The following is a 72,089-nucleotide window of genomic DNA, read 5'->3' as shown; positions in this document are numbered from 1 at the left end:
TGTTTCCCCCATATGTTCAATGGACTTTGTAAACCAACGTGTATGTAGGCCACTATCTTGTGCCACCAATATTAACCTTTCATCTCTTAGGTTCATAGGTTCACAGGTAGGTACTAGGCTTTCCACCCTAGGCCCTATGTAAGCCTAGCCAGCAAGGTTCCCTGGCTTTTGCCACCAAAGAAAGTAATTTTCCTGTGCCCCTGTCAACCAGAGCCACAGAAGTGATCCACAGGGTGAACTTCTTAATTCGCATCCACTCATCAACATTTTTCTTGAAGAGAGCTAATGAAGAACTCTGCTTGACATAGATGGGTAGCTTGTTCCAGTGTATGGGAAATCTCTGGGACAAGAATCTATCCCTCCAGCATGTTCTGTTTATTGTGGTGACAAGGTTTAGGTCCCTAAAGTGTGTATCCCAGAGGGATTGGGATTTCTTTAGGTGTAGCATGTCCAACAGTTTTGGGTTTGACATAGCTTTGTATGTTAGGCAGAGATCACCTCGGAGTAGGTGATATGCTACAGAGTAAAGCTGGAGTTGTTTGAGACGGTCAGTGTAGGACATCTGTTTGAGGCCTGTAATCCTCTTAGTGAGGTACTTCTGTGGCCTTTCCAGCTGTTGCATATGTCTTGTGAGGTACATTTCAAATGGGGCATTGTACTCAATAATGGATCTAATGAGAGCCAAGTAGAGGGGAACAATGACATCTTTCTTCCTGGATGAGAACCCTTTTGTGATGAGGTGTGCCATGTAGAAGAATTTCCTGGCTTGAATTAATCTCTCCTTAACCATCTGTATGTTTATTCCTGATCGACATGAGGTTCTTCCAGACGTTTTCTATACTTGCAACTATATTTATACATTTTCCACATTTTTTGCCTTTTCATCTGGTCCTTCACCTTATATTCTTTCTTTTGTTTTTTGGCACATTCAGTTGGTGCCTGTTTTTTATCTACTTGCGGTTTGATTTCCATTCCTGCTTGGCACTGATATGCTTCTGCTAAATTAAGCAGGGAAGTCATCTTAAATTTATTCTCCTCATGTTTCAAAATGTTCACTACATTTGGGTCTTGTGAGGTCAGCAGATATGTGTGGAGTCCCACGATTGCAGATCTATACATGTAATCAATTTCAAGGAGGCCCATCCCTCCTTCAGAATATGGAGTAAATAATCTTGGCATGCACTGATTTTTATAAATCATTTGGTGAGCATGAAGCATCATTCTTGTTTTCCAGTCTAATCTATCCAACATATTTTGGGGCCAATCAATCACCCCAAAACTGTAAGTTAGGACAGGAAGAGCAAATTGGTTTATAGCTTGCATTTTGTTCCTAGATGTCAATGCTATTTTCAGTATTAATTTAAGTCTTCTAAAGTGCTCCTTAGTAAGTTTTGTTTGCATTTGCTCACGTTTTATTGTTGATCCTTCATCAATTCCCAAATATCTATACACTCCATCTTCTTTTATATCACATTCTTGTCCCAAACTGATGTTTTCTTTTTGCTGCAGTTTTCCTGCTTGAAATGCTGCTTTTGCACATTTATCAAGACCAAATGACAGTTTTATATCATCTGAAAACGTTTTGACAACTTGCAGTTGTACTTTCAGTTCCTCATCTGATGAGCTATACAGTTTCAAATCATTGACAAAGAGAAGATGAGAAGTCGTTACACTTTGTTGTTTTCTAGGAGCCAAATTATTGCCATGGCCTAATGTGTTAAGGGCAAAGCAGAATAGCAGCAGTGACAAAGAGTAATACCCCCCTTTGAATTTTTATCCCTGGAATAATAATTTGTCCTTTATCATGGCTTAATTGCAAAGTGGTCTGCCACTGTTCCATGGTCACTGTAATGTAGTTGGTCAGTGTAGGGTGTATGTTAAACATTTTAAGCACTCTTTTATCCATGAATGTGGGATGCTATCCAATGCGTTTTGTAGTAAATCTATGCCATACTTAGATTCTTCCCCTTTTTACAGTTCTCCACAATTACTTTATTTAAGAGCAAATGATCCTTTTTTTCCATTTGACTTTCTTTTATTGCCCTTTTATTCTATTGTCATAATTGTGTTTTCTTCTAAATGACTATAGACTGTCTGCATCAATTCCAGTGTATAGTTTATACGTCATCAGAAGGCAAGTTACTGGTCTATAATTTTTAGGGTAGCTTGCAGGTTCACTCTTAAGTAGGAGCATTGTTTTTCCTGTTGTTAGCCATGTTGGTGTCTGTTTAGGGTGTGCATATAAATAGTTCTTACTCATGGCTCTTCATGCAAAGATGTTAATACTTTTAACCAGAAATTAGGTACTGCATCTGGGCCTGGGGTTTTCCAATTTGAGGCTTTTCTTAATTTTGTTTCAATCTCTCTGGCTGTTACTTCATCCCATTTCATATCCTGTACATTTAAACTTCTTATTCTTTCTTTTACTTCTTCTGTCCATTTGGCATCTTTGTTATGCTCCACAGGATCTTCAGAGATACTTCTCCAAAATGTATCTATTTCTTTTTTTTTTTTTGTGGTCTTTCAATTCCTTTTACCTTGTTTCCCAATTCTCTACAAAGCTTTTTCGGGTCATCAATAAATTGTTTACTTTGTACTTTTTCTTTATATTTATCTGCATATCTTCTAAGATTTTCCACCTGTGCTTAGATTTTTACTGTAACACATGATAGATCCTAATCTATTACAATATTGTGCATTGCTTTCATCACGTCTGTCTTTCTAAATATTTGGTTGATCAGTTCCCTCTTCTATACTCTTCTAACAGTGATACTTCTTGTCTTAATTGCTTTATAGTTTTCTCTATTTGATACTTCCATGATGGTATTCGATTACTCCCTTTTCTCTCCCTCACTCCCCTGTGTTCTTGTGATAGAACTTTATCAGTTATTAATTTAACTGCACAGTAATATATCCTGTTTAATTCTGTTATATTGCATGGATCTCTATGGACAGTCCTAATTACTGTGTTCATTTGTTTTATCAAGTCTGACTTTTTGGGTTTTATTGACTTTCTGCAGCATATTTCTTTCATTGATCTTAATATGTCTATCTATCTCTATTAAGTCAAGCAACTCTTCTCTTAGCTCATTTTCTTCTAAACTGAAAGTACATTTTTTGTTTTCCATTTCCTGCGGCATTCTATATAAAGCTCTATTGCATCTTCCTGTGGCACATTGTCTTCAATTTCTTCCTGTGCCATTTGTTGCTCTGTCATAGGAGAACTCACTGGCTTATCACTCCTCAACATTAACTGTGTCAGAGTTTCCATTGTTTCTTGTTCCTTCCCTTGCCGTCCAGCTTCAAGTTAATGTTTATACTAATTTCCTGTGGAAGGCTCCAAATATCTTCATATGGTTCCTGACCAATTGCTTCCCATTTCACTGTTTCCCCTTAATTTAGAGTTCCATTGTTCTATCCTTTTGTGGTGGTTTCTGACTTAGATTTTCTATACTGAATCCTTCACTTTGGAGGTACTCCATAAGCTGAATTTCTATTTCTTCAACTTCTCCATTACTGATCTCCTTTTCTACTATTCCTTTTTGTCTTCTTATTTTTGTACTGTAAAGTTTTCCATGTCTGGATTCCTTTGCCTGTATTTCTCTTCAAATATCTTTGGTGCTGCTATTTTTGTATTGATTAGCTTTGCTTTCTCCTTTGCATAGGATACAGAATATATAGAGAGATATAGACTACACCATATTAACTCTCTTTTTCTTTCCCATGTCCCTATTTCTTCTTCAGATGTCTCCTGATCTTCCTGTTTTTCCTTACTTTGGGGATTCATTCCATCATGCTGTGATGTAACCTATTACACCTTTTACATCAAATCCTTCACTTCGCAGGTTCCCCATAACTTCAACTTCTATTATTTGAAGCTTCTGACAGTTTTTCTTGTGGAAGTATTTTTCTTTCCTCTAATTTCTCTCTTAATCATTTTGTATATCTTGTGTCTGGAAATTCTGGGCTTTTTGCATAATAGCAATAATACATCATTTCTTTCTTATCCTCAATGGTCCACTGTATCATTATTATGGCTGTTCTTTGGGCTATCAGTTTTTGTGATTTTTGTGGACTGGTACTTCCTTCTACAATGGGGGGGGGGGTGGGCATTCTCCCCCTGGACCTGGCCTAGCCCTGTTGTAGGAATGTTTCTGTATTTTGAGGATTCTACACTGTCATTTTTTTCAGCCGTGACACCAGTGCACCTACCAGGACTGGGCGCTTTTTTATCCTTGGTCTTGTGCACCCAGCTATCTTTTTAATTTTTGACCTACTTCTGTCCATTATATATGCTATATAAATGCAGTCTATATATCAGTGTTGCCTTGGTGAGATTTTGTAGAAAACAGGGTTCACCTCATGAAGATACTCACAAAGACCTGAGGATGAATTCAATTTCAGCAATACTACTCTCCTTTGCTTGCTGACTTTTCATCTTTCCATTCGAAAACCTACCTAATTACCTACCTGCTGGTGTGATGTATGCATAGACTATCCTTTTTCTGTCACCTTCATACATGTCTGTAAAAGTACAACTTCTATGCCACTTCTTAGAAAGCTAATAGAGATACAAAAGCTGACAAATGCCTTTAAGATTTTAAAGAAAAGTTGGTGGCCTCCTCATCTTCTACGTGACTGTTCAGTTTTCTAGTCTTTGTAAAGTCTATACCTCTAACACTCGTCCCCCAGCAGTACTGTTATAAGATTCATGTTCTTATTGCCTGGAGATGTCCAGCAAACGTCATGCCAACAGAAGTGTGCACTAGTTCTCCAGAGCTGGAAGTATTACAAACTAAGGTATTGCAACTGCATTCAATTAGTGGCCATTTTGCTGCTACTTATTAGTTGAAACTGTGATCAACAAACTTGAAAAGCAAAAACAAATCTTTTTTATGTGGCAGTTTTGTGCCACCACATTTCATGCACCATAATTGGTATCCTAGCTATCATATACCACATCTCAAGAGAAAGAGGATTTTCCCTAATGTAATAAATTGAATTTTGGGCCACTAGAGCACAAACCTGCATTATCTAGTCTGACAAGGGAGAAGGCAGTGACATCAAGCAGAATGTTTTTCAGGATGTTATCTTGTCCAACCAAGCATTTGTGGCTTTTAAAACAAGCTTCTTGGGATACAAGTCTGGTACTGATGTTAATATATGTATGCAGTGTTTGTAAATGAAACATGAGTAAAATATGTTACTTACAGAGAAAGACAAGGCTTTCTAGATGCTGAAGGTCTGGAACTGATGTTACTGTCTTGATGTATTCTTCTTATTGGATATCTGAGCAGATTACAATGCTCATAGAGAAACACAGCACTACTATCACCTGACATATCCATTTAGCAGAATAATACAGTTTTTAATATCTTCTAGATTACTGAGGCCTGGATTACTCCAAACAAACCAGCCATATAATCTGTATCTGAAAGTTGGCTCTAGCCATCCTCCTTCTTCCCCCTGATACTGCAAACGTGACTGTCTTTACAGAGCAAAAAACCTGCTAAGTGATCATAGGAAAAAATAGATATCACCTCCCTTTTCAATCCTATGCTCCTGTATACAACAGCAATATTCACAAATGTCCAGTCTTCCACCAAACACAAATTAGAAAGCACCTACAACAAAATTAGCAAATTCATCTGCAGCTCCCAAACCACTTCCATCAATATCCACAACAGGCTTGGATTTTCTCAACACATTACCCTGTCCCAGCTACTCACATTACATAAAATATTTCACCATCCACTTAAAACATCCTCACTGCCAATTTCTCACCCAATAGCACCTTCCAAATAGAAACCTAAAATCCCAAGAACTTAAACTAACTTTTATTTAGTAATTATTACAGTGACTCGCTGTTCTTTGTCACCATCTCTAAGGCATTAAACAAACTTCCAAGCCAGAACAGGCTTTTAAATAACTTGCAACAATTTAAATCCACCTTAAAGTATCACCTGACAATTGAGAAACTATGCAACTGTGCCACACCTACATTTTGAAGTATGCACTCTTAACTCTGTCCACTATGGATAATATACAAGTGTATTAATGCAGTTTTTTCTCACAATATCTTGAAAACATGTATATCTTTAATCTGATATGTATTGCAAATAGTGTTTGTTGACTGTTTGCTCTGAAATACTTTGTAAATAATGTTTGTTGATCAGTTTTGTTTTAAATTTTCAAAAATGTATTTCTAGCTTTCTTTTGGAACTTTTCTGCCCGGGCCTCAACTGAAAATGGGCATTTCAGGTCCCAGACAGATTTTCCCAGTAAACAAAAGCAAATAAATAAATAAATACAGAAATAAATAAATGAAATTAATTCTAAAATAATGATGCTTCTAAAAGTGACCACAACACTTAAACTATATTGCTTTATTACTATGGGTGCCTATACTTAATTACTTGCATTTTCTTTCAATAATAGTTTTTGTGCACTCATTATTTTCTTCACTGTATATTATACTACTCAGACAAGCTCCTCGTGGTCCTGCAGAGTGGTCCTAGCTACAGAGAACTCAGAAAAGCGACTACTTTCTGGATTTAAGTATCTTTGCTGTTTTTTTACTTGAAATACCTTCTATAGCTTACCCTAAACAAGCTTAAACTGTTTTTTAGCTGTTTGCTGCATTATTTAATATCTGCACTTAAAGTTACATTTTAGTCGAATTTGATCGAAAGTTTGTTTGTTTGTTTGTTTAATTTAACTGTTGAGGCTGCCCACTAAAGTGTGCTAGCCTGTGTAACTGATTTATTACTGTTTCTGCATTTTCTGTGTGTTTCTATCTAAAAACAAAAAACAAAAAAATAATCCTTGTTTTCCCGCCTCTCCTCGACTAGTTTAGACCAGTTTACAGGCATTGCTGTATTCTGGGCTGTGGTGTAGTTCCTGTGTTGTCCATTACCTTACTTGGATAGAAGGAAGTTTCTTTGCTCACCAGTGGGAGTGGGGAGCCTTGAGCAGCCTACCTGTCCCTGTAGGAAGTGACCTCAGCACAAGAGCTGTAGTAATTGGTTGTTTTGGACCATTTCTAGCTCTTTTGAAGTTCCCTGTTTAAAATCCACCTCTGGGCATTTTTTTCTGGCTATACTACACAGACAAGCTCCTCATGGTCCTGCAGAGTTGTCCTAGCTACAGAGAACTCAGAAAAGTGACTACTTTCTGGATTTAAGTATCTTTGCTGTTTTTTTTACTTGAAATACCTTCTCTAGCTTACCCTAAACAAGCTTAAATTTTTCTTTTAGCTGTTTGCTGCATTATTTAATATCTGCACTTAAAGTTATATTTTAGTCGAATTTGATCGAAAGTTTGTTTGTTTGTTTGTTAAATTTAACTGTTGAGGCTGCCCACTAAAGTATGCTAGCCTGTGTAACTGATTTATTACTGTTTCTGCATTTTCTGTGTGTTTCTATCTAAAAACAAACAAAAAAAAAATAATCCTTGTTTTCCCGCCTCTCCTCGACTAGTTTAGACCAGTTTACAGGCATTGCTGTATTCTGGGCTGTGGTGTAGTTCCTGTGTTGTCCATTACCTTACTTGGATAGAAGGAAGTTTCTTTGCTCACCAGTGGGAGTGGGGAGCCTTGAGCAGCCTACTTGTCCCTGTAGGAAGTGACCTCAGCACAAGAGCTGTAGTAATTGGTTGTTTTGGACCATTTCTAGCTCTTTTGAAGTTCCCTGTTTAAAATCTGCCTCTGGGCATTTTTGCGCGGTTGTGCGCATAGCACAGCGCCAGTTAAACAAGGTTAAACTTCTTCTGGCTCTGCCAAGTCTGCTCTTCAAATTTTACCTTAAGGAAGCTCTACTCTTAATAAAATCAGACTACTCGCTATATTATAAGCCTAGCACTTGTTCTCAAAACTTCTCTACTAAGTAAGCACTCTCATACTAAGTAAGCACCACATCCACCTACCACCCCTGTGAATATCCACTTCCCTTAAAGGCACAGCACTCCCTTATACTGTTCTAGCATGTCGAGTGGTAGATTACTGGCGTCCTCTCCAGTTCAGCTGGTTAATCTGGGTATCCTGAGACAATGCTACAATTGTCTCATGTACACAGACAACCCTCTCTTCCTCCCAACAAACACAAATACATGTGAGAGATGCAACTATATAGCCAAACTGGAGGCTGAACTCTACCAACTCAGGGCTGGCATGACCAGACAGGAGGAGATGGTAACCACACACACAACAAACGCAGTTCCACATAGACCTACCACAACTGCAAACCAAACACATAAAAACACAAAGAGGCTCCCAAAGCAGACATCCAAAAATTCACCACCTCAAAACAAAACACATGCAACACATACTTCAATAAATCAGTGTGTCAATCAATCACAGCCCTTAAGGCCAAACACCATGCCTGATACACTAGTAATAGGTGACTCTATAGTCAGACACACTGATGTCCCGCTTACCAGGCTGAACAAGGAGAGGGTGACTGTGAGCTGCCTATTGGGAGCTAGGATCCGCTACATAACACATGCACTCAGGTCACTCCAAAGCAAGTACAAATATGACTCTGTCATTGTCCATGCTGGCGTGAATGACCTGAGACATACCTCCCTGGACTACATGAAAAGAGACATAGAAGAGCTCTCTGGTTATATAGCCCAGGCTGGTATGACCCTGACCCTGAGCAGCATCTTGCCCTCACCAAGAATGATGCCACAATACAAAGACAAGATGATCAGCTTTAATAATTGGCTCAAGTACTGGTGTCATTCTAAGGGGATCCAATGTCTGTCTGCTTGGGATGACATGTTGGACAAGCCATGCTGCTTCGCAAGGGACAGCTTGCACCTGTCACCACTGGGCTTCTGGATATTGGCTAAGGCTCTTGCCACCCCCATAGTGCCTTTTTTAGGCAAGGCTCAAAAGACAAACCCACCTCCTTAGAAAGCAAAAATGGAAAAAAACTAAGGGTAATGCTGCTCAACGCCAGAAGTCTAAATCTCAAGATGCAGACACTCAATGCACTCCTCAGTATGGAGAACATCGACGTCTGTGCAGTAACTGAAACCTGGTTCAAGGCTCCTGAGAGCACCCCAGCACTACCAGGCTATACCTCGTATCATGCTTTTTGGCCCCAAAACCCGGGCCGAACCACAAAGGGAGGGGGAGTGTCCATATTCATCAAGGACACCCACACCTCCAGGTTAGTAGCAACACATGAAGCATCGGAGACCATACAGGTGCAACTAACCATAGGCAAAACTGCTATACAACTGGTAGCATGTTACAGACCACCCTCCCAATCTCAGGAACCCCATTCAGCCTTCCTGAAGTCATCGGAGGATATGAATGTATCACAAAATACCATCATACTGGGAGACTTCAACTACCCTAACATAGATTGGGTACATTATTCTAGCCCTAACACCCTAGCCCAAAGATTCCTGGAATTCATAAATTCAAATGCACTGGAACAACTAGTCACCTCTCCCACTAGGGGAGATAATATACTAGACCTGATCATCACAAACATGGGGGCAAAATGCTCCACACCGGAGGTATACCCCTCACTAGTGAGATCTGACTACAAACTAATCACCCTGGATATACATATCCTAACTCCACCCCCAGCACAAAAGACCACAGTGAAAAACTTCTCAAAAGCAGACTTCACTCTTCTTGACTGAGATGGTATCCTTTAAACCCACTGGGCCAGTGGATACCACATCCCACAATGCTGAATCCTTCACAAATGCTTTCTATGGACATCTCCAAGAATGCATGGATCATGCAATCCCAAATAAATCCAAGTCCCTCTCCACCAAAGGCAAACGTCCTGTCTGGTGGACCTCAGCCATTAACAAATTGTATAACAAAAGAAGGAAGCTACTGCATGACAGAGCAAAATCCCATAAAGGGAAGACATCTCTGATCAACACTAGCAGAAAACTATGTTCTCTCATAAAAACTTCCAAGGCCAACTTTGAGAGAAAAATCGCTAAGGACACTAAAGATAACCACAACGCCTTCTTCAGCTATGTTAGAAACCTGGGCGGAAACCCTCAGATATGCTCAGAGTTAGTTCACAACAACAAAAAATACACTGAACCCACAGATATTGCCAACATTCTGGCTGACAAGTTCAGTGCAAATTTCTCCCCTCCCTCACCCCCAAAAGAAGAAATACTTATCCCAGCTGAATGTAATCTCCCTGTCATCTCTGATGTCCAGGTGAGAGCCGCCCTCAGCAAAGCTAAAAACACAGCATCAATGGGACCTGACGGTATCCCGGGTTGCGTACTACGTGAACTCCAAGAGGAGCTAAACGCGCACATAAAAATGCTATTTAACCTTAGCCTTACTACAGGATATGTACCTGAACACTGGCGTACAGCAACAGTGGTCCCACTCCACAAAGGGGGTACCTCTACAGACCCTGGGAACTACTGCCCTATAAGCTTAACCAGCCTGGTCTGCAAGGCTATGGAAAGAATCATTATGGAACTCATAAACAGAGACATTGGGGACCTACAGACACTTGATCCTATCCAGTTCAGCTTTGTAAAGGGCAGATCCTGCCTTTTGAACCTGGTTGACTTTTTTGAAACAGTCACTAGAGCCATTGATGAGGGCAAAGCTGTCCATACAGCCTACCTGGACTTGGCTAAGGCCTTCAACACAATACCCCACTCAGGCATCATAGATAAGCTCAACAGCTTAAATGTAAACCCTTATGTCACTAGATGGGTTGCAAACTGGCTAAAGGACAGAACCCATAAAGTTAAAATCACTGAAGCATTGTCAGACTCAAAGCCAGTCACAAGTGATGTCCCACAGGGATCTGCCCTGGGACCCCTCTTGTTCGGCATTTATTTCTCAGATGTTAAAGCAAACATGGGAGGGTTGTAGCTGACAAAGTTCGCGGATGACTGCAAACTAGGCACCATAGTCGATACACCAGCGGACACATACATCCTACAAAAAGGCCTCACAGAAATGGACAACTGGTGCCGGAGTCATGGCCTTAAACTAAATGCCAAAAAATGTATAGTCATCCCCTTTGGGAAAAACAAAGTACCCACAAATTATCACATAGACAGCAACCCACTGAGTATGGAAAAAGTAATGAGAGACCTAGGGACCCAAGTCGACAGCAACCTCTCATTTGACACCCACATTGTCAAAGTGGTTAGAAAGACATTCTACCTTGCACACCTCATCATGAAGGGATTCACATCCAGATCCAAGGATGTCATTGTACACCTATACTCCTCCCTCATCAGACCCATGATTGAGTACAATGCCCCATTTGGTATGTACCTCACCCGGCATTTGCAACAGCTGGAGAGACCACAAAAGTACCTCACCAAGAGGATCAAGGGTCTCCAACATATGTCTTATTCTGCCAGACTAAAGAAACTCCAGCTCTATTCGGTAGCATACCACCTGCTCAGAGGTGATCTGTGCCTGACGTACAAGGCCATGTCCAATCAGGAACTGGTGGACATGCTCCACCTCAAAAAGTCCAAATCCATCAGAACAACGAGAGCTAAAGACTTAAACCTCAGCACAAGTATGAATAGGACATGCTGGAGGGATAGATTCATAACCCAAAGGCTTCCCATGCTCTGGAACAGAATCCCAGTTCATGTTAGGCAGAGCCCCTCACTAACTCTCTTCAAGAGAAATCTTGATGAGTGGATGGGAGATCTTAAATTTACCCCAGGGGTCACATCTGTGTCACTACTAGACAGGGGCACAGTAAAGTAATTCTATTATATAAGGGGACCTTCACTGTGTCACTACTAGACAGAGGCACAGTATTCTAAATCTATTCTGTGCATTTTTGTACCATTTCATGGGGTGGCGAAAGCCACATCACTATGGCTAGGCTTGCAAATGCCCCAGGGCAGATAGCCTAGTACTAAACTATGAAACTATGAAACTATGAAACTATATGTTGTATAATAGTTGATAGTCCATCTCTCACTCTGCACCCTCACAATTAATATAATCTACTCCAGACAGCTATGCACATCAAAAACAACATTTCCATGAATCTCCCACTGCTTAGATATATTGCTTTCAAGTAAGAAGAACCCTTTCTAAATCAGTCTAACAGCTCATTAAATGGAAACCAAGTAAATAAATAGAACTGCATGGATATACTACCTTCAGAGTAATATATGCAAACAAATGGGGTGTGTGATTTTTATCTTTACTTGTTACAGTCTTTCACATTACCTGATTTCCAACTAACAGTTTGCAAGGACATTTTTTTTCCACAGTTATTAGGACAGTATGAAACTGTGTTGTGGATGCAGTTACTTTAACACTAAATATTCTCTAATATGTCTAGCTGACACAGTCAATTAGATTAACCCATACATCAATGAAGAAGCAATTATTTGGGAGAAATAATTTCTAACTGAAGTCAATAACTTCTCTAGATTCAACCTACCACACAGCTTGACCCAGTTACTATATATCCCTAGTATCCAAAAATAAAAGAGGAAAAAGTAAGGTCCAAGAATGGATTCTACCTTTCACCTCTGTGAGCCTAATTTATAACATAATCATGCCTCCTTTATTCACTATAAAATCCTGGGCCAGCCATTTCAAAAAATGTTCTTGCTCTTACTCAGTATAATTTGTAGTCATGCCCCTTACATCACAAAAACAGTAAGTGGCTCATGCAACAAAATGGATTGTACTTGTGATTAAATAAGACATGGTACTATGTCATAATTCTTGGCATACAAATGGAAGGCAAAAAAAAAAAACTTCAGATATGCATGTTGACATGTTACATGATAAGCAACTTTACAATTAATGGAAATTATTTGACAGAAAATGTAAGAATGACTGTTGTAAAATCTTAAAATATCAGTCTTTCAGCCAGAGCAGAATGTACTACAATAATATCAATAAATTACTAAAAGTTAATGACACTCTACATTAGAACTATGGAAGTCAGTCAGTTCATAAGGAACAACTGCAAAATCTAAACAGTTCATCATGGCTGTTAAATATGTCAAACCCCCTAATTTCATGGCACTCACTCTGGGATCCATGTTGCTGACAATTTTCATTTTTTTTCTAACACCAGAGACTATGAATGAATTTCTTAAAGATCATGTGCAAACTTTTCCCCACTTTTTCTGCTGCAATTAAGTTCTCATTCTGTAAAATTGGTCTTCTAAGTTTAATATAAGCAGTTTTAACTTTAGTCATGTCAGTGGGTCTATATTTATTTAGTTTAGTAAACATGTTTTGTATCTAATGTATGCTGAATAGCTGTTGAATTACATGCTAATTCTGTGACATCTGGTGGCACTTTCTGATGATGTCACAGAGGGGGGGAAAGAGTTTGTAGTTCAATACCTTAAGGCATTGAATTGAAGGTAGTCCTGCTATGACAAGAACAGGTAAGGAGAGTCTATAACATTCAATGTTAAAAAATATCATCACATAGTCTGAATATAACCCAAACATGCCTGAGGACTCATTATGGACGCTGACTCAGGCTGATGATCTTGAGTGCAGAATCTCCACTTGTATATCAGACCAGGTATTATGGGCAAGGAGATGGGTGTGACATACATGTACAGATGCATGGCTATGGGGCTGTCCCATGCACAAGCTCTACTTGAAGGGTGGTATGGCTTTCATACCTGTATTTTTCATGCCCAAGATGGGGAATAGGCATGCAGGGACTGAAAACAGGACACTGTGAGCCATCCCCACAGGAGTTTTGTTGACAAAGTTCTCTTCACAGAACCATGCATGTGCACAGTCCCAAGTTCTCCTCCTCTTTCCTGGAATCTGAAGTATAGATCAACTTAAATGTGAAACTCATTACTGCAGACAGTCTGTCTTTCCTCCAGGTTCCTAGACCCACATCCATGTGGTGCTTTGGCCTTGCCATGCTGCCCTTTGCAGTCAATGAGCAGTTTTTGTTCAACAACCAATTCATTCAATGTATTACACATGAAACCCACTTATGTGGCGATTCGCATACATCTAGTTTTCCTCTTAAAATTGATTATTTCAAGGCAGGCAATTACTTATTGCAGTGTTATAGCATTATATTGTATGCCATGAACTCTACACTTTTCTAGGAATCATATTCTACTCCCTTTCTTTTTTATTACTTTTATCAGAATATAAATGCCGTTATTTATTGATTTATTCTCTGATTACCCGAGTTACCGATTGATTGTGCTGTAGTCTCTGTCACTTTATGTTTTGAAATCTGCAAAATAGAAAAAAACATGCCTAACCACTACTACTGTTTATCACTATTGCTTCATCAGAATATGAGACCACGTGACTTGGAATCAGGAAGTACTTAAAATACAAACACAAGTTTATTAAACATTATAAACACAACAAGAAAGCCCACTTCATACCACAAAAGTGTAACTACTGCAAAAAAGAAACTCTTTGCACATGATCTCTAAATTATTATAGCAAAGTAAGAGACCAAGCTCTGCTTCTGTGATGGGGAGCAATTGCACACGATCAAGTTACCTGCAATAACTTTCGTGTTCCTGGTCACACTTTTGTTTATCCTTCCCTTCAGTGAAGGTATATTATCAAACCTAAGGAAAGATGCACACATCGCTATTTGGCAAAGGGGTGGCAGTAAAATAACTGTAGAAAATTATAAGCCTGTTTTTTTAATTTTTTCTTTATGTATAAAAGCAGTACAGAAGTTAATTCAATTGAAGGTCTCCTGGTGACTGTGACCTTTACACAAATTTCCACTGTGAATTCTGGTAGCACCATGTCATTGATAGAGTACTTATAAAGGTAACTGACTAGGCTAGAGCTGTTGTAAGGAAGTTTGGTGCACAGGATGATGCACAGATTGGAGCAGATAAGTGTTATTATACTGAAAATGTGAAGAAAGTGGATGATGTAGTCATACTTGGCAAGTGAAGATGAGATAATCTAACCTACATCAAGAAATACAATTTTTGAAGTAAGGTAATGAGCCCTTGAAATGAATTCAGAGAGGGTCTGGTGTATTGCCTTGGATGGGACAGATGGAGAAAAAATGCCTAGTGTTGTGACAGCCACTTATGTTTAGCAACAAAAGAGTGTAAAAAATTCACTGTGCAATAACACATGAACTTCCAAGCAAAGGAAAAGAAGAACTTTGGTCCATCAAATCTGTGACAGTTTTGTAGTCAAATATTTTTAAACAAAGCAAGCACACTAGAAGAATAATGAAATATGCAATCCCACAGTCCAGAACTTCTTTAATAATGACAAGGGTGATACAAACATAGACTAGTTTTGGTGTTATCTCCTTCTTCAGTACAATCTAAGTTCAGTATCAGCATTACCCTTATTTAAATGCTGATATTACAGATTATGTGATTGTAAAAAAGATAAATTTAAAAATATAATTCAAAAGATTATAACAGAAATTGTTCCTTTGAATTAATGCACTATTATTTATCACATAATTTATTAGAAAGACAGGGCAACATTTCTTGTCCTGCTCTATTTAAATTAAGGTTCACTGAAGAAGGTAGTAAGACTGAAACTGGTTAATGTTTGTATCATCCTTTTCATCATTTAAAGACATTTTGAACTGTGGAATGGCTTATTGCATTATATATCTTTCTCTGGTGTGCTGTTTTTCTTTGAAAATTGACTAGCTATTAAAGTGTCACAGACTTGATGGATCAAAGAACAATTTCATCAGCATCTTCACAAGTTCATATTTCCCGTTCATTCTTCTCATTTTCCTATATATCAAATAACTATTTCTACATCTTTTACTGTAGCACCGTTCATCAACAGTTTTCACTCCATAGTTTTTCAACAGTAGTAAAAGCTTGAGATAAATAGTTCGTCCAAGCAATGAGTTCTTTTCTCAGTCATCAGTGCCTACTTTTCCACACAGTCATTTTAATATTACTCTTGTGTAAGAGCTATATTCTAATTCTAATTTTAACTTCAAAATGTTTTAGCTTCATTTAGGATATTTATGAAAAACATTGCACTTATTTTAGGCTCTGTTCTGTTTTCTAGCTAGTTATCTTCATTTAATCTCTTTGCATCTGCTGTGATGTGTGGATCTTTTCAACAGCCTTCTGAAATGTTTCAAGAAATAAAGACTACAGCTTGTTCAAAAGGTGCTTAAAATACAAAATCACTATTACCTTATTAGGTTCTTTATTACCAGGTGACATAGTTACATTTATGTAACTTCTGTCCCAGATCCTATAAGTGCCACACTAGAAGTTCAAGTGTAAGTCTGTTTGTTTATTTATAGATCTTCATAAAGGAGACTGCGTTATTCTAGTTAGAGTTGACAATGTTATAAGGGTCAGTGCAATGTAAAATGAAAAGGGACAGTCCACTGCCTAATTCAGAGGCAACTGCACATGATGACTACTGATCTGATATGGTGAATCAGGTAGGTAGATGCTGCTCAATATAGATGCAAATAAATGCAATTCATAGGTAACTATACCATGTGCTTAAACTAACTGCTAATATTGGGTTATATATATAATAAAGTTGCAAAGATGTACAAGCAACAAAGATGTAAGTGCACCCTTTTGAAAGCAGAGCTAGTACTCCCACCACCAGTACAATGGTAGCATATTATATACATTAGGAAATTCATCTCTAACACTTTCTTCATAAATTCCAAGCCTCACTGTATATAGCAGTCATCCTTTAGGCTACACAGTGCAGTTGTGCATCCATATGTGACATGTGGAACACATTCTACATATTCTTTTCCCCAAGCATTTGCTTTCTATTTAATCATAAGTGCAGATTGCCTCAAAAGTGTCATTTAAATTCCCTACAAGCCCCATGGGCACTATTAAGTAATTAGGTATAAAATGACACAATGTTCTTTACTTTTCCCAGGAACTGAGCCTTATCTTCCAGTAGGAGACATAGTGCTACCATGTTGTCACTCTATGATGTGCTTGTTTTTCATTATTGAATTATACATTATATTCCCACTGGCTCTGTGCACCATTAGCTCTGTGCACTATTATACAGAATGGTGCTCAGGGCACCACTTAAATGCATGCCGCACTGTCATATTAGAAGACTTAAAAATAACAACTAGGCAGGTGAGATAGTGCAAACTCCATGAGGTTTACATTGTTAAGTGAGTTTTCTGGAACTTCTCTGTACCATATGACTTGCTACTTATTACAGCTAGTTCATTAGCATTTGAACATGTACGTCATATCAAATAGTGCATGTGCCGTTACTCTCCCTGCCAGCCATCTAAGTCGAGTACACAATAAGCAGGTGTTACTCCCACTGTCAGTCATCTAAGTGGGGTGCACACTGAGCAGGTGTTGTTACACCCACTTTCAGCAATCTAAGTGGGGTGCACAATGAATAGGTATTGTCCCCACTGTCAGGTGTAATTTCCACTGCCAGTCTTTGAAGTAGGGTACAGACTGAGCAGGTGTTGTTACTCCCATTGCCAGTCACTGAAATTGAGAGCACACTGAGCACTGGAAGACAGACATCTATCTGTGTTTCTAAAACATGCATTTGTCAGTGCTGCAGTTTAGACAGTGGGCAGTATTCATGAAGGCACACAAGGAAAATAACACTGCGTTAGGCTTTATAACAATGTTTTCCCACACTAAACCCAGTTCCCTGTACAGGAACAGGGCTTAGTTTCAGTGGCAAGGTGGCACTAAGCTGAGCGGCGCGCATGCATTCAGAAATGCGGCAAGGGCTGAAAACCTGTGGTGGCATGCAGATGAAGTGCACATCTACCACCCCAGTGCACTGTTACCTAGTAACAACACCAGGTTGTGATTCAGCAATCTGGTATGAGTCCGTGTTAGCTCCGAGTTATGTACGGGGAAATTTTCCCCATATATGAGTTAACATGGAAGTTGAGCAAGGTGAAAGCCATTAAAAGTTGGTTTTCCTTAATTATATTTAAATTCTACTTTGCGTGAATTGGCATGGAACTTAAACTCATGCAAACAAGCTTATTTTAAAGAAATATTTTTTTATTAAAAGATTAAACTGTTAACAAAGAAAAGTCTCCTTTAACATGTAAGATACGTGCTATTCACCTTCAACACAGCCAGAACCATGTTGTATCCATGTGGATAGCATGGAGTGGGCATGATGGCCAGTAGATGTACCTGAATTGATCTGGAGGTGTAGAAAACAGTGCTATACCACCATGTAAGTTAACACGGTGTTAGGAAGCTATAGGGGAGTATGGGCAAATATTATTTTATTTTTACTGGTTTTATTTTGGACAAAGACAATACAAAAAGTGGGGCAAAAGGCCAGAAACAGGGACAGTTTCTAAATATTGCTCTTACAAACTTAGAAAGTTGTTAGAATGACAGGTTTTGCATTAGCATGAATATTCATGAATAGCATGTGGCTTGCAACTGACATGCTAATATTTGATATAGTGATATATAAAAATGTAACAAGGTTGTATGTTTTTTTCCACTGTATTTGAAGTTAAAGATAAGCTGAGCAGGTTTGCACGGTGCTTTGCTCAGCACTGCCTAATATGGTATGAAGAGCTATATAGAAATGCATAGCTGAAATATTCACCAGTGATTTAGCTCAGTGGTTAGAGTTTTGGCTTTGCATGCAGTAGGTGCATGATTCACGTACCAAGACAGGCAAAGCTTTTACATGGGAAAGCATTGTTAAATTATTTTTTTTTATTTTTAATGATATAATAATTGATATTTGTTAACCAGGATAGTGTAGCTGGCCAACCTTCCAGTGTCAGTGGACATGTGATGTGAAAGCCCCCATGTACACACAAGTGTCCCAGACAGTACAGTAACACCCCAAAGTAATGTAATCAAAGCATATAGGGAGACAACATGTAAATTAAAATATATACACTTAATGTTAGTAAGGAGTAATTAATGTCCAATGCATTCATTTTCTTTAAATGAAAATTGAGCAATGCTTAGCAGTGCTTAGCTCTGCTTAGTTGTTTGAGCATTGCTAAGAAGAATAATTTTAAGCAGCATTCAGCCCAGCTAAAGTGGATTTGAGTAGTGCTTAGCATACATGGCTAAGCAAGGGGGTATGTCTGAGACTGCTTAACTATGCTTAACTGGTTTCATAAATGCTGAGCATGCTTGTGCCCAGGGGAGGGCCCTTTCTACTCAGCAAAGTTCACACTAGCTGCAACAGTTTAAAAGGCCTAAAACTGGAGGAAATGTGGAAAAAATAAAATAAAAGGAAATACCAGACAAAAGGCAATCAACTAGAAATGACTAATAAGGCCTCTGCCACTCACAGTGGCCCATTCAACCCCCTCAATAATGTAACTGGCAGGTGGAATGTATGATAGTCAGCCAATCACACAGACAGCATCTACAGCACACCAGTATAAAGTATGCAAACACTCTTCAATCTGATTTTCCCACATACCCAGCACCATTGGAGTACACACTTAGGAATTTTAACTGACAAAATGATAGGGGCTGCTGCTGCTTTGCTACATCTGTATGTGCTACAGTCTGAGCGTGCTGATGATGATGATGCTGACAGCTGGCCCAGACTGAGGAGGAGAAGAGTGTTCAGACCTAGGGTAACCTTTCAGGGGTAAAATGAGGTGGAGATAGTTGAGCACTACAGGGGGGACAGGGACATACTTTACAAATTACCAAGCTCTGCCACCCTCACCTTAGACCCAGAGCCAACAGACAGGAACCTATCCCAGTAGAAACAAAAGGTATGTGTAGCCTTAAGAATACTAGCTGCAGGTTTCCAAAGACCTACTGGGAACATCATGGGGGTCTCACAGTAATCCACATCCAGGGTACTCCACCAGTTCCTGGATGTCATGCTAACACATTCCAGTGAGCACATTTATTTCCCCAGCACCCCTACAGAGAGGACCAGCAATATGCATCTCTTCCACCATGTAGCAAACTACCCCGAGATACTGGGTGCCATAGACTGCACCCATGTCCCCATCAAAGCACCACTCGGTTAAGATGGTAGAGTCTATGTCAACCACAAGGGCTACCACTCCATCAACTGCAAAGTCATGTGTAATGCCCAGGGCACTATCATCAATGTGTGTGGTGCAGCCCTGGCAGTTATCACGACTCCCACATCTGGCACACCTCACAACATTTGAGACATCCCATATGGCCATCTCATGGGGGATGCTGGCTATGCACTGGAACTGTGGATGATGACACCCATCAGAAATGCACACACACACACACACACACACACACACACACACACACACACACACACACTGAAGAAAGCTATAATGAGGTACACGCACAAACTAGAAACACTGTACAGCCTGTGTTTGGGCTGCTCAAGTCACGGTTGTGCTGCCTTGACATGTCTGGTGGAACCCTGTAGTACTCTCCAGCCGCATATGCACACATGTTTATAGTATCTGCCATGATACGTAATATGATCCTGTAGAAACAGCTGTGGCAGGAATAGCACAGAGAAGGGTGACACAGCCCTCCACCATTGCCAAGGTCCCCACAGGTGCAAGGGGACTCGGAGAAGGAACCCCATGAGCCTATCCCTGTAGGCAGATGTAGGCATGCCCAGTGCATCCTGCCCTTGGCAGAGGCAATGCATAGCACATACACTAACACTCTAGGCACCCAGGGACTGACACCTCTCTCTGACTCACACACACAGTAAAAAGGATGCCACACACATCACACTACCTGTACCTTACCATGCATAGGCTGTGTACTGTGTGCATCTGACAGAGTCAGCCTTCAAGCACTGTCCTCACAACTGCCACAGGCACAGGGTAAGTCACTCTTCTTAACAACAGATTAATGCTGTATTACATTGTGCTAGCATATGTATGGTATTGTGGCATGTATACAAGGGAAAGGGGTGTCCACAGGGATAGCAGCAGGCAACTGACAGTTATGTGGGACAACAGGAAATGTCCAGCAAATTATGGCTTACCTAGAATATGGAGTAGTCCCCTAGGTGACAAAACTCACTGCAATACCTATGGGGGACTAACAAACTGTGGGATCATAGGTCATATGCATGGATGTCAATGTTGGAGTCCCATACACACCTCTCAGCCTCTCACAGCAAGTCAGCTGTACAAAGCCAGAAAGAAATATGTGGCAAAGGCCCACAAATAGGGACAATGATGAAATACTCCACTTACAAACTTACACAATGAGATCACAGCAGGTCTTGCAGTTGCCTTAACTCTCCGAAGGATAAGAAGTCTGAAACTCAAATGTCTGCTATAACTGTCTAACCTTTAGTCTGTAGTGATATGCCAGTATTCTCCAAGACAAGCACAATACTATGCTTAATGGAACCAAAATGTAAAGCAAACATCTGCACAAACTGTGGAAATGTATACAGTTGAGAGGTATGCCCCCTCCCCCTAACACACCTGTCTTCCCATAGCAATGCAGGAACATTCATGTTTTTCTGATCTGAGGATTTCTGTCAATAAGTAATGACACAATACATTTCAATGTTAGATGTCATATATGTCAGTAAAATGTCTGCTAAACAAACCCTGTTACTCTAGCAATGTTCTATGTTTGTATGAGCAATATTTACAGTATCTCTCTATGTTTGGGCAATTGCCCCCCCCCCCCATTTTGGCAGGCTAACTCCAGATTTCTTGCATTAACAGGTTGAAAGGTATGGCTGTGGCGCACAAAACCCTGAACCAGAATACATCCATCGCTGGAATGGAGTCCCACTCTTACTATAGAAGGTTATACTGGGCATGCTCCTACACTTAGAGAATTACAGCCAATGTTTAAAGACACATCAGACTATATAACTGTATTGTCCATATATGTCTTTACGTACAGACAGCTATGTACACCTTAACTGGCTCTACCCACACCCATCACACAGGATGCCCCTCAGCTATCTGTAGGTGGCCCATATGTGATATATCTGCATCTGTTGCATGTGACACAGACATATATATGGGCAATATATAACAGTATTTCAAGCATACACACCCATAGACATGGGGAAGAGAGAGACCGACAGTGATATATATATATATATATATATATATATATAGAGAGAGAGAGAGAGAGGGAGGGAGGGAGACACAGAGAGTGAGTCATAGACAGGGATACCCTGAAAGGCATAGAGTGATGTCCTGCTGCGGACAATTCCATACCAGTTGTAACCAGCTGCATGTGCCAGCATGAAGGTGAGCTCCATTGTGTAATACTAGTGAGGTAGGGGTTGTAATATCACATTACCTGCCTTTGTGTGTGTATGGCAATGCAAACTGCTACAGTGTGTCTTACATTACACATGCTTGTGATTGTGTGTGTGCCTGTGTGTGTGTGCGTTTGTGGGTTAAAGTATTATGAGGCCTTTCCCATTCTTTACACTTCCCATTGCCCCATTTAAAAGACCTGCTGATGTCATTCACCTTAGATGTACCTTTGGACACTTCTTAGCCCTGTAAGCTCTCTGGTGTGTGCAATAACTTTGTAACACTGTAGTACAAATAACTAGATAGGTAGGGGTTCTAAGCTCAGTCTTGGAAAATGTCTGTTTGTAAGTGAGTGTGTGTATTTGTGTTTGTAGGTAAACGTATTTTGAGGCCTTTCCAACCCAGTACATTTCTCACTTTAGAAGACCTGTTTGGACACTCTTCAGCCCTCTAAGCTCCATGAAGCATGCAATAACTGTGTAACACTGTAGCACAAATGACTAGATAGGTAGGGTTCTAATCTCAATACTGATAACTGTGATACTATGTGTGTTTGGTGAAAACCATATCCTCTTTGTGTGTTGGTTTTACCATTTTGAGGCCTGTTCTACCCAGTACACTTCCCATTGCCCTATTTTACAAAGCCTGCTGAAATTATTCACCTTAGATGTACCTTTGGGCACTTTTCAACCCTATAAGCATTGTGACACGTGTGATAAATAGGCAGCAGTATAGTATTTACAGGGTCTATATTAGAACACCGAACATTCAAAATGTCGAGTGTTCTAATATCAAACCCTAGCAATCGAAAATACAAAACATCGAACATTCGGAACAGCGAAGTTTTTTATGGGGAAAATTTTTGTTGTTCCAGAACACATACACACAACACAAGCACACCAAACAAACAACAATCCACACACATACACCTAAACTCTTACACCTAACCCTACACTAAACTATACATACACCACTAACTATCCACTTACCTTAAACCAAACCCTAACTCTAAGGTCCATCACTATCGCACAGTCACCTCACCCGCGCCCAAACCCTAACTCACCTACCCCAGCCCTAACCCTCACGTTCACACAATCGCACACTTACCTGAACCCGACACGTAACTTTCCACCAGAGTGCTGAAAATACCAAAGCAACAGAAATGGACAACCAAATTCTTTCCCTAGGAAAGAATTCTGTTTTCTGTTGCTTCAATATTTTCAGCTTTCACTGAAAATGGGTCGATAATAGAACACTTGACATTTCAAATGTTCTGTGTTCTAATATAGACCTGTATGCACATGTAGATTGGTAGGTGTTTGAATCCCAATACAGTGAACTATACTGCTGTGTGTGTTTGTGTGTGAAACATTTTCTCTGTGGCTGTTGTATGTTGGTTATATCATTTTAAGGCCTGTTCACCCCCTCCCCATGGCATTTCTTTAAAGAGCCACTTGATGGCATCTGCATTACAAGCACAATCACAAATTTTCTAACACAAAGCCACTCTATTGTACATAACTAGAGAGGCAGGTCATATAACAGGAAAAGTGTCAACTCTTTGTGCATGTGTGTTTCAATGCATGTCCCCATGCAGCTGTGTGTCTGTGTTTCAGATGGCTATACCATGTTAAGGGCCTGTGAATTCACCATTCATAATCATAAAGCTCCTGCAATTGCTGCCCACTTGAATAGTAGTGGCAGACACTGGGGCACTATAGTAGCTCTGTGGTGTTTGTGTATGTACTCAGCAGTATCGTTTGTACAGGTAGGCAAGTTCAGGTTCTGCTATCAGCAAAGGCAGGTCATGAGTGTGTGTGTGTGTGTGTGTGTGTGTGTGTGTGTGTGTGTGTGTGTGTGTGTGTGTGTGTGTGATGCCACCAGCATACCTCTCAACCCCACACAGAAAGACATCTGGCAAGATCCATATAGAAAAATGGGTCAAACACAAACATTGAGCACAACCTTCACATATTGCTGTGACATGCATGGAAAGTAGATACCAGAACAGGTTATGCATGCGAATGCACTTTCCAAAGTGTATGTGTCATTGCATGGCAATATCTGTCACCAGTCTGCAATGTTAGTCATTATTTTCCCACAGTTCACCAGAAAACCACATTTTATGATAGAAATAAAGTATGTGTCAAACATCAAGACAATATGCAGACATGTGCAGAGGTCACTGGTATGGCCACCATCTGTACCACCCTGTAGGTTGTGGTCCATGTTTGGCAAGGTGTGATCTGTGACAACAACTGAAACAGTACAGAGGTCTCAAGATTGTAAGACAACAAAAATGTCATAAGGTCCTGTACTGATTGCATAGAGGAGTTATTGCACAGCCGAAGCACCTCAATGTTATGACAAATAGTTTAAGCTAAGGTAATGTCACACAAAGAAGGTGTCATAGTAGCAAACCAAAGGAAGTCCAGTGTATTGCACTTGCCATGGCCATGGTATATCTTGCCAACTGTTATGTTACTACAGGTCATGTCCCACACTCCACATTTGATGATGTTGCAAAGCCATTCATTGTCACTTAAGTGTGTGCAATATGTATACATGTGAAGGCCCTGTGACTACCTGGTGCCCCCAATAACCCACAAGTATATAGGCATAAATGCTAATTGGTCCACCTACATATGTAGGTACAGCCTAAGATTGTGTGAACTGCAAGTATTTTGCACTCTATCATTGAACCACAAACTGCTGTTAAGGCACTGCGATGAGCCATACAGTGGATATGGAATGCTCTCAAGGTCCCAGCCTCAAGCTGTATGCAGTCAACAGTGTCAGCATGTCATACAGCAAGTACATGTCCCCACCATGTCCCATATCAGCACCAACCCCATAAACACACAGACTGCAATGACATGCCTGAGTACCCAGGATGGCAACATAGTTGCATTCAGGCAACAAGTATTGGCAGTTGTCAGGAATTGCTTGTATGAGGTTCACCACATAGGTGAAAAGACCGCATCCAACCAAAAGGTGGACATTACCTATGAATAGTCCTCAGTCAGTAAAACAATACATTAGCAGCATGGTCAGTCTGCTATGCACCTATGTAGACATCTGATGAATCTGTAAAGTCTATGTTAACTCCCACAAAGGTTAGTCATTTCCCTCAACACACACACACATGTGGCATTGGTACAGGATAATATGTTCATTTATGAAGATGTACAGTACAAGCTGTGATACTACCCAAGTCACTGACATTCACAATAGGTGCGCACTTCTGTGCATTACAAAACCTCACCCACAAATGCAGTTTGACCTGACATATGCATCCAGGTATGCAAAGGCTTCCACTATGAATACTACAGTATTGACATGATGAACACTGGGGCCTTACATGTATGCTACTTGGCTGTTGACTCTGTGCCACCAACCTCCACGACAAATGTGGAGATGTGTGCCTGGGAGGACGTGGCTCCACCAAGGTTGGCAAGGAGCTCCTCTGCTGGTGTTAGTGGTACTTCTGTAGCAGACCCTCCACCAGTGCCAGCATGGTCCCTTGGCACAGCAGCAGACCTTTGCCATGTGTTGTGTATTAAGTCTGTGGCATGGTGTCGGACCTGTTCATAGCCCCTGCTGTGGTTTCCAATGTTGTTGATGGTCCCCACCAGTTCTGCCTATGGGGCAGTTCATTGCTGCATGTGTTGCCGGCTTCTCCCCAACAGTACCCTGTGATGTAGTCTCAGGGAATCAAAGATTGCTGCAGTCTCAGACTGCATGTATGGTGGGTGACGTCTACGATACATCCCACCTGGAAGACATGAAAAGGGGAACACATCACAGGAAGGCATACATTGGCTACCATCGTGTACAGACCATACACATCCACATTTGCTAGCACTATCCACTGCTAACACTCACATTATACCCCTGCCATCTATCAGTACAGTATGTGTGTGAGTATTGTAAACACCCTTATCCTGACGTGTCATGTTCCCCCCACTGAGGACCATTAATGTACATAATCCACCATTCATCATTCACATCACACAGCACATGCAGCAGCTGAGGACATCACAGAGGTTTCCCACCAGGGAATACCAGGCCATCAAACATCTACCATACACCTACAGGCTATAAGCCCAACCCTCTACCTAGTGTCATACATATTCCTCAGGAGTGACCTCACTGTGGCGTGCAAGGAAATCACAATCTCTACATTGCTGGGACTGCTGGCTGCATGAGTGCAGGTCATGCTCCACTGTGTTAGCACACACACACACACACACACACACAAACACACACACACACACACACACACACACACACACACACACACACACACACACACACACACACACACACACACACACACACACACACACACACACACACACACACACACACACACACACACACACACACACACACATACTCAACCTGTTAAGTGACCTGGACTGGCCTTGTTGCCACACACAATCAGCCTGCAGTGGAATGGGCACCATGTCCACATCAGGCAAGGTAACTACCAACACCTTTGCAGGTGTGACCTGGTGAAATGGATGGTTAACAGCACATACACCCTTGGGATACCACCTGTGTCCCTGTTGGATGGGGACATCAGCTGCTGCCTTGCATACACATAGGCTAACTTGTGAGGGTCATAGCCTAGTAACCTGAGATGGTAGCAGGACTACCAGAAATAGCCTGACTGCTGTGACAGGCTGTGTTGTTATGTGTCCACACACATTACTGCCATTGACTGCTTGGTGTCCTCTATGAAAACGTTAAAGTACCAGGTCATCCAGCTTACATCTGGCAAATAGGTGAGTGCTACTACAGGTGCATGTGGACATTCCAGGAAAATCTGAGATGCACAATAACAGAAAGGGGTGCATATGTGGTGTAGGGTGACCTACTCACAGGTGTCTGACATCTGCAGTACCAGAAACTGCAGTCCTTCATGATTTGCCATTAATTTGCCAGAAAAACAAACTTTTATGGAAAACATGGCCAAAATTGTGAGGCAAATATTAGGACAATCTGCAAAACCCTCTACAATTCAGAGGTATGCTGCAGACATAGTCAGGGATGGCTGTCAGTGTTGGACAGCAGACTAACATGCAACATGACTCTCCCGGATGTGTTGTTGAGAGCTACTGTTTAAATTCCTGTTTCCCATGACTGCATCCCCCCATCTGCATTCCATTGCATACTTAATTGTTTGACATACCTAGTATAGTGCTGTACTCCTTTTTCAGAATAACTCCACAAAAGGTGTTGTAAATAGTCACAGTCTGTCTTCTTGATGAAAGTATCAGGCTTTTTTAGCATAGGCATCAACTTGCCTTTTGCAGTCAATGCTCATGAAGAGGTGATTGCCTGTGCACCAGTCTGTTGCTCCCATTTGCTAACTGCATCCAGAACAGCTGGGTTGCCTTTCTATTAGCCAATGTCATGGCAACACAGTGCTATAATTAAGACCTTCACATGGGCCTTGCCCCTCTTCCTGGTCTGTGAGGAGGACATTATGGAGGTGTTGGAACTACAGCATCACAGAGGGTAGGTGGAAATACTGTCTACTGTTTGGATTGATGTGTTGTGTCCACAGTTTTGCATGCTATGTCTACATACCTCTCAACCTCTTAGCACAAGAAATGTGGACACAGCACAACAAAATGTGTGGACAAAGGGTCACAAATAGGGAGAGAGTTTAAATATTGGTGCCATAACCTTAGAGAATTGCTAGAGTAACAGGGTGTGTTTAAACATTCAGTTTCTGAGGGATTTAAAGTCTGACACTGAAATGCATATTATTATTTAGCAACTTCCATCCTGATATCATCCCAGTGATTTAGCAGACTACCACAAATATTATGAGGAACAGGCCATAAATATGAACCATAACCCTTGGACATTCTGTCAAAATCTGTACAGTCACATGTGTCACTTTGCAGCATTTATTGGTCTGCATACTGATTCTGTGTCCATGTCAGAGGGCCAAGTACACAGTGATTTTGACCACTATATGTCAATAGTACTGTGTGACAGGCTATCAGGATGTGTTCATATAACTCAGTTGCTGTACTCAAGAGGTCAGTTGGCCTACTGGTATGTTGCCCTGGCTGCAGTTCAAATGGTTCTGAGCTCATAACTTGGCAGTGATGTTTTTCATCCTAAAGGTATATCGTTGTACTGCCTGATAACTTTACAAATGCATCAGCATACCCAAAACTGTATATATTTTCATAGAATGCCCAGAGTTTGTGCTCATATTTTTGCTCTGTTCCTCAGAATATTTGTTTTCTGGCAAATAACTGGGATAATCTGAGGTCTGATGGTACTAAATAATGACAGAGGTTTGAGTTGCAGACTTCGAATCCTTCCGAAAATGTATGTTAAAACAAGCCATGTTACTCTAGCAACTGTCTTATATGTATAACTGCACTATGTAAAATATGTGCCTATTGTTGGGCCTCTGTCCCCCATTTTGTCAGTGTTCATCCAGTTTCTTGCAATAAGGGGTTGAGAGGTATGTGCATCAATAATTTCCCGGAGCTGATTTGGTGTAATTGTGCGTTGCTTTGACTCTAGTGTAGAGGGTTCAATAAAACATACTGTGCACAGTGTCCTGGGTTCAGGACCTGCCAGGGCTGGTTATTTTGTTGTTGGGCAAAGCAAGGGCTGATTGAGACAGAGTGATTAAAGCAGTTTTAAGCAGTATTAAGTGGGTTTGTACAGGTTTGGGTGGTGCTAAGCGATGTCAACAGGGGCTTAGTCCTATTTGACTTTGCTTAGCACTGCTTTTTCCCACTTAAACCCTCTCTAATTTCCAAAAAAAGAAAAGAAAAAAGGGTGATAGGAAGGTGGTGAAATGGGGGAATGCAGGGGGAAAAGCAGTGTGAAAGGCAGCTAGGGATGTGCAGGACATGTGTAGGAAAGGACCATAGCTCTCCATTTCTTCTTCAGCAACAGCTGTGAATGATGTGGACAGTTTGTAATTTAGAGCCTCACACCACACAGGGAAGGGTGTGGGTGACATACATTGGTTGAGTAATTCAGGGGTAAATTGATTGATGTTAGTGTACTTGGGATGAAATGGAGAGCTATGTATGGGACATTTTTTTTGAGTGCAGGACAGATGCCCCCCTCCTTTTTTTTTAAGTTGAGAGTGGGATGTTGGGAAAGGGTTGTAGGTACATCTGGGGAGGTAAGTTTGATAGGAGAGGTTGCTTTTGTAGACAGACAAGACAGCAAACATGGGTGGTGTATGACATATGAGGGGGTAAACACCTTGGACCTGGGAGGGTGGTTGGGAATTGGAGGTCCATGTGCTCCCAGATGGAAACAGTGAGATTGAGGTCCCACCCATGGACAGTCACCACTGCCCCTTCATGGCCTCAAAGGTGCCTGTGTTGGGGGCTGGACAGCATGGGCAGGCTGCCTCTTGAGGTGCACCAGTCTGCCCTCGATCTAGCTCAAGAGTCCATCCAAGTCTGTCTGGATGACCCTGTGCGCCATACCATGGAACATTTTGTGGGTGACAGGTTCCTGTCCATGCCCGTGCCTGGGGGGGATGGGCCCCATCCCCTGAGGCAGTTCCACCCGAGTGTGATGCAGGATCAGTGGGGGAGGCAGTTCTGGGTTAGGTCCTAGACATGCTGAGGCCTGGTGCCATGGCCAGGTGAGGTGGAACAGGTGAGTCCGCTGGGATCTGCCTTCTCAAATGTGCGATGGTGTTGAGGTTTTTCAAAAATTTATTGGTTAGTCATGGAAAAAAAAACATTTCAAAATTAGTTATAACAGCATGTGTGGGTATTCCAATTAACCCAGAACAATGGAAGTGAAACAATTGTATAGCAAACAGAACACGTGCCTAATGGTTGTTTTTTCCTCTACAGCTGCAGAGGAGAGAGCTGCAACACAAAAGCCCATGCGGACAGAGTGGCAAAGTTGTGCTGAGAGTATGGTGAGTGCAAATCTAGCTTGCAGTATATAGTGCAATAAATAAGAAGGAGTACATTGTTTACTGCCAGTAGGTATAGTGTGTTCTGAGTTTACTGAATAAATAATGATTGTCAGACCAATATTGAGGTACAGGATATTCAGTACTACAGAATGTAGAATCTCAACTGTGATAGAGCACTGTCATGTTACTCAAATAAAGATTTATACCACAGACTGCTGTGTTTAATCTGGTATGTTGTTGATGAAATAGAATGTGTATAAGTGTTTCCCAGCAAATATGGCTTTGACAGCATGCATTAACTGAGGTTCTGAAAATCAGCTGTTATGCAAAGGTGTAGATTGTGGAGCTGTAAAGCACGATATAAATGGAATATGAAATATGTCCTGCACTAAGATTTGAACCTTGAATAGTAATGTGTGATGTATTATAATGTGTCCCCTGCAACATTGCCTTGTGTTAACCTTTGCATTCCAGATCTTATTAATTCTATTATCTGTCATCCATGCATCTCAGGAATGTATGTTCAACTGTCACCACAGTCTTTGATGACACTACACTTAGATTACAAGGTCAGACTGTCTACCTGTCTATCACATACTCAGACTAGAATTTGATACTGATATGGGTGAAATACTTACAAACTACTGGGGCATTACAGTCTCGAGTATCTTGGATCCATTGGGCCAAGGGTACCCTTTCTCCACTGTAGGTCAGCATAGAGATGTCATACCTGCTAAACAGTTTTGGGGATTCCAGTGGCACTGGTGAGGTCACGTGCCAGATAGTCCCAGTCCTTACATTTATATTGGGAGCTCTGGTACTGGCCCTGCTATAGTCTGTCATCATGGTGTTGCACAAGGAGCCCAGCTATAACCCTGGACTCCAAAATGCCCCAGTACTGCACCTGAAAGCACCCTCCTTCTCCAACTCCATATAGCTCTTGCAGTGGTCAAACTACAACATCTTCTGGCTGTATTCCCACCTGTGCGGTTTAAATAAGCCCATATTCCTGCCGTTTGCCATCTTTGGACCATTTTTGAAAATGCTGATCACTGTTCAGCAGTGCGCAAACCTGCTAAGCTGAGTTGAGCAGTGCTTAAAGGGGCAAATGCTGAGCAGTGCTTAGCAGTGCACAAATCCATTTAGCTCAGCTGAATGCTGCTTACAATTATACTTTTAGCAATGCTCAAACTGGTTAAGCAAAGCTAAGCACTGCTAAGCATTGTTCAGTTTTCATTTACAGAAAATTAACAAATTGGACATTAATTACTCCTTACTGACATATTATTAAGTGTATATATTTTACTTTACATGATTTACTCCTATGTGCTTTGATTACATTACTTTGAGGTGTGACTGCACTCTCTGGGACACTTGTGTTTACATGGGGGATTTCACATCATATATCCACTGACACTGGACTTTGGGACGAGCTACACTACCCTGGTTAACAAGTATCAATTACTACATCATTAAATAAATAATACATTATTTCACAATGCTTTCCCCTGTAAAAGCTGATTGATTTGTTTTGGTATTTGAACTGTGAACTACTGCATGCAAAGCCAAAACTTTAACAACTAAGCTAGATCAGCATTCAAATTTGCAGCTATAAACAAACAAACAAAAGTCCTGTGCCAATGCCAAAGTCCTGCCAGACACCAACAGCCAAATTTAAGAGTAAAAGAAAGTAAGGCAGAACACTGCTATGAAGCGTAATTCTTTTATTAAAACACAAATATCCAAGGTTAGTGCTTTCGGGATAAAAACCCTTCATCAGACACAGTAAAATCTCATCAAACATTATTTAAAATATCCACCAGCCAATGAGCTACTAGTAAACTACCCGCCTTTTTTGTAGTGCAGGTTTTAAAGGGACCATGTCATTAAGACCAGGGCTCCTATGAGCCATCAATTGTAAAATCCAACGTGATTCCAGGGATTCTGTGATTAATTTTACATCACCACCTCTATTATTCATTGTCACATTGGTTATGGCCTTAAAAAGAAAGGTATGGGTAGGATTTAATTCAATGTGCCTATATAGTGCATTGTGCTTGTCCTTGTTCCTAATACTGGACAGGTGCTGTAGCACCCTTACTTTGAGCATATTATTTGTCTTTCCTACATAAAACCCTGTGCATTGTGTGCACTCAGCTATGTAGACCAAATTTACTGTCCTGCAAGTAGCTCTAGCTTTAAAACTAAAAGTTCGCCCATTATTTGGTTGAATAAAAGTGGTGTCTTTATTAATGTATGGACAAGCTATACAGGCCCCACAAGGTACGGTGCCTATATTTACTTTAAATGGTCTTTCTATGGTAAATCCCCTCTCTTTACATAATATGTCCTTGAGGTTCCTGTTGCGCCTATACCCAAAAGTGGGGCGTGGACCAACAATCTCCCTCAGCTTGGTATCACTTCTTAGGATATTCCAATTTTTATATACAATATCCCTGATGTCACCTATGTTGCTACTATAGGTGAAGTATACCTTCGGACATTCTGTATTAACGTGGGGCATTTTAGGTACATTAATTTCACTTTGTGTGCATCTAAGCCAAGGCTTATATCTATCCACCCTTTTTGATTTGCTATTATTCATGGTCTGATCAACCAATTGTTCTTTATAACCTCTGTCCAAAAAGCAACGCTTCAAACCATCCACTTCTTTTTCAAATTGGGTGTCATCTAAACATATCCTTGATACCCTACATGCCTGTCCCTGAACAATGTTCGCAAACATGTATCGAGGGTGCATGCTATCAAAACTAAGCGTACTATTCTTCCAGCATTCCTTCCTGTAGATGCTGGAAACTAAACCCTCATTAGTCCTAGTAATACAGACATCTAAAAAATCCATTTGAAAATCAGAGTACTTTAAAGTAAATCTAAGAAAAGTGGTTGTGGATCAACCAATTGTTCTTTATAACCTCTGTCCAAAAAGCAATGCTTCAAACCATCCACTTCTTGATACCCTACATGCCTGTCCCTGAACAATGTTTGCAAACATGTATCGAGGGTGCATGCTATCAAAACTAAGCATACTATTCTTCCAGCATTCCTTCCTGTAGATGCTGGAAACTAAACCCTCATGCCCCACGTTAATACAGAATGTCCGAAGGTATACTTCAAATATAGTAGCAACATAGGTGACATCAGGGATATTGTATATAAAAATTGGAATATCCTAAGAAGTGATACCAAGTTGAGGGAGATTGTTGGTCCACGCCCCACTTTTGGGTATAGGCGCAACAGGAACCTCAAGGACATATTATGTAAAGAGAGGGGATTTACTATAGAAAGACCATTTAAAGTAAATATAGGCACCGTACCTTGTGGGGCCTGTAAAGCTTGTCCATACATTAATAAAGACACCACTTTTATTCAACCAAATAATGGGCGAACTTTTAGTTTTAAAGCTACAGCTACTTGCAGGACAGTAAATTTGGTCTACATAGCTGAGTGCACACAATGCACGGGGTTTTATGTAGGAAAGACAAATAATATGCTCAAGGTAAGGGTGCTACAGCACCTGTCCAGTATTAGGAACAAGGACAAGCACAATGCACTATATAGGCACATTGAATTAAATCCTACCCATACCTTTCTTTTTAAGGCCATAACCAATGTGACAATGAATAATATAGGTGGTGATGTAAAATTAATCACAGAATCCCTGGAATCACATTGGATTTTACAATTGATGGCTCATAGGAGCCCTGGTCTTAATGACATGGTCCCTTTAAAACCTGCACTACAAAAAAGGAGGGTAGTTTACTAGTAGCTCATCAGCTGGTGGATATTTTAAATAATGTTTGATGAGATTTTACTGTGTCTGATGAAGGGTTTTTATCCCAAAAGCGCTAACCTTGGATATTTGTGTTTTAATAAAAGAATTACGCTTCATAGCAGTGTTCTGCCTTACTTTCTTTTACTCTTAAATTTGCAGCTATACATTTCTACATAGCTCTTCACAGATGATTAAGCACTGCTGAGCAATGTGCCGTGGTGTGCCAACCGACTCAGCTACATTTGAACTTCACATATAAAGGGATAAAAACAGAATACAACCATTTTAAATAGATTTTTTGGATTATCCTCACTTTGCAAGGTTTAGAGCCGCTGCCTGCCACTGCATGCTGCACAAACATATGGTAAGATTTAAACGAAAAAAAAAAGTTAAATTTATTACATTTACGTACATTTACAGTACATAATACTTATTTCTACATTAAAAGTAACTCAGCAAACATAACTAGCATTGGTAAACCAATGCTAGTTTCCATCTACACACACTTCACTGCTTATAGGGAAACCTGTTCTATGTAAACAGTTGAACACTCGTTCATGTCAGCACATGAACTAGCTGCTCACACTGTGTAGAGTACATGATGCCCATTAATAATGCAGGGATTGTACAATCTATACAGTTCTACAGGCAGCACATAAAGCCTCCATGTAGGCTCTACACGGAGCCCACATGGACTTTCATGAATACTGGCCACTATCTCTGGCAGGGATGTAGCCAGGATGTTTGGACTTGTACTCATGTAGTCCACCTTTCAAGACTTGAATAGTGTACAATGTGTTATATACTACATATGCCAAGCTAGACATGCTTTGTAGGCAGTCAGATTACAATAAAGATAATTTCTGAACATGACCATGCCTAATGTATATGATGAGCAGGCCTACATCATTATCACATTTGAGGAAATGAGTTACCTGTGAACTTCAAGGATAGAAGCAATCCACACTGATGTTGATTGATCATTGATATTTTCTGTACTGCATATTGTGCATTTAAGCTCTGGTCTGTCATTTGTAATATCCTACAAATGATCTGTCATTGGCAATGCCTTATGGTACTGCACTATTCTTTTACAGCAAAGCACACTAGGATGAGCATGAAAACATTACTCAGAGCAACTCATCTGCAGTAAGCAAATATCAACTTAATAAATAAATTCCATTTTTATTTTGCATGCAAAATTGTCCTGATTAATATATTTAATCACAAAATTACTCCTTTGCAAATTAACATGACTAGAAAGGAAAAAAGGGCATTATATATCTGGCCAATGTCACACTGCAAAGTATTATAAAACATATGTCAGTTAAAGCAAATATGCTCTACTATCTCAAAATGGGAACGACTCAATGGACAAATACTTAGTATATAGCCAAATGGCTTTCAAGGAAGTGATTACTTCATTCTGTAAATTACTCACTGTAGCTACTTTCTATGAATAATTTCATTATGTTTAGACCTTTGTATGCAGTTACAGCTCTGCATCAATCGGTGACTGATGAAACAATTAATGCTGTAAACTATCAGCCAACTAGTAATCTGGCAGCAAAGAGAGAAACATTTTGTACTGTTCTCATTAATGTAAAAACCATAGAGCTTAAAGTAGACACTGGATCTAAGTGTAATGTTATATCAGCACGAATGTTTGCAATAGTAAATGCTGGTGGAAAACTTGATTCATCAAAGTGTGCAAAACGTGTTGCTTATTGTGATGAAGAGTACAGCTTTATAATTTGTTACACCCTAAAATGGGCCAATGGTAACTAATACATTAAAGCAATTTTTATTTGTAACCTGCTCTTTTCCCTTTCTTATTGCATTTTGTGTATCCATAAAATGGAAACGCCTAACACAGAGGGATAACTAGAACTTACTGAGCTCCACAGCAAGAGTGGGAAGACATGGAAGAAGAGTTTATAAATCATGAGACAGAAAATGAATATCACTCTTAATTTGATAGTGCGATGGCATTGATGTGGAGGTAAAAATTATGCATTCTTGCATCTTAGAGTAAGGTTAATCACATCAACAGTTCTTACTCACTTATACAAACTTCTCTGCCATTGCCATATAACTCCCCTTTGTACACATTGCCCCACAGATAGACTTTTTTAAACAGTTATTCCCTGCAGTTTGAAACCAGCTGAAAGTTGATGCATCCTAGACTAAACAAGATTCAGATCCTTGCTTGAGTTCAGATATATTAACTCCTTACAATATAGATACTTTAACCACTAGCAGGCAGAAATAACCTCTGTTTGGTCATAGAACCCAGCAGTTAACAATAGGAAGCTATATTATCAAATGTTACTCAGAATGCAATAACCCTTAGTCTGATTACAAAGCTTCTTAAAATTTAAAATAGCTCATTGCTGCCTCTAATGTTTGTCCAGTGTGCTATATTTCACATTAATGTATATTGCAAAGCACTGGTTTGCTCCTAACTTAATATATATATTGCCATTTGGTCCAGGATGAGGCTACAAAGGGCTCAATGTGTATCCTGCATTCATGCTGACTGAGAACTGTGGAAACATGTTGATATTCACTCTGTCAACTAGACATGGAGAATAACTCTTCATGGAAATGATATTTGTTTGAAAATGCAACTTCCCTACAGCCAGAATAGACTGTTTCAAGTTTACTGAACAGTAAAAACCTGCTGGGATGCAATAACTAAAGAAAAAAAATCACTGTACACTCCTAAAGCCAAACAGTTCATCCATGCCATCATTCATTAAGACTAGAACTTCTTCTCATCAGTTTGTATTGCCACAGACTAGCAAAGGGTTTTTGGTGAGGTTGTAATACTGCCAAGCCTCTGTGCATATGACCAGCTGCATGATTGTCCTTCTCCAAAGACAAGCCTTAGACCAGCTCAGTAGAAACAAGTTGTAAATCATACATATATTGCAGACCTCTTCCATGCCTAAAAAGGAACTTCAGTGAAAGCAGATCCATGTTAAATTAGTCTGAGATTCTTCTTACTAGCCAGACTCTGTGGCTTGATTCCTATTTTTCCATATCTCAGGTCCAAACTTCCCTGGTGAAATCCAGCAGGCTGTTTATTCCCATAGTTTAGATTCAAATGCTTATACTTTTCAGGTCTGACTTTGTGGCTGCAAGGAGAATTATGTTACTCTACAACCCTGTTGTGAAATGGATAACCATAGGTGAATAGTTAGGCAGATACAGGGATAGCAATGGGATGGAATCTATGACATGTATTCTGGTCACAAACTGTCTAGAGAAAACTCCCTTTGGGAAGTTGGGGTGAATCTAAAACACAGGCATTAACAGTGCAGTTATTCTCTGTTTTATGTTTGAGCACAACTGTATACTGCACTGGAAAACTACAGTTTCATTACTGCTGTTGCTATTATATGTCAATGATGCATTCTTGTTAGTATAATGTAATTGTTGGTTTAATATTAAAACATTGAAAGCAATCCAGCTAGCTGCATTTTAGAAGATAGAAAAAAAGCACATTGGATGATGATATACCAAGACCCACGTCAAACATACATAACTATGCGTTTTATGTCCTAATAAGAGCTAACAGAAACACTTCAGTCAAATGAATTCCTACAAAGCCACTCATAAAGGTTTGTTGCAACCCTTAAGAAAGTAAATAAATATTTCCCTACATTTCCTAGCAGCAGCAGTTCAAGAGATGAGCTGCTGTAATACATCTTGCACCTGAGGTAAATATATTTAAATATGCAGATGTAGAGCTACAGAAAGTTTAATGTCATGTGTTACAAATCTTCTTGAAGTAGAGAAAAAAAAAAACTCATTGAAGCTAGTTAACAGATTGGCAGTTCTTCTACTGTGTCTTGAACATGCTGATGAACATTCAACTATCATGTGGCAATAGAAGTAAATCGATATATGTGCAGAACTGTATAGGTGTATTTGTTTGAATGTTTATTTATTTAGATTGAAGTGTAATGCACAGTTTGAAAAATGATTGAATTGCAACCCAAGCAATATCCTCACTGCAAGGCAAGTTAACATGATAATGAAAGCTTTAAGTCCATAAATCTGATTAATTTTTCAATGTTAGTAGAACATCTAAGAACTTTGAAAAGGTACACCATGCCATGTTTCTGCATCCCACTGACAATGCAGCCTTTATGTTAATATTTTTATCTTTCAAGAAGAGCATAGAGACAAATTAACAGCAATTTAAGAAACTTCTGGAATTACTATGAGATCAGAAAGAACATGTAATTTATTCACGATTTGTTTTTAAAGGGGCACAAAAGCCTTAAAAAGGCCATAGATGTTCATGTAAGTGAGTTAAAGATTTTAGCCAAAAAGACTGAATTTGGTGAATTGCAAGATTTATTAATAAGACAGAAATGGTTTGTGGTATAAGAAATATTAATGCAGGGAGGCAACTACTAAGAAAATCCGACTCCTGTTTATTAAAAGTTGTAAATGTATATAGCGCAAATGAAATTACAAGTGTATAGAGTTAAAAAAATAACAGAGAAAGTTAAAGCATACAAGACAAAATGTGAGAGTAATGAAATGGTTGATATTAGAAATAAATAAAAACGAATTCTACCAATTAGAACTAAAGAGAAAATTAGTTGTAACAGTAATACTAATGTGAAAGAAAAGTCATAAGGTACAAAGAAGAATGCTACAACTTTAATTCAAGCAGTGTGCACTAGCTATGGCTATAAGAATGAAAGGAAACAATGCCCCACATTTAATTAGTTTACAAGAAGTTGTGGTAAGAAGAACAGTTCTGTAGGGATGAATCATAAGAAAGGCAACTGTGTTTAAAATTTGAATGTTGTTGAAGAGAAACATGAAACTATGTTACTTGCTTGTATTGTTGATATGAAGAAAGTTGATACAGTGAGATCTGGAAATGAAGCCGAAACAGATAGACAAGAGTACAAGTCAGAAGGTTGGTAAAAATGTTTAGAATTAATAAACAAAATGTTAAATTTAAATGTGACATGGGTGTGAAGTATAATGGATAGTTTGGAATCACTTGAGGAAACAAAAAAGACAGAACAAAACTGCACAGACATTTAACATAATAACTTGGTATATAGCTACTGAGATGCAAATAAAAAGTAAATAGTAAAATACACTGTTGCAAATTGCAGCCTATAAGGACGTATATTCAGTTATCATTATCATTTGTTTGGCTTCTGAGAAGCTAAGAACAGTAAAATGAACTCACAGTATAAAAACTGTGAATATTTGCGTTGTACGTACAGAGCTAGCACAGATATCTAGAGTACTGTAGAGTCATAACTATGATATCTTTCATGACATGATAATTTATTTACAGAATTAGAAAGCTAACCAGAAGAATATCATAAACAAATAAATCCTGATGCAATTTTTGGGATACATGCCCCTTGCAAAGCATCAATAGCTTTCAGGAATAGATTGGAAGTGGAGTGAATAAAAAAGCTAAAGTGTCATTAAGAAGCAATCACAGTCAAGACAAATGGGTGAACAATACAATTTCTGTTGTAATGTTAAGTTGTCACAATGAAGAAAGTATAGTCAAGAGAAATAATAATATACCTGCTGTTGTAAAGCAAGATTATTTACATTTGTATTACTCTTCAAACTCTGAATAAAGTGAATAAACTAGAGATCACTGTCCATTTCTTACAATTCAAGCAATGGTCTCCTCAATACCAAATGCTAAGCATTTTCTCAGCACTAGAAACATGCTCTAAATTTTGTCAGATAATGCAAAATGAAAAAGGAAGCTACTGCTCTAGATCCCTTAGATTTTGGCTGGTTCTTCATCTGCATCTGCACAAAAGGTATTGCATAACTAATTGGAGGCCTGGAAGGTTGTACAAACATAATTGATGATGTATTACTGTGGATTCTTACATATTGTAAGTATGGTAGGTGACTGATACATCTGCTAACCAAATTAAGACAGATTAATTTCATGTTAAATAATAGCAAATGTAGTATATTTTCTTCTTCTTCTTTCGGCTTTTCCTGGTTAGAGGTCACCACAGAGGATCACCTGTCTGCTCATGATTAGCAGTGGAGTTTTACAGTGTTGAGTTGCCAGCCTGGCACCTAACCTTCCACAGAAGGCACACACACACACACACACTCATACCTGGGGCCAATTTAGAGTGTCCAATCCACCTACAGCATGTCTTTGGGATGTGGGAGGAAACCGGAGCACCCAGAGGAAACCCACGAGACCACAGGGAGGACATGCAGACTCCGCACAGAAGGCACCCCAGCCGAGGATTGAACCGGAGAACCTCTTGCTGTGAGGCGGCAATGCTAACCACTGCACCACCGCAGCCACCCAGCAAATGTAGTATATATAAGTCTAAAATAGAGGGAGACTGCAGTTTAATGAGACACCGAATATTGCTAAAGAGAAAGTCAATGCAATTGAGCAAACTTCAAATCAGAAGACAAGCAGACATTGCAGAGTTTTCTATGAATGATACAGTATCTTGCCAATACTTTACTTATATACCATTGATAACTATGCTTCTGTCATTGCTGTTAAGGCAAACTGTAGCCTATAGGTACAGCTAGGAACAAGAAAAGACCTAATCACAGAAAATTATAAATTTAAAATTCCATGGTATTGCAAATAGGTGACAATCAAAATACTTTAGGAGCTGTGATCCTGCAAGAGAACTAACCTGTTGACTATGAATCCAAATCATTTCTATATATACAAACTTATGGTCTTGGAAAACCCAGTAGTATATGGCTGTGAGAAAGTCCATGAATATGCCTATGATAAAGATGTTCATGAGGTAATAGATGCCAAACTTTTATAAAACATATTCAAAAAGTCTGAACAACAAGGCACCTCTAAAACTAGAATATTCTACTTAATCTACATAGATATTTTCTGAAAGAAAAATACAGACCAGGCAAGGAACTGCCTATAGCATGTATGTTGATTATGCCTTATTTAATGCAAAGACATTATACTGTTAGAAGAACCAATAATTATTTGATTAATTCCATATTTTAAAAAAGATATGAGCTAATTTAAAAAAAATCCAGGGATACAATGATTTTGAGTTGGAAATGCATGTACTGGAGGTAGTTACAATAAGAGGTTGGCTTAAACAAAATCATAAGTAAGAAAATCCATTCAGTTTTATATTTCTGTCTGGGAATATGTATATTATATACAAAGCTTAATGTTCAGACCAGAAAAATAATACTTTTCAATCAACTAACAAGGCAAATGCATGCATTGATTTGCAAGTCACATCTGGTAACCGTAATGTATAGAAACACAAACCATTATAATATACTGGCCAGGAATGTCATCTGAAGCAGAAAAAGTGATTCAGAGTTGTGCCATATCCAGTTCATATCATAACAACAATCCAAGTCAAAAAAATAAAAGTAAAAAATGTATAACCAGTCCTTGTTATCCATGTAGTTAAACAAGTAGAGATTTGTTTCATTTTAAAGGAGCTGTATATCTTTTGTTTGTAGGTTAATATCCCAAGTACTCTCGACTAATCAAACTGACAGATACGAAAAAATGCAAGTTTGATTAGTCTATTAAGAATTTCATGACAGGGGATACTGATGCTGTAAAATCTAGCATTAGGGCAATATAAGTGAACTACTGGTCTGGAAGAAAAGTACTTTTACAAGTAAAAATTGAGAATTTGAAGATGAAGTAATTTCAGTATCAAGATTTTTTTTTTTGAATTACGTGCATTCTGTGTCTGACAAACTGTTCAAAGGACTCCTGTTCAAAAGAATCTGTCTGCTGCAGAAAGAAAACAAAAGAAAAATGTTTGCCCCTTTACAGGTTTAACATAACTGGTACTTCATCTAGACTGTACATGAAACAGCCATGACCAGGTATGTGATCTGAGTAAAATCTGTTTTTTTTTATTGAAAGCAGATAAAATGATAAGCCAATGTGGTATAATGCAGATAGAACCACAATAATTAATCTTCCCTTTCCAGAATTTTTGGATATAATTAAATTGGGTTAACTTCCAAGAAAGTCCAAATTTAATGAATGTGTTTGTGTTGCATAGTGTACAACAGGTTTTGTTTAAAATGAGTAAAAACTCTGTATACTCTTTCATTTATGTGGTGGAGGATGCTACATTTTGGTTTTACAATTCTTGAAAATGATCAATGATAAAATTCACAAGATCAGGATTTTATACTGTCTCAAGCAGTTCTTTAGATCACACACTTTTTCTGCATGTATTTTTTTTTTTTTTTGCTTAAGACTCAATTTTCTATGCTTCTTAAGAGCATTCCTATCCATGTTTCCAAAAAACCCTTTAGCTTCCTATCCATGAGGAAAACTGCTGGAGAGTAACCTGCAATCACTGAAGTTTGTCCCCTAATATCAGTAGTATCAGCCATCAATTTCTGTAGCAGTGTAGTAATATTCTCTAATCGCTTTTTAATATTCAGAACATTCATCTTTGCACTTGCTTCTGGAGACAAAATCTTCACCATAGCAGAGGAAAGGAACAGTTTTATTGACAGGATATTAATACCACCAGAACCACCAATAATGCCAGATCCAATCATACTAAAGATGCTTACCAGACACAAACAGCTAATTCAGCAAGAAAACCCACTAACCAGAGAGCTAATTTCATGTAAAATGTCACTCAAAAATCAATAAACAGCAATCATCGGGTCTATATCAGAACATCAAAGTATTAAAACTTCGAATGTTCTGATATCGAACACTATTCAGCGAATGCTAAGAATAGCGAAGCTGCAGAATAGCGAATTCTTTCCATGGGAAAGAATTCGGTTGGCCGTTTCTGTGGCTTCGCTGTTCTTAGTGCTGTGGTGGAAAGTTACGGGTTGGGTTCAGGGAAGTGTGCGATTGTTTGTACGTTAGGGTTAGGGCCGGGTTAAGTGATTTAGGGTTAGAGTGTGGGTTAGGTGTGTGTGCAATAGTGACAGACTTTAGGGTTAGAGGCGGTTTAAGTGAGTTAGGGTTAAGGCGCGGGTTAGGTGAGTGTGCGATAGCGACGGTCCTTAGGGTTAGTGTTTGGGTTAAGGTAAGTGGGTAGATAGTAGTGTATGTTTAGTTTAGTGTAGCGTTAGATGTAGGAATTTAAGTGTATGTGTGTGGTTGCTGTTTGTTTGATGTGCTTCTGTTGTGTGTATGTGTTTCGGAGCAGCAAATTTTTTCCATGGGAAAAAATTTGCTGTTCTGAATGTTCGATATTTTCATGTTTAGATGTTTTGGGGCCAATGAAATAGCGTTTGCTATTTTCATCTTTCGATAACGTGATAAAAACGCCATTCATCAGCCTTTGTGACATGAACTTACTGACTTATGTAGCCCCAGCAGTATAGTTAGATAAATATCGAATTAGCACTACTCCTAAATCGTGTTTTTTTTTTTATTTCATTTCAATAAAGAGTGAAGAAAATACTATATGCACATTATGTTCTAGTGCACAATTACAATGTAGCCAATACAGTGGTCAAGGCACGGCTTTTCATGGAGAGAGTCAAACAAACTGATTTAGCAAGTTCATTTGAGTACCTGTTCATGCTTCTTGCTAATACCATAGACATTATTAGGAATCAATAAATTCACAAGAGGTAGATAGCATTTATAGTAATAATATTCACGTGTGAAAAAGACTCTTGTTTAATTTAGCATTCCATTTTGTGCACACCATTTCCATGGCCTAGGTGTCTCCCACAGCTAACTACCACATTATTTAGTCATCACAGTTTATCAAAACATAATTATATGAGGCACAAGTTATGAGACAATCCTGACTGAATATCACCATGTGGAATCACAACACTGCAGCCTGTACCAACATCTGAAGTATATGGGGGGATGGTTACACCTCTGGCACTTTCCATGCAGTACTATATTGCTGCTCTAACAGCTAAAACATGCATACCTTTCTTAAGAGTGTCAGTATTAGCAGTGTAGGTGATATACTATCACTTGCAATGTTACTAGTGATCATTCATCAAAAACAAAACAAATAAAGGAACAGAAAAAAACAGTAGTGACAAATAAAGCCACTTTGCTCCATGTTCTGCCACAAACTGCTATGCAATGAGTATGTGAGATTTCAGTATGAGAACTATGCTTACCCATTTGTTACATGCTCTTACAGACAGCACAGCTAAAGACACTAATTCTCTGACCTGTAGCTGCTGACTCCCAAGTAGTACATACGTTGTGTCCAGCTAAATATGGTTTTGGGAACTCTGGCTATGCAGATAAATCATACTCTAATTGCAAATAAGCATGTCTTATTCAAAAATGTAAACTAATAAACTACTGACTAATTTATTTGTTGGTGTTGAAGAAATCAGGCAGTCAGCTTTTCTGTGCTTTATGGGTGGGCCATCTACTGTGCTATGTATGGCAGGCGAGTTATGAGTGTAAGGCATTATTATGTGGTATGCCGTCAGCATAGCACAGGGAATTGGTCAGTCAAACCTATGCTGCAATGTGGCATTCATAAGATGAATTGTTGTTCATTTTTTAAGCTCCTGCAATGTGTTTCACTAGTTGTCTGTCATAATATGCAAACTCTGCCCCAAGCAAAAGGCAAGGAAATGTGATTATTCGAAGTGGTGCTACCACCCAGTAAAACATCGAGTAGGCTGTGGATGAAGGCAGTTATTTCCCATTTCACTTGTTGTGGGACACTGATCACTGCCTTATATTTAGCTGGACAGAAGTAGACACCAGTCCCTAATAGGTCAATAGGGAAGGAGGCTGATGGATGACAAGCTGGACAAAAGTTGAGAAGAAGACACAAAAAGCCACAGGGGCAAGTGTGGAAGTCTGGATAAAGCTCTGATCACATCTTGGATGAGTGTCTGCAGGCTCTGTGATCTATCCGCCCTCCCCCCAAGGGTTAATGGAACCTGGATATAGCTGCATTCACTCTTAGACAATAACGATATATTCTGAATGCTCTGACTGACACCAGAATGGAAATGATGCAGACTGAGGTGTCTGTTCACTGCCATGGGTGAAGAGATACTCTCAGTGGGTTGTGATTGCCACTAAGATCCACGAAGGTACAGAAGTCAGCAGACATCTCTAATCATCACTGTGATGAGTAGGGGGTGAAGAGTGGACTCATGGCTGACAGGATGGAGATTCTGTTCTTTGTTTTGATGGGTTTAGGAATGGTGGACATGTTAACATGAGCATGATATCTGAGGACTTTGACAGGGGGCATGATAACACAGGGAAAGGCTAAATGATTAAGGAATTCTGAGTGCTACAAAAGCAAGGGAGAATTACGAGAATCTGACTAATGCCAAAGGAAACCCTGCCCTTACAGAAATATGTAAAACACATTTTTCCAGAACGCTTTGGCAACAACAGTATTCTGTCAATAACACTGGTGTTTAGGAAATGTAGTGATTGAATCATATAGTTAAGGATATATCAGTCTGCAGATACTGCACCTGTGCTTAATGAATCAGTAATCTAAAGGTAGGATGGTACACTTGGAGTAAGAGCAGAGTACAAGTCTTATGCAGGACAACAGACCTTCTTGAATTTTATCCAAGTCTTCATATCAAGATTGCCCCTTTCAACTTAACTAAAGAAAAAATGCAATGTCCTGTCTGATTTACTACAAACATATTCAAATTCATGATGGCTAATATGTATAAATGAAGCTGTGGCCATGTTTACGCACCAGCATGGGGCAAATCATTAGTGAGATGATATATATCCTCAAATGAAGCTTGTTATTAAGTATAATAATGAAATAAATATATTTAATAACATTTTTATTTGATTTTACCATGTGATAACAACAAACATATAACATATAAAGACTCAGCTTAAGTAGAATCTTGAACATGTACAAGATAATTAGTGTACGTAGAAATAAATGTATTGAGATGATCATAACTTTTTTTATTTTGTTACTAGAATTTTCTGTTATTTTGTTTGGGATGTACCATTACATGGAACCTAAGCAGCTAGATACAAGCACACAGAACTATGAATATCTTTGCACATTACAAGATTATTTTTCATCAAGTAAAACAGATTTTCCATATCTGCACTTTGAAGATGTCACTGGACATGTACATGCATGACAATGCTTTTCCTGGATATCAAAGGATAAAATACTAATTCATCTCCTAACTGCTACTGCCTTAAACTTTATCCAGTTACATAAAATTCTAAACATGTCTACATTTTATGCAACAAATTTGTTGTTACAGTTAATAATTATGTGTTTTATTATTTCCACAACAAAAACTGAACTGTCATGGTAGCATTCATTATGGATGTTGTAAAATGTTTCCTATAAGACTATATAATTCAGCATGTGATTATTAGTATATAGTAGAAAGAACATAATAAGACCACATTAAAAAAAAACAGTGGTGAATGGCTATCACAAATGCAGTACAGGCCTAGTGAAGCACCTTTAATATGGTGAGCATAAAGGTATTCTTAAAACACTATATCCTGTAAAACTAACATGGAGAAAGGGTTCATACTTAATATTAAGTGCCTGCTGAACGACAAAACAAGACTGCAATGCATTAATGCCAGATGTAGACTGTACAGGTTAGCTGTAACACAGCACAGAAATAGAGCAGTAAAGAAAAAGAATCCTCAAAGTGTGAATCAAACAGCTCACCTCCTACAATGTAAAAAGTCTACAAATGGAAAATGTGGGAAAATAACAGTGCCTTTGAAAGCCCGAATTAACCTCTATTAGGACATACCAACAAGGCAGGCAATTAGTTCCCAGCAGGGCAGCATTTTTCTTATCCAAATCACTGTCTGCCAGACTAGACTGCAAAATTACTAAAAGCTATGATTTACAAAGGGATAAAATGACAAGGGAATTAAAGCATATAGTATGGCTGTGCGACATGCAGTATCACAATGATTGCACTAATAGGTACTAGGTTCAAAACTACACAAAAACATACACTTACAAGACAATAATTTGTTGATCATTATATCTCTTATATCCCAGAGTAGCTATTCTGCAACAAAGTGATATTTCTTAAGGAATTATTTTGCTAATATATGCTTATACTTTGGTTAGTGGCCCAAGTCTTTTAATTGTATTTTCTAAGTCATACGCATTTATACCACCTTTAATAGAAGCTTGCACTAATTCATATGTGAACCACAGCTTTAGTCTAGTAATTCCAGTACTCTCTTTATAATGATATAGCTCTAGCCATCACCCATGATTTTTTTTCTTCTTCTAGATTGTCATTTATAGCTTTTCCCTGTCATGTGCATAAGAAAATCACTTGAACAGCTTCTGGCATTCTAGGGTCTTTTGTTCCTGCCGCTATTAAAATGCTCCTTTACTGCTAGAATAGACTCCTGGCTTTCACACTGCCTGAATATAGATTAGAGAGCTCCTCGGACATAATATATATTGTGTATAATACTGTGTAAAATGTATATATCTTGAGGTGTATATTGCTTAGCCGTGTGTGTGACAGTGTGCATTTTGTTCAGAATATCTGAGCATATTTAGGCAGGATAGCTATGTAACTATTAAATAATGTGTCATGACTAAGTTTTGTTTCATTAAAATGTCACAAATATCAGAAAAATGTAATTTGTTAAACTGATAGCAATAACAAAATGTGAAAATATATTGGGCCTGTAGGTAAAGCATACAGCATACATGTCTATGTTTTACCAATTTAAGTGGAGAATTATTTAAGCATGATAAGCATCTTCCCCTTTTTCAGTGTCATGAGTTAGAACACTGATTCTAAAAACAAAATAACAGCCATTATTTGTAAGACAACGCACTCAGTATAAGATAAATATTTTGATGCCTAGGGTTAAGCATCCTGGTTTTCTTACAAATGGAGCCTGGGCAAATCACACAGAATCCAAGCAGAGGTAAAGTTATTGAAGTTTATACTTGCTTGACTCATAATTTCAAGTATGGCTTGTTTTTTTTTCCTTTTCTCTTTTTTTTTTTTAAGTAAGGTTAATGGATGAAATAGTTGTTATTCTGCTATGTTTTAATAATAAGGCCAACACATTATAGGTCTTTATGATCATCCTAAATGTTTTTTTTTTTCATAAAATATATTTTTTTAAATTCATATGTTTGAAAATAGATTTCACATGAAAAAATGGCTTAGAAAGTTAAACTTTTTATAAGGAGATCATTCAACAGCATGGAATTAACATGCTTTCAGTTTTCTCTTTCTCCAACAAGGTACAATCTTTAAAGTTGTGGAGATAAAGCCCCCACTTGAATGTGCAGGTGGTTTACTATTCATAAGACTTTTCATTCAGATTTTTATAAATCAGATTAATTAGTTTTAGTTACAACAGTTAACTCTCACACTCACATTAGCAAAATACCCAAATCTATTATCCCTGCCACTGAGGAAGTCAAAAAAGTGTGGAAAAACAGTCAATGCTTTGCTTTTCCTTCTGTGAGAACAACTTAATAACACTTAGTAACTCTACACCTATAACTATTTTCAGAGTATCTGATTTCATAGACAAGCAGAACACCCATTCATATTGTTCTCAAGTAATCTAAGGTGCATACAATATATATAACACACTTATACTTATTGGCTTTGTAATTTATCATATCTCACTTAACTGAGATGCAAAACTCCATAACTACGGCATCTAAGTCTCGTTACAATAACAATGCAAATTATTGTAAGATTCAACACTGCATTCCAATGCTACCTCAGAATTTTATAGGGAGTTGTGCCCACTGCACCCTCACTATAGGAGCTTTGAACCTATAACTTAGACTCTAAATATACTACCTCTAAGGTCATACAAACTGAGAAAAATAGGAAATATTAAAAAGCCTACTCAATCCTCTTTTCTGATTTGCAGGACCTTGGAATTACAAATCACTGCAACAAATCACCATCTAATGTAATGAAATGTTAATAACATAAGTGATTTCCTAATTCATGCATGACACTTTAAGCATAAACAAAACATGATGCAGCTACCTGGAATGATCTGATGCTTATTACAAAATATAACACAGCTATCAATAGAGTGCTTCTACTTATCACAAATACAGCACAGCTAGCCGTATTTTTCCTGTACGTCTCACAAAACATAACACAGCTAACTGCAAAGTAACTGTACTTATAGTATATGACATGTACAAAGCAACATAGATGACAAGTTCTGTAGAAGGGGCAGAAGCCCAAGAAATTTTTGGACAATTTGCATGTATGATTACATAAAAAAATGCATTGTGCTTCTATTATGATTGCTTTGAAACTGGGGAAATGCAATAGTTTTGCAGGGAATTAATATATTGGAAGTTAGTGTTGTAACACTTAAAAATGATAATATATTTACATATTTACAGAAAATAAAATGTTTAATTTCAAAAGTAATTACGTTAGCCCCACTAATAAGGTTGAGATAAAATCATCAAAGAAGCTAAATGTAACATTTGTCCCGGTTCCCTTCAATAAACACAACACACTGAATGACATTTGATGACCTTTATTAAAACTTCCATAACATAACTTTGATTACCAAAATTTGTTAAATACAACTGGACATAGTGTAGTCAATTCTAAACACAGCATAAACATATTTGCGATGTTAATCAGGACAATGTACCTGCTCATCCTGCCCCAGTAAGCAGCACCCATACCTTTGCTCACTTACTTTACTTATAAACATCCTTATAATGTTAACCAGGACAGCTTACCTGCTCATCCTGTCCAGTAAGTAGCATCCATACCAAATATTAATCAGGATAGCATACCTGCTCATCCGACCCAGAAAGCAGCATCCATAACTTTGCTCACTTACTAAACCATTCACTGAACTACCTTCAAACCAAATAAGCAGCATCCTTACCTTCGCTTGCTTATCTATTCAACAAAAACTCCTTGAAATGCACCACCAGACACCAGAGGGGGAACAGAAGAGGGCAATTCTGTCCCTCTTCTCTGCCTACCGAAATAAAATAACCACAATCCCACCAATCCGCTAACAAAAAAGGGAGGGTTGGAGGGTAGCAAGTTCACGCCAAAATGTGATTACTTACCCAGCTACACTCAACTAAATCCCTTAAGCACCTCCCACCCTTATCTCATTTCCTACCAATCAACCCTCCCACTGTTTAACCCTTTCACCTCCCCAATCCATTGAACTTCCATTAATATCAACCTAACACCCCCTTGAAGATGTCCCAGGATAACTTGGCTTGTGCCAAGCCACATTTGTTCTGGTCCCCTTCAATAAACACAACAAATCGAATGACATTTGATGACCTGTATTAAAACTTCCATAACATAACTTTGATTACCAACATTTGTTAAATACAACAGGGCATAGTGTAGTCAATTCTAAACACAGTAAAAACATCTTTGCAATGTTAATCAGGACAGCGTACCTGCTCATCCTGTCCCAATAAGCAGCACCCATATCTTTGCTCACTTACTTTACTTATAAACATCCTTATAATGTTAACCAGGACAGCATACCTGCTCATCCTGTCCAGTAAGCAGCATCCATACCAAATATTAATTAAGACAGTGTACCTGCTCATCCGACCCAGTAAGCAGCATCCATACCTTTTCTCACTTACTAAACCATTCACTGAATTACCTTCAAACCAAATAAGCAGCATCCTTACCTTTGCTTGCTTAACTGTTCAACAAAACTCCTTGAAATGCACCACCATACACCAGAGGGGGAACAGAAGAGGGCAAACCTGTCCCTCTTCTCTGCCACCGACCTGCCCAGGCTGTTCTCCCTCACTACCAACTTCCATCAGCTAGCCACCCTTAGGGAATAGGGCCAAACATCATTTGGTGTACAATACCTACCAGGACATTACCAGCCCTTGGCAATTACCTAATGCTCACCAAAGCATCACCTTCCACTGGAGCAAAAATACATAATCCCCACCACCAGATTAAAGCAATTACATATCACTCTACCCAAACAATTCCTTTACTTGCCCAATAGCATGCAGAAGCTGAAGAACTTCAAAATGCCATTTAACAACCACCTTGCCAACACAAGCTACCCATATCAAAAGTAAAGCACCTAAATCTCATGATGGCTTTAGCAGTCTGACCCCCTTTTTACTCTACCAATACCCTTGAATGCCACCAACAATATACCAAATGGAAAATGCCCTATGCCACAGGTCAAAACCAAATTATGCCAGAATGAAAATATCCTATGCCACCTGTTCAACACAAGATTAGTGACATGCCAATCTCATCCTGCTTACAGAAACTAAACTACATCAGCTATTAAGCCTACCAGAATAACCCATTCAAACTGACCAAATAAACATGTCGTACATCTACAAGAAATCACCACTGCCCCAACAGTAATGTACTTTAATGATCATTGAATAAAATTACCTAATACCCTATAACCTCTCCAGTACTCAGAACATCCAGAAAACAAAACCATTACCTTTCAAGTCCATCTCCAACATCTCCGACTGTTACTCACTCAACACTCCATCTGTAACCTCAATGTGCACACCCAAGTGATCAGGACTTCCATTGAAACATGCATTCAGATGTAAAACCTGCAGCAGAACCATTCTCACTATGGCAGCCATCTAATGTATGTGATCTACATGTCTTCCCGTACAAATATATCCAATATTCAGAAACTAGCAACTTAGCAGCATGGAAGAAAGCCCCAAGGGTACCCAGCGAAACCCACACAAACACAAGGAGTGCACGCAAGGCCCACAAAACTGGCCAATAATGAAACTGGAGAACATCTAGCTGTGAAATGACACAAACTGCTACACCACTGCATCCCATGATATTTAAATATTAAAACTCTTAATTCCACTATAGATTGTACATTATCCTGTAACACAAATCAAACAAGGTCATAAAACATAATACTTATTCTAGAGTTAAACAAAAAGTTTGTCATGCTTCTTTCTTCTTCTTCAGAATCACTGTGCTTGGCTTTTAACCCATCCATTTCTGATTACTCACCCAATGGCCCCACCACTTATCCAACACCAAAGCATGATCATCTGTGAACTCACTGTATCTCACCACTGGAACTCGGCACACCATCATCTACAAAGAAAATGACAAAAATTAAATCCTCTAATATGAAAGGAGAAGGTTCCATCTTATAACCACCTATTCCACACTACAGCCACAGCATTCCATGACCCCATCTGCAAGAAAAAAAAGATATGTAAATCATCCAAAATACATAACACACATTCCAAGACATCTTCAAGGGGAACCTATCTTGCCACCCCTGGAAGGAATGTACCAGCACCAACCACATCAATGATAAAGCAGCCAAAACTAAAGCTAGCCCTAGTCGAGAATGGCTAAGTAAAGCATGTCTGCAAACTCCTTCCAACGGCAAGTAGCAGCCGAGCGACCACACCCCCCAAGAAAGTATATGCCTGCTAGCACCAAAGGCTACACCCACAGTGTGCAGGGCCCATAAGTTCAAACTCATCTCCCTCAACAATGACTCCAGGTCCTACCACGCAAGTGCAGACAAAACCATCTCCCATTTTTTGAAGTCCAGTCAGGTTTCCCCATTATGCCACAAATCCAAATGCTGCAGTGGAAAGCTTGCTTCAGCCCATTGATTGGCCCTGTCAAGAAGAACACTAGCTAACCCCCCCCCACATGATAGATCCTGTGTGTAAGTGAGCCATCATAACAGAAAACTGTAACTCATGACCCAACACAGAAACCCCACTCACCATACATTTTCCTCTTCCTTGAATGTCTGCTTCTCCTAATCCAGTCGCTCCACACGCATGCCTCAACACCACATGCAGTTTCCGTCAAGTACACCCTCAAATTTGTACTAACTGCAGAAGACCAATGCCTGTGAGGAGAAGGAACCATTAGTGGGTGCCTCGCGAACCATAAAGGCATCAAACAGATGTCTGAAAATAATATAACGGGCACTAAATGAATTTTTGTACTGAAAAAAAAACAAAACAAAAAAAAAACAATAATAACCGACCCTTCTATTTTACCTACTGCTATGTACCCCAACCCTACATATGCCTCACCTACACCCCCAAATCTACCCACAACATACTTTCTTTCCCTTATTATTGTCATGCAGAATGTCATCACTGCCAAGTCTCCAACCCAGGACCCAGAGCACCAGGGTCAGAGCAATGGACCACTACACCAAATCACCTGTGGGACTTAGGAGACTGACAGTATAATAGGGTCTGCATGAGCACAACCTTCTGAGAGGTATGATGCATCCCTCCTCCCCCTGAAACTCTAGTGTCTGCATGAGCATGACCTTTTGAGATGTATGAAGTCAGACAACCGCTATTTTACCATAAAGGAACTAACAACTCCGGGGCAAAATCTGGAAATTCTGCAAAACTCTGTACACTGCATTATTCTACTTAAGTCCCTCAAAGCATCTGTACAAGAGTGTTATTTAAAATCCTGCCCTTGCAGCCAGGCTAACTGAATTGACTCAGCCCTACGTTCTAAAGAAGCCCCGTGCACTCCTTGCTCCTCTACCTCTAGACTACAAATGCAGAACACTCTCTGAATATGCTGCCTAAATTGTATGGAACACCTTTCAGTAAAACCGCTTACTGATCTAGCCACAACTAATGAAGGCATGATAAGTCAGACAGCTGTTATTCTTGTCCCGCCAACACATGACGAGGGCCATCAGTGTGCCCCAGAACCCGTGAAAACACTCCATCTCGTCAGACAGCTGAACCACAGCTACTTATCTCTGCCTGTGCTTTTTTTTTTTTTTTTTTTTAATCAATAGTCAGTCTCACAATTAATGCTCCTACTTTATATAGACATTTTCTGCAAAATCCCTTAACACATTAAGCAGAACCATCCAAAAACTATTTTGCCACCAATTAGTATTAAAATGCAACATAACCAAGCAGCAGTCCTTCCAAATTACTTTATGTGAAATAAAGCAGAATGCTTTAAGGAGGAAAACATGTGCAGCATACATTATAAGCAATTCATCAAGTGCTGTTGTTACATCCTCATATATTGCTGCTGGCGGTAAAAGTCAAAATTACTATTATTATTTTTATTTATTTATTTTTTTTTGCAAACATATATTGTTGCCCTGATAGTGGAAGTCGATCTAATTTATCCATCTAGCTAAGCACCTTTACATAATTACAGGGAATTGTTATCCGGATGATGGGTCTAAGATGAGTCAGATATTCAGTAAATACCTCACACCGAATACACGCCATTTCCTCAAACACCCGTCCCCACCAACCGTCAGTGCAGGCATGCTTCAATCTACAGTTCCCACCACACAAGTGCAAACCCATTACTACCTCGTGGACTTTGCAGCCTATGAAAAGACAAGCAGTGCAGGCCAAAACTTTAACTCAGGCCACATGTGTACAGAGATCACTAAATGGTTGCGGGTGATCGACATACCGTGCTGCTGCAGAGGTAATAAACTATGCCGCACCTGTACACCTTGTAGAATTTTTGGGACCGAAGGATGACAGGACTCATCCTGCCCCGACAAGTGCTGAAAGTATAAGAGAGAGAGGAGATGAATTACTGGCATATGCAGTGGTAATGCAGCGAAACAAAAGGGGCTGTAGAATAAACATTTTGTACCCAAATTCTGCCAGTGTTCCTCCTGTAAAATCCGGCAGCCACAGAAACAATCCCAGGATGAACCAACGCAACCCTCCCAAAACTAAAGTTTCTCTCTCTTTCTTTTTTTAAATGGAGCTCCCCCCAACTAGAGGAGGCAACCCTCCTAACGGCAATAAAACCCCTGCTCCACCGGCACAACCAGGGTAGAAAAGCCTACTTGCCTGCTGAGTGAGAATCTCATGTCAGAAGCCCACGAAACAGAAATGCCCATCACCCACAAATCCCATGAGCCCAGTGCAGCCACAACAGTCCTGAAAACCCACAGCATGCCACCACCAATGAGCTGAGAGTACCATCCACAAGCAAATACCAAAATAACATCTTTCTTTCTGTTTTTTTTTTTTTTTTTTTTTTTTTTTATTAATCTGCACAACTGAAGACACATCAAAACCTCCACCCTCCTATGACTGGACTGAACTGAACAACCACCAACCTCTGGAATTGAGCCTCACTCACCTCCTCCATACCCCACCACTCTAAGGCCTACCAGACCACTCTTCCCTTCAGGTCAACATGGACGAGAGCCTGCTGTAGCAAGTTCACGCCAAAATGTGATTACTTACCCAGCTACACTCGACTAAATCCCTTAAGCACCTCCCTCCCTTATCTCATTTCCTTCCAATCGACCCTCCCACTGTTTAACCCTTTCACCTCCTCAATCCATTGAACTTCCATTAATATCAACCTAACACACCCTTGAAGATGTCCCAGGGCAACTTGGCTTGTGCCAAGCCTCATTTGTACTGGCATTCTAACATTGTTCCAAAGCCTCTAGCTGTTAAGATGCATCCTGTGAATTTCTATAGAGGGGAAATTAAGGTAGCACTGATGAAATTCAACTTAATTCTCATAAAATTTGCCCATTTGTATATTAGCTTCTGTCATTATGAAAAGACACATTACTTTAGTGTTGATGATCATGTACTAGGTGAGTACAGCTATCAGATGATTGTGTTTAATGCCATATTTACTCTCCAGAATGTAATCTGTTATGATTACTACTTAAGTCAAATAATTTTGCGGCTCTCTCTGCACTGTAATGATGTCTCACAACTTTGGAACTTCCTGCGAGCTCTAGAATATAATCTTGCATGAGTTCTACAAATCTCATAATTTTGCAGATGACTTCCTGTACTATAATTATTTAACACAACTTTACAACTCCCCTGGCACTTCAACTAAAAGAAATAAAAAAAAAAAACTGAATATCTTTAGATTACAGCTTAAATGGTATCTAAGCAGCTCCTGGATTTGTTCTTGCTCTATACCAGGCTAATCCCATACCTTCCACTTCTCTTTTCCAAATTATTAAGGTATATAAAATACTACTAAGTGAAGCTATATTAATGCCTACCTGGATAGTGTTCAACCTTTAGCAATGTATGTATGGTCAACGTCTTATTTTACACTTACATATATGCTGTCTCCATACTAGTTATGTATGATGTCAGAAATGCAATATATTTCTGTATGAGACATAATATAACAGAATTGCAAACAATTTCTGAAAATAACTAGCTGCTGTTACTGAATGTAAATATTTGTTACTAATGAATTCTTTTTACATTTTATATGTCAATCTATTGAATTGTATTTGGTTGCCTGTTACTTTTCTCCTTGGGCCTCCATTGAAAATGGGCAGTTTTTGTCCAAATGAACTATCTTCGGAAACAAATGCCAATAAATAAATATTTCATTGCTTTGTTTGACATGGTCTTAATAACACAGTAATTTACAATTATGTTTTATACCTCAGGATTCAACACAAAAGAGATGAGTCACTATCCGTTCCATCAGATTTTCATTACAGTTTGGCTGTGGCTTCAGATTATTGCCCTACTGTTCAGTGTTTGGTTATTGTTCACTGAAATCCCGAAGTTAGACTTACAATGTCATCATATTTTACAGGGACCATTTCAAAAGTGACTTAAATGAACAGAGAGAGGGATAGTATAGAAAAGATCATCAAAATGTTTAATAAGTGCACATTAGTTCATAAAATAGTGAAACTCACCTACTCTCTTAACTGATTAACTTTGAGCATTGCTACAGGGTGCATTTCTGCATACATCAGAGTTCTCACTTTGGTGATATGAAGTCCGAATGGAGAGATGAAAAGTCAGCAAGCAAAGGAGAGGAGTAGTGCTGAAAATGAATTCATCCTCAAGTCTTGGTGAGTACCTTCATGAGGTGGACCCTGTTTTCACAAAATCTCACTAAGGCAACACTGATATATACACTGTATTTATATAGTATATACCATGGACAGAAGTAGGTAAACAAATAAAAGAGATAACTGGGTGCACAAGACCCAGGATATAAAAGTGCCCAATCCTGGTAGGTACACTGGTGCCAGGATTGGAAAAAATTACAGTGTAGAATCCTCAAAATATGGAGACATTCCTACAATGGGGCCAGGCCAGGCCTGGGGGGAGGATGGCCCTACTGTTGTAGAAGGAAGTAGCAGTTCACAAAAATCACAAAAACTGATATAGGCCATAGAACAGCCATAAAGATGATAGAGTGGACTATTGAGGATAAGAAATAAATTATGTATTTTATTGCTATTATGCAAAAAGCCCAGAATTTACAGGTACAAGGTACATAAAATGATTAAGAGAGAAATTAGAGGAAAGAAAAATACTTCTGCAAGAAAAACTGAAAATTTGCCTTCATTAATACAACAGATTTGTGAAAAACAGTAAATAGACCAAGACACTTTCATCTGTTTGGAAAAAGAAGCATCTGAGGCAGTGCAAAAATATAAACAAAAAACCTAGAGATATTTGAACAATATAAAAAAGAAATATGGACATTGGAAAGAAAGAGAGATTTGACATGGTACAATATTTATGCTAAGGAGAAAGCCAAATTAATCAATATTGTAAGGCATCCACAAAGATATTCGAAGAGAAATGCAGGCAAAGGCATCTGGATATGGAAAATTTTACAAAAAAAAATATCACAAAGATGGAACATAGAAAAGAAGATTACTAAAGTAGAAGTTAAAAAATAGAACTTGAAGTTATGGAGTGCCTGCAAAGTGAAGGATTTGGTATGCAAGGTCTAACACACATTGTATCACAGCAAGATGGAGTGAGTCCCCAAAGTAAGGAGAAACAGATCAGGAAACATCTAAAGAGGAAATATGGACACGGGAAAGAAAAAGATTTAATATGGTGTAATATTTATGCAAAGGAGAAAGCAAAACTAACCAATACAAAAAGAGCAGCACCAAAGATATTTGAAGAGAAATACAGGCAAAAGAATCCGGATGTGGAAAACTTTACAATGCAAAAAATAAGAAGACAAAGAGGAAAAGTTGAAAAGGAGATTAGTAATGGAGAAGTTAAAGAAAAAAAAAACTGAGGTTATGGAGAACCTGCAAAGTGAAGGATTCAGTGTAGAAAATCAAATGCAGAAAGCACCACAATAAGAGCAATGGATATCTAAATTAAGGAGAAACCAGTGGAACAGGAAGCAAATGGTCAGGTGCCATATCAAGATATTTTTGAGGCTTCCACTGGAAATCAGTATAAGCATTCACTTGAAGCTAGACAGCAAGGAAAGAAACAGGAAACTGTGGAAACTCTGATGCAGTCAATGTTGAGGACTGATAGGCCAATGAGTTCCCATATGACAGAGCAGCGGATGGCACAGGACAAAATTGAAGAGAAAGTGCCAAGGGAAGATGCTATAGAACTATCTATAGAATGACCACAGGAAATGGATAACAAGGGATGTGCCCTCAGTTTGGAAGCAAATGAGCTAAGAGAAGAGTTGCTTGATTTAATAGACATGGATAGATATAGTAAGATCAATGAGAGCATTAGACTGCAGAAGGTCAATAAAACCCAAAAAGTCAGAAGCCTGATAAAATAAATGAATGCAGTAACTGTCTATAGAGATCCATGTGATATAACAGAGTAAACAGGATATATTATTGTGCAGCTAAATTAATAACTGATAAAGTTCTACCACAAGAACACAGGGTAGTTAGAGGAAAAGAAGGGGAGAAATCGAATACTATCATGGAAGTATTGAAGAGAGAAAACTATAAAGCAAATAAGACAAAAAGTGTCACTGTTAGAAGACTATAGAAGAGGGAACACATCAACAAAAATACTAAGAAAGATAGATGAAATAAAAGCAATGCCCAGTATTAGAACAGACCAGGATCTATCATGGACTATCACAAATAACAAGCTAAAAATTTCAGCATAGGCAGAAAAACTTAGAAAAGATACAGATAAATATAAAGGAAAAGTCCAAAATAAGCAATTTATTTATGACCTAAAAAAGTTTTATAGAGCATTGGGAAACAAGGTAAAAGGAATTGAAAAAATGTCTAAAAAAGAGGAAGTAAGTACATTTTGGAGAAGTATCCATGAAGATCCTGTGGAACATAACAAAGATGCTAAATGGAGAGAAGAAGTAAAAGAAAGAATAAGAAGTTTAAAGGTGCAGGATATGAAATAGGATGAAGTAACAGCCAGAGAGATTGAGAGAAAGTTAAGAAAAGCCTCTAATTGGAAAACCCCAGGCCCAGATGTAGTACCTAACGTTTGGTCAAAAGTATTAACATCTTTGCACAAGGATTTAGCCATGAGTAAGAACTATTGGTTCCCTATTATATGAACGAAGATGCATTCTTTTGAATGCGTCTTGATCGAACTTGAAAGCAAGAAACGGTAAAATACTAAAACAGCATATAAGCGAATGCGCAAAAGAAATCACTTGGCTGCCTTCGTTATTTTGCCATTTTTGTCATTGTGGTGCGATCTCAGAGTTGATATATTTAAGTAGGGGGGTGTGGGGGGCACACCCTTCTTCACGTCGGGGGGTGTGGGAAGCGAACCCCCCCACTTTATGTAATGTTTTAAGTTTTTTTTTTTTTTGGAACAGCGATTTTTTTCCCTGGGAAAAAAAATCGCTGTTCTAAGTGTTTGGAATTGTAAGCTTTCACTTACATGGGGTCGATAAATCAGCATTCACTTTTTTAAGCATTCACTGATTTAATATAGACCTGAACTATTTATATGCGCACCCCAGACAGACAACAACCTGGCTAACAACAGGAAAAACAATGTTCCTTCTTAAGAGTGAACCTGCAAGAGATCCTAAAAATTATAAACCAATAACTTGCCTTCTGACGATGTATAAACTATACACTGGAATTGATGCCGACAGAGCTTATAGTCATTTAAAAGAAAACACAATTATGGCAGTAGAATAAAAGGGCAATAAAAGAAAGTCATATGGAACAAAGGGTCATTTGTTGTTAAATAAAGTCATAGTGGAGAACTCTAAAAAGGGGAAGAATTTAAGTATGGCATGGATTGACTATAAAAAAGCATTTGATAGTATCCCACATTCATGGATAAAATAGTGCTTAATGTACAAGATAAACCCTACAATGATCAACTACATTACAGTGACCATGACACAGTAGCACAGCACTTTGTTATTAAGCCATGATAAAGGACAGATTATTATCCCAGGGATAAAAATTAAAAGTGGGATATTCCAGGGTCACTCTCTGTCACAGTTGCTAGTCTGCCTTGCCCTTAACCCATTAAGCAGTTTACTTAATAACTTAGGCCATGGTTACAATTTGGTTCCTAAAAAAACAACAAAGTGCAAAGACTTCTCTTCTTCTCTTTGTTGATGATTTAAAACAGTATAGCTAATCAGATGAGGAACTGAAAGCACAGCTGCAGGTTGTCAAAACTTTTTCAGGTGATATAAGAATGTCATTTGGTCTTGATAAGTGTGCAAAAGCAATCTTTAAATCAGGAAAACTGCAGCACCAGGGAAAAGTACAGTTTTGTACCTACCATAAATGTAGATGTTCGAGGATCTCCATTGCTGCAGTCCTTACATATGGGTACTCCGCTGTCCACAATCGGCCCGAATACCAAAGGGCTAGAACCGGCGTCGGTCATCGGCGCCCGAGACTGACGTCAGTATGTGCCAGTACAAATGCGCATGACCGACGCCATAACCTCAGTCTTTCTTGCCCCAGATGTCAGAATACAAAAACCACCACCCAAACCCTAGCCTAAAAAGAAAAGGGGGGAAGGAGGGAGGGAAAATTGGACTGCAGCAATGGAGATCCTCGAACATCTACATTTATGGTAGGTACAAAACTGTACTATGTTCTTCGTCTCCCATTGCTGCAGTCCTTACATATGGGTAGAATCCCAGAGCAACGGAAAAAAAGGGAGGCTGGTCAACTAAATAACATCAGGAGCTGCTGACATGCCCTGTAAGATTGCAGTGGCAAACCCAGCCCTAGACCTAGAATAAAGAGGTAAATGATAATGCTTTGTAAAGGTATGTACAGAACTCCAAGTAGCTGCTTCTAAAATGTCTTTAGTAGCTACCCCTCTCAAAAAAGCAGTAGAAGTGGCCGTAGCCCTAGTAGAATGAGGCCTGATCCCAACTGGAACATCCTTTCCATGATGAGAGTAACAAAACACAATACAATGGCCAATCCACTTGGAAATAGTTTGTTTCGAGACAGCTTTCCCTCGTAAAGTCAAAGCAAAAGAAACAAATACTTGTTGAGATCTTCTGAACACTTTGGTTCTGCTCAAATAATACCTTAACTGCCTATGTACATCCAAAGAATGCAAAACCTTTTCCCCTTCATTTTGGGGGTTAGCATAAAAAGTAGGCAAATGTATAGATTGGTTCAACGCCACATTAGAAATCACTTTAGGCAAAAAAGTAGGATTAGTACGTAAGGAAACTCTGTCATTGTGAAAAATCAGAAAAGGTTCCACTGCCATGAGGGCCTGTAATTCAGATACCCTTCTAGCAGAAGTAACAGCCAATAAAAAAGCAGTCTTCCAAGACAACAACTGCAATTCAGCTGTAGCTGCAGGTTCAAAAGGAGGCAGAGTCAGCTTTTCCAAAACAAAATTAAGATCCCAGGTAGGAGTAGGAGCCCTCCGTGGGGTCTTATATTCTTTGCCCCTCTAAGAAACTGTTTAACCAATGGATGTGAAAATAAAGGAGGGTCACAATCATAGTGAGCAGAAACAGCTGCAGCATGCACTTTTACAGAAGAGAAGGACAAACCCTTGTCCAATAAAACAGTCAAATATTGCAATGTACAACTCAAATTAGGCAATTCGACATCAAAGCCTTTAGCTGAACTCCAAAGAAAAAATCTCTTCCATTTACCAGCATAAACTTTTCGAGTACTAGGACGCCTGGCTTCCAAAATAACATCCAGAACTTGTTGAGGGAGCCGAAGGTCCTCCTTCTCTAAAACAGAATGTGCCAGGCTGTCAGGTGTAGGGATTGCACCCTGACATTGAGAAAATGATTGTTTTCCTGAGACAATAAGTGAGGAATCTGTGGTAATGGCCAAGGTGGTACATGAATTAAGCTCCTCAACAGAGGGTACCAATGCTGACGAGGCCAATCCGGTGCTATAAGGATCATGCAAGGTTTGTCCCTCCTGACTTTCATCAGCACCTTTGGAAGAAGAGGCAAAGGAGGAAAAGCATACACGTGAAGGTTGCTCCAACTGAAGGATAGTGCATCTATTTTCCATGCGTTTGGATGAAATAGCCTTGTGCAAAACAGTGGCAGTTGGAAATTCAGAGGAGAAGTGAACAGATCTATGTCCGGAGTTCCCCAAGCCATTGTCAACTGAAGAAATACCTGAGGGTCCAATTTCCATTCGTGAGGATCCACAATCTGTCTGCTCAGAACATCTGCTAAAGAATTTTGTGCTCCTGGCAGAAACTGTGCTCGAAGAGTGATGTGCAGATTCAAAGCAGTTTCCCATAACCGCATTGCTTGTCTGCAAAGAGGGTAAGAATGAGTTCCCCCTTGCTTGTTGATGTACCACATGACAGTTGTGTTGTCTGTTCGAATCAACACCAGTCCTGGTTGAAGTAGGCTCTTGAATCCTTCCAAAGCAAATTGAACTGCCAGCATCTCTTTCATGTTGATATGCAAGTGAAGTAGCTCTGGGGGCCAAAGGTCTTGAATCCATTTCCCCTCTGAAATGAGCTCCCCAGGCTGACTCCGAGGCATCTGTCGTTAATATCTGACTTGCCTCTGGTTGGGTCACAGAGAGCCCCTTGTTTAGGTGACATTCCTGAGCCCACCACAGAAATTCTTTCTGAATGCAAGGTAGAATCCGAATGACAGTGTCCAAATCGTGGCAGTGTTGAGTCCAAACGCTTTTGAGATACCATTGTAGCTTCCTCATATGCAGTTTGGCATTGGGAAGTACTAGAATGCAAGATGCCATGAACCCCAAGGCTTGAAGGACTGTCCTTGCAGTCAGCCTGGACATTACTGATAGCTGTTGGAAGTATAGGTGAAGATTTCTCTGTTTGTCCGGGGTAAGAAATGCCATCTGAGCAGCTGTATTCAGTTTCACACCCAGAAAACACATCTCTTGTGAGGGTACTAGACTGGACTTTATTTCGTTCACAGAATACCCTAGGCATCTCAAAACTGTCATTACATACTGCAGATGTTGAAGAAGTTCGTGCTTGCCTTGAGCCAGAATCAAACAGTCGTCCAGATAAGGATAAATTTGAATCCCTGTTAGTCTGAGAAAAGCTATTACTGTAGCCAGGACTTTTGTGAATACCCTGGGCACAGTAGACAAGCCAAAGGGCAATGCAGAGAACTGATAATGCAAATTCCCATTCCGAAATCTCAGGAATTTCCTGCAACTGGGCCTGATAGGAATGTGAAGATAGGCCTCTTTGAGATCCAGAGTCACCATCCAGTGATCTTTGCCCAGCATAGGTAACAGCTGTTGCAGTGTTAACATCTTGAACTTTGGAATTTCCAGAAAGGTATTTAGAATGGACAAGTCCAGAATTGGCCTCCAAGTATTTCCTTTCTTTGGCACTAAGAAAAGACGGGAATAAAACCCTGTGCCTCTTTCTGCAGAAGGTACTTCCTGTATTGCTCCCAACTGAAGCAGAGAAGAAATTTGTGTCTGTGCTTCCAGTCTTTGCTGATGAGGCACATCCGGCATACCTCTGAAAGGAGGGAATGTGTGAAAATAAAATTTGTAGCCTCGATTTATTATGTCCAATACCCATTTGTCTTGGGTAACCAAATGCCAATTCCTTTTGAAAAGTCTCAGCTTTCCTCCTAGAGGGGTTGCCAGCAAGGCAGAGTCTGGCAGCTGAAGACACGGGTCATTGGGTCTGTTTCCGAAAGGACTGACCCCTGCCCTCCCCGGCAGAAGGGGTAGAAGAACTCAAAGACCTAAAAGTAACAGGGCCCTGAGAGGAAGCCCTACCTCTACCTCGCCTCGACCTGCCCCTAGATTGATAATCCGAAGAGGGGAAAGACCATCCCTTAGCAGGCCAATTCCAACTGAACTTAGGGGGCTGAACCTGTAAAAAGTCCTTAACTGTCTGCATAGACTTAGCTTTTTCCTCCATTTTTTTTAAAACTGATTCTACTAGAGGACCAAAAAGAACATCAGATTGTAGAGGAGCATCCATAATTCGAGCCTTAACATGCTCTGACAAGGTCTGATCTTTAAGCCAAGCATGCCTACGAACAACTGAACTAGTAGCAGCCACCCTGGAAGAAGCCTGTAAAGCATCAAAACCACACTGCAAAGAATGCTTACCAACTTGGTCTGAAGCATGCACTAAATCCTGAAGCTCCTTACATTCAATACCCTCAGCTAAAGCATCAACTTTACATTTCAATTGGCCCAGCAAATAATTTTGATACCGGAGCATATGAAACTGACAATTTAAAGCTCTCATAGCCAAGGTAGAAGAGGTATACAGTTTTTTACCCCACCTATCCAGGGCCCTAGCATCCTTGTCCAGAGGAACTGGATTCTTAACCACAGAAGCCCTAACACCTTTGGAGCCTTGAGTAATAGTTTCTGGATCAGCCCTAGGACTCTTATATAAGTACTTGTGAGCTTCTGGAACCCTGTAGTATCTATCTGGTTTAACCGGGCAGGAGGCAGAGAATCTGGGTTAAGGGCAGCCTCAGAAAATACATCCTGAACAACATCCAGTACAGGGGAAATAGCCAAGGGCCTATGCTGAGGCAAAAACAAGAATTCTCTTAGTCTTTGACGAGAATCAGAATAATCCTGGCCCTCCCATTTGAAATGTTCCCTCATGGAATGCAAAGTCTCAGAGAAAGAAAAATCTTCTGGAGGGGATGCAGAGGGAGTAGTGTCCTCAGCCTCCGAATCAGAATAGGGAGGGAAATCCTGAAGTTCCTCTACAGAGGAATCTGACTCATTGGAAGACTGAACCAAACCCTCCAACTCTGTCTCTACCCTGGGCCTCTTCGCAGGGGGGGGGCATAGAACCCCTAATTAAAGTAATCAAATCTTCAGCCATCTTTAACATGTGCTTCCTAGGAGCTGGACCCTGGGGACTAGCACCAGCAGGGGCAGACTTAGACTTAGAATGGGCTTTGCTTTGAGAAGGAGGAGGCCTAACTACCCTATGAGGGGAGGGAACCACTGACATCAGAGAAGCACCCTCAGCCTGGCCTAACACAGGAGAAGCCACTTCCTGCAGTAACAAAGGCTCCCCTTGAGACTCAGGTAAACTTTCAGAAGGAGCCGCTGAAGTAGCCAGTGGTACTACAGAACCGGCGTCCGGAGTGGACGACTCATCCAGTTTGGACCGCAAAGACTTTTCTTTGCGTTTCTTAAAAGAACCAGTCGTCGGAGAATCCGACAGCATGTTGTAATTACAACGTTTACCAAACACCAGCCTAGCACAGTCCAACCGACGTTTAATAGTACGCTTGTTAAAAGTAGCAAAAAAGCGACACCCAACAACGTCGTGCTCAGGCCCTAAACAAGGAATGCAGAGTGAATGGTAATCCCTATGAGGAATCTGTTTCCCACAAGAAATACAGTTATTAACTTTTTCTGACATCCGGCAATACTGAGGCAAGAAAAAGACAAAAGTGTCCCCAACGGGGTACTTAGCCCAACTTGGTCTCCGGTCTGAAACTCGAAAACCGACAATTCCAGAACGCCGAACGGCACTTGCAAATGCTGCTTCTGCTTAGGACCATGCGGCAAGAAAGACTGAGGTTATGGCGTCGGTCATGCGCATTTGTACTGGCACGTACTGATGTCAGTCTCGGGCGCCGATGACCGACGCCGGTTCTAGCCCTTTGGTATTCGGGCCGATTGTGGACAGCGGAGTACCCATATGTAAGGACTGCAGCAATGGGAGACGAAGAACATCATTGGTTTGGGATAAGAATGTGATATAAAAAACTTGAGCAAGAGGGAGTATATAAATATATGGGAACTAATGAAAGGTCAACAATAAAATATGAACAAATGCAAATAACACTAAGTAAGGAATACTTTAGAAAACTTAAATTAATTCTGAAAATAGCACTGGCATCTAGGAACAAAATCCAAGCTATAAACCAATTTGCTCTTCCTGTCCTAACTTACAGTTTTGGAGTGAATGAGTGGCCTAAAACATGTTGGATAGATTAGATAAGAAAACAAGAAGGATGGTTCATGCTCACCAAATCTTTTATAAAAATCATTGTATACCAAGATTATATATTCCCCATTACAAAGGAAGGATGGGCCTCCTTGAAAATGATTACATGTATAGATCTGCTATTGTGGGACTCCACACATATCTGCTGACCTCACAAGTCCCAAATGTAGTGAAAGTTTAGAAACATGAAGAGAATAAATCTAAGATGACGTCTCTGCTTAATTTAGCAGAAGCATATTGGCATCAAGCAGGAATGGAAATCAAACCAGAAGTAGACAAAAATCAGGCAGCAACTGAATGTGCCTATAAACAAAAGAAAGAATATGAGGTGAAGGACCAGATGAGAAGGCAAGACATGTGGAAAAAGCATAAATACATTTGAAGGTATAGAAAACTTATGGAAGAACCTCATGTTGATCGGGAATGAATACAAGAATGGTTAAGGAGAGGATAATTCAAACCGAGAGATGAAGGTTAATATTGGCAGCCCAAGATAGTGGGCTACATACACATTTATTTACAAAGTCCATTGAACATGTGGGAGAAGCAGACAAATGTAGGTTTTGTAAAACCGAATTGGAAACAGTCACGCACCTTTTTACTGGTTGTGACATACTAATGGCAGAAGGACTGCATACTGAATGGCATAATAATGTGGCAAGACTGTTGCACTGGGAATTGTGCAAACATTATGGTACTGAAGTGGATGAAAAACACTGGAAACATGATCCACAAAGCATCATAGAAAATAATGAAGTTTATATCACATGGGATCACCCATTATCACCCATTATCAACAGTTCAAAAGATAGATGCTAGAAAACAAGATATAGCGGTCCAAGAAAAGAAGACGAAATTAGCATTGATCATTGAAATTGCTACACCCACTGACTGCAGTGTCTTGCATGCAGAGAAACTCAAACTCATAAAGTATCAGGATCTGCAGGCAGAAACAAGAGTAATGTGGAAGAAAGATACCCAGATAGATCCAATAGTAGTTGGAGCAACGGGTTTTATAAAAAAGAATTGATAATCATATTTAGATATGTTACCAATCCATGTAAACCTGTACGAATTGCATAAGGAGTCATTACTGGGCACACTGCAAGTGCTGCAAACAGCACTTTTGGCTGACATCAAAGATTGAAACAATAATAATTTCATGAACTTTAATCGTACTTTGACTTAAGAATGGGGTCCATTCCTGTCATACTATTAGAAACCCCGAACATTTGGAGAAATTAAAAAAGAGTGATGACATAATCTTCCACAGGAAGAAGTGGAAAACAAGGGATGTGCCCTCAGTTTGAAAGAAAACCAGCTAAGAGAAGAGTTGCTTGAATGAATAGACATCAGTGAGAGAAATGGACTGCAGAAGGTTAATAGAACCCAAAAAGTCAGAAGTCTGATAAAACAAATGAACACAGTAATTAGGACTGTCCATAGAGATCCATGCGATATTACAGAAGTAAACAGGATATATTACTGTGCAGTTAAATTAATAACTGATAAAGTTCTACCACAAGAACACAGGTTAGTGAGGGAAAGGAAGGGGAGAAATCAAATACCAACATGGAAGTATTGAATAGAGAAAACTGTAAGGCAATTAAGACAAGAAGTGTCACTGTTAGAAGTCTATAGAAATAGGAACAGATTACCAAAAATACTAAGAAAGATAGATGTGATAAAAGCAATGCACAGTATTAGAGCAGACCAGGATCATTCGTGCATTATCTCAAATAACAAACTAAAAATTTCAGCACAAGCAGAAAAACTTAGAGGATACGCAGATAAATATAAAGGAAAAGTACAAAATAAGCAATTTATTGAAGACCCAAAAAGGTTTTATAGAGAACTGGGAAACAAGGCAAAAGGAATTGAAAGACTGCCAAAAAGGAAGAAATAGATACATTTGGAGAAGTATCTATGAAGATCCTGTGAAACATAACAAAGATGCTAAATGGACAGAAGAAGTAATAGAAAGAATAAGAACGTTAAAGGTACAGGATATGAAATGGGGATGAAGTAACAGCCAGAGAGATATTGAAACAAAGTTAAAAAAAACCTCTAATTGGAAAACCCCAGTCCCAGATGCAATACCTAACTTTTGGTTAAAAGTATTAACATCTTTGCATGAAGATTTATCCATGAGTAAGAACTATGTATACGTGCACCCCAAACAGACACCAACCTGGCTAACAACAGAAAAAACAATGCTGCTACTTAAGAGTGAACCTGCAAGCTACCCTAAAAATTATAGACCAATAACTTTTCTTCTGATGACATATAAACTATACATGAGAATTGATGCTGACAGAGTTTATAGTCATTTAGGAAAAAACTCAATTATGGCAGTAGAACAAAAGGGCAATAAAAGAAAGTCATATAGAACAAAGGATTATTTGCTGGTAAATAAAGTCATAGTGGAGAACTGTAAAAAGGGGAAGAATCTAAGTAAGGCTTGGATTGACTACAAAAAAACATTTGATAGTATCCCACATTCATGGATAAAAGAGTACCTAAAAATGTATAAGATACACCCTACACTGATCGACTACATTACACTGACCATGAAACAGTGGCAGACCACTTTGCAATTAAGTCATGATAAAGGACAGATTATTATTGCAGGGATAAAAATTCAAAGGAGGATATTTTAGGGTGACACTCTCTCACCGTTCCTATTCTGCCTTGCCCTTAACCCATTAAGCGGTCTACTTAATAACTTAGGCCATGGCTATAATTTGGCTTCTAGAAAACAACAAAGTGTAAAGACTTCTCATTTTCTCTTTGTCGATGATTTAATTGCACAGCTCATCAGATAAGAAACTGAAAGCACAACTGTAGGTTGTCAAAACTTTTTCAGATGGCATAAGAATGTCATTTGGTCTTGATAAATATGCAAAAGCAACCTTTAAAGCAGGAAAACTGCAGCACTAGGAAAACATCAGTTTGGGACAAGAATGTGATATAAAAGAACTTGAGCAAGAGGGAGTGTCGAAATATTTGGGAACTGTTGAAGGATCAACAATAAAATGTGAACAAATGCGAATATAGCTTAGTAAGGAATATTTTACAAGACGTAAATTAATCCATCTAGAAACAAAATCCAAACTAGAAACCAATTTGCTCTTCTTGTCCTAGCTTACAGTTTTGGAGTGATTGACTGGTCCCAAAACGTGTTGGATAGATTAGGTAGGAAACAAGAAGGATGTTTCATGCTCACCAAATGATTTATAAAAATCAGTGTATACCAAGATTATATATTCCTTGTTCCGAGGGAGGGATGGGCCTCCTTGAAATTGATTACATGTATAGATCTGCAATTGTGAGACTCCACACATATCTGCTAACCCCTCAAGACCCTAATGTATTGAAAGCTTTGAAACATGAGGAGAATAAAAAAGATGACTTCTCTGCTTAATCTAGCAGAATCATATCAGTGTCATGCAGGAATGGAAATCAAACCAGAAGTAGATAAAAATCAGACAACAACTGAATGTGCCAAAAAACAAAATAACGAATATAAGGTGAAGAACCAGATGAAAAGGCTAGAAATGTGGAAAATGCATAAATATAGTTGAAAGTATAGAAAGTTTCTGGAAGAAGCTCATGTTGATCAGGAATAAACACAGGAATGGTTAAGGAGAGTCAAATTCAAACCAAGAGATGAAAGGTTAACATTGTTGGTCCAAGATAGTGGGGTATGTACAAGTTGGTTTACAAAGTTCATTGAACATATGGGAGAAACAGACAAATGTAGGTTTTGTAAAACTGAATTGGAAACAGTCACACACCTTGTTTCTGGTTGTGACATACTAATGGCAGAAGGACCGTATACTGAAAGGCATAATAATTTATCAAGACTGTTGCACTGGGGATTGCTCAAACATTATGGCATTGAAGTGGTTGAAAATCACTGGAAACATGAGCCACAAAGCATCATTATCAAGAGTTAAAAAGATAGATGGTAGAAAACTGGATATAGTGGTCCGTGAAAAGAAGACAAAAGTAGCATTGATTATTGAAATTGCCATAGACAGTGACTATGGTGTGTTGCATATAGAGAGAGACACAAAGTCATAAAATACCAGGATCTGCAGGTAGAAATGAAAGCAATGTGGAAGAAAGATACCCGGATAGTTCCAATAGTAGTAGGAGCCTTATAAAAAAGAATCTATAATCATATTTAGATATGTTACCAATCCATGTAAATCCATACGAATTGCAGAAAGAGTCATTAATGGGGACATTGCAGGTACTAAAAAGAGCACTTCTGTCTGACATCAAAGACTGAAACAGTACAAATTTCATGAACTTTAATCGTACTTTGACTTAGGAATGGGGTCCATTCCTATTATGGTATTAGAAACCCGAAAGATTAGGAGAAATTAAAAAGTGATAAAAAAAAGTGCTCCATTATCCAGGAGTCTCTTTTGGAGGTGTGCACACTTTAAAACTAATTGTTAAACTGCAGCATTGAAAACAAACTTTAAAAGGTAACAAAAATCAACTTACTCATTTAAAGGTCATTTCCCTGCTGTAGTAAATTGCTGTTTACATGACTATTTTCTGAGAAAATGGCTTGCTGTGCACCTTGTCTGTGTCAGCGGTTTTTCACAGCAAGCCATTTTTTTCTTTTCTGCCACCTTCTGAATTAAGTTAATTTTCTGTATTTTATATAATCTGGATCAGTGAAACGTACTTGAAACAAGAAAACAAACAAAAAAAAAATCACCACTTGCAGACAACAAACTCACTTAAATAACTTTAGTGCTTTTATCCAGTAATATCCAGACTTCATCCGAATCTGGGTGTTAATGGACAAAGGCACTAAATGTATTAGTGAGTTTGTTGAATGCAAGTAGCGATTTTCTTTTTTTTTTTGCTTACTGATTTGAATTAGCTCCCAATATAATAAAATTGTACTTTGATTTGTTAGTTGCCAACCCACAGCAAACCTTTCACCCCAGAATGCAGCCATACTGATTCGCTGAGCTCACATTAGTGCTGCAAGTGACTAGAACCATTCAGGTTCTTATAATGCGATCTGACACTCTTACATAGAACTCCTCCCTTCACCACAAAATTCATTATTCTGTAGAGGATAAATTAGGGGTCCTTTAGCAGTGATCTCCCATTTTTCTTCACTGATAGGACATTTGCTTGACAACTACTAGACCCTTTCACTAGGGATCACAGAATTGCAGCAGAGGAATTATAAGGAGGACAAGACCAGGCATTTTGACATCACTCTGGACCTGCCAAAGCACACAGAGTCAAAGACATTGACGGCATAAGCTCTCTGGTTGTCATCTCCCAGGAGTTTGAATGCCACACTGTGGGAAAAAAGGAATATACTGCCATTGTTAAAGGTCAACTTTGTAACTCAAATGCCAGTAGTTGTGAGTGTGGGGGGGGGCATGTCTAGTTTATCTTGTGGGATTTTTTTCATTTTTTTTCTTTTTTATAGTTTTCACTGTTGATTGTAGGTGTCTGCCATTTACGATTCTGTGAGTAATGATGTAGGGTACATCCATGCTTAAAATGTTCATTAGCATACTGTCTGGTGCACTTCATGTACTGTACTAACTATATATTCAGCATGCTCCTCATTTATCATTACAATTTTTTTTTTTGCCATGTAACACCAGTGGATCACTACTGAGGCACAATCCGAACACTGGTGTTGTGTGGAAGAAAAAATATCAATAAAAGTCAGACACATAACATTGAAATGTGTTAGAAAATATCCAAGCTTTGATTACTTTTTGAAAGTTATTTATCTTGGCTGTCTATGGATGTCTGTAAACATTCTCTGTGGAGTCTATGGACAGGCTTCTTCTTGGCAGAACAAACCACACACTGTTGGTGGAAAATCCAGGTGAAAGGAATGCCTCAGCGAGACAAATATTATTACAGTTTTACTACAGCCCTGGCATTGACCAACCAGATATTTTGGGCAATAATTCTGGCTTTATCATTTGTATATACAGTTAAGGTGAGAG

Source organism: Protopterus annectens, chromosome 11.part0 (genome assembly GCF_019279795.1).
Source record: "Protopterus annectens isolate FY-2018-M chromosome 11.part0, PAN1.0, whole genome shotgun sequence".
Classification (NCBI taxonomy): domain Eukaryota; kingdom Metazoa; phylum Chordata; order Ceratodontiformes; family Protopteridae; genus Protopterus; species Protopterus annectens.
Note: the sequence above shows the minus strand (reverse complement) of the source record.